We start from the raw sequence: 62,440 nt of genomic DNA on the forward strand, positions 1-62,440 counted from the left end.
GTTCAAACTTCTCTTGGCCTCAGAACCTTCCTCCACTCTACCTTACAGAAACCCAAGTACTTAACAACAAAAAAACACAAACAAACCAAGATTGCTGCTGTTGAATCTGGGGCAGGGCCCCATCCCCTCTAGCCAGAGGCAGACTGCACGGACAGAGTCTGAGAAGCCCTGACCTAAGACCAGAGGGGGAACTGAGGCCCGGGGAAGTGACCTCCCCCCGAGACACACTGCAAGTCAGTATCTCAGCCAAGTTCAAATCCAAGTGTCTGAGTGCCTGGCTCAGTGCCGTGTCCACTGTACTGCCCTACCCGCTTGGCGCTTGTCTCAAAATCCACTGGAGAGAGAGGAGGCAAGTCAACCCAGTATAGAATGCAGGTGCGACAGGCCAGTTAAAGAGCCACGGTTCCAACACAGGGAGAGAAGCTCTTAAGAGAGGAGGGCAGGAAGCCGGGCCTATATCAGGAGGGGCAGGGTTTGATGTGGAGCATGGCAGGGACGTGGTGGGCAGTGGGTGGTGGGAAAGAGGCAGTTCCAGGCCCCAAACAGCATGGTCAGCTAAAGCCTGGTCATTCAAAGACCTGGGGTTCCAGCCCTGGCTCTGTCATCACAAGCTAGGTGACCTTGGGCCAGTGGCCTCCCTGGTCTGGGTTTGTTTCCTTACATGTAAAATGTCAGAGGGGGGTGAGCCAGCTGGTCCACTGTGATGTGCCCTGATGCCTTCTCTCCTCCCACGAGGCTGGCCCTCCCCTTCCCACTGCCACTGCCAGCATCACCACCCAGGACACCCCCCAGTGTGTGCCAGGTGACTGGAACGGACACCAAAGAGGAAGTGTCCCTGGGTGCCCCACCAGAGCAGCACAGAGCTGGCAGGCCTGCTCAAGGGGCCTGCCCAGAGCTTTGGGGAACAGAACTGGTCCTCTTCTGGGGAGGGTTCTTTCCAATCCCGCTCTCTCTGGAGGCCCAGGCCTCAGCCAGTGGCCCCCCCGAAACATATTCCCCACCTTGGAGCAGAAAGGGGAGGTCTTAAGGGTACCCACTTAACAGCCCCAAACCTCAGTACTCTTGTTTTTAAAGTGAGGTGAAAATAGAAGCTTAGTAGTCTTATTTGTAAAGTTGGTGAAGCTTGTCAAGTGCCTAGCCTGGTGCCTGGGTTAGAAACCACTCAGTAAACATTAGATGCTATGCATTGCTGGGGGGCTGCCTGCTGGGGACAACTGCACAATTGGAAGGCTCCTGACATTAAACAGGCTGGTTCAAGGCGTTGGGGGGTGGTGGTGCCCTGTTTGTGCAGCCCACAAGCACAGGCGGGGAGGACCGTGGTGGGCACTTGGGGAGGTTGGTGTGAAGCCCACTGGAAACAATGTGTGTGCGCCCCCTGCTGGCTGGGGGCAAAAGGTGCAGGCCTACTGGCTCTGGGGCCCTGGGGCGGGGAAGGGGGATTCCTCCTTAGCACAACGTGGTTGCTGCTGCCTGGTAGGTTGAACACAGCACCACGGAGTACCTGTAAGGCTTCACCCTCCTGGCCATTTGCCAGGTGTTTTTGGAGGGATGACTGACAGCGAGTGACAGACAAAATGAGTGACAGGTAAGTTAGGTTTTGGGGAGCCAATTAGCCAATTAGCCAACCCAGTCTCCGAGACCATGTCAGAAGCTGTTTCAGATACAGCAGTGAGCTAAGTTTCCTGCATCTTGGACTTGCAGCGTGTGGAATGACCTTAGACAGGGCACATAAGCCCTGTGAGCTTCAGTCTCCTTGTCTGTAACTCATAAGTCTTCTCTACCCCTCCCCACCTCTACCAGAAGGAGGGACCCTAGGGTGGATCTCAAGGATGCTGTATTTGGTGGTGGTGGTGTGTGTGTGTGGGGGGAGTTAAAAGCCACTACCAACAACTATGCCTTCTCAAGGGAGCCTCATCCTTTGAACCCGTCCTGTGGATCTCTGGTTCATTCAGAAGGGACCCTGTTGTGCTCCTGGGGCATGCCAGTCTCCCCAGGTTCTCCCACCCGCCCACCAGGTACCCTGGCAGACCCCTGACACTGGACCCTTGAGCTCTAACATCTAATGAGAGGGCATTGGAGTGGATGTGGGAGGGTCTTGGGGACGGGGCTGGGATGGCAAGTCCCCACACTGCATGTTCCAGGCCACAGTGGATCTTTCTGCTGGAGTTAACTGGACTGCTTCGCCTCAGTATCACTTGCTGGGGGCCTTTGTCTTCCAAGATCCCTGTTCTCTCCCAGACTGCTGGGGGAATCTGGTCTCTCTTAGTATGGCTTTGAGGGCTTGTGGAAGATAGGGAGAGATGTTCTCGATGACTTTTTATTAAGATCCACCATCACCTCCACAATCAAAAAATTTCTACTCCCAGTGGCCCTTAGTGTAAATGTGCATGGACACACACATACACACACACAGCAAAAGTCAGGGTTGAAACTAATCAATGCTAGAGGAATGTTTTAACATCTGTATCAAAACTACCCAGGTTTATTTTTTGAGGATGTCTGTGGTATCATCTCACACTCTGTGTGTATGTGTACTTTTGCATTCTTTCATGTAACAAGGTTTTATTGAGCTATTGCCAGATATTGAAGCAATAGCAGCAAATAAAATGAACACAAATCCCACAAAGAGCTTACATTCTACTGTGTGTCTCTATGTGTGTGGGGGGGGGCAGTGAGAGAAAAATAAATAAGCAAGTGGAACAAACTTGACATTTGAGAGTAATGTGTGCTGTGGAGAAAACCAAAGCAGAAGAGGGGTTGGTGCCCCAGGATGGGGTTGGGGGGGGCAATGTTAAATGGAGCGGTCAGGGAAGATCTTACTAAAAAGGTAACATCTAAGTAAAGATCTAACAGAGGTGAGAGTGGACCCAGTAATCGTTTGGTAAGAGAGGGCTCCAGGCAGAGGAAATGGCGATGCAAAGGCCCTGAGGCAGGAGCATGCCTGATGACAGAGAGGCTGTCCTGGAGAGAACAGGGGAGGGGAATAGGACACACGGTCAGGAGCAGGCGGTGTTGGGCTTTGAGGGCCATTGGGAGGACACTAGTGTTTACTCTGAGTGAGATGGAACAATTACAGGGCTTTCAGCAGACAGTGACATCATCCATCCTGCATGGGAAAAGGATCATTCTAGCAAGGAGAATGGCGGGAGAGTAGGGGGACTGGTGAAGGGATGGAGGCAAAGGATGGTGGCCAGGATCAGGGGGGTGGTAGCCAGGTTAGTGAGAAGTCAGCCACTTCTGGATGTACCCTGAAGTCAGGGGAGATGGCCTGAGTTAGACAAGAAATCATCTGTTTTGATTTCAGTAAGTACTTCTTCTGCATATTTTGTTATTAGTTCCTAAGATATGTAGAGAAAAGGAGTAGTATTCATATACACAAACATGCTTGACACAGCAACAAGCGAGTGTTTTGTACAGGGCCCCACCTGGCTCCTAAGATCAGGACCCTCACCCCACAAGGGGCCTGGTGACAACAGTCCTTCCCTCGCAGGCGTGTTGTGAGGACAATGCATGCAAAGCACTTACAAACTCTATAGACTCAACGAAGAAAAGCTATTTTTATTAATGAAGTACGGTCAAGGGTCCTCCGTACCCTTTTTCCAACCCATATAGGTCATTTCAGCTCTCTTCTGAAAGTTCAGAAGTTAGTACCTGCCTTGTAAATAGGACACCACAAAATGCTCTTTAGAGACATGTGGTGGGGAGAAGTTAATCAGGGTAGGCTTCCTGGAGAAGGACCTAGGCTGACTTCCTCTGACGTCTGACTCCTCTTCCAGTGAAGAAACTAAGGCTCAGTGACATTAAACAACTTGCCTGAGGTCACAGAGCTAGAAATTGGCAGAAGACATCCATGCTTTCCTGGCTCAGAAGCCACTGCTCTTAGCCAGGGTGCTGCCACGGTGATAGCCCGTTTCCATCAGAGGAGAATGATGGCCATTCATGTGAGGACCTGGAACAAGAGGGTTTGAATGGCTCTTGCTCAAATCCGGGTGGAGCACAGCTATGGGGACCTTGGCATGGCCTCACCAATAGTAATAAATTACGATTATCTGGTGAGCAGAGCAGTGCGCCAGGCCCTTGGCACCAGGTTTTAGATGCATGATTTCATTTAACTCTCATTTTGCAGGTGAGGCAACTGAGGTCTGACAGGCATACTAGTCTTGCCTATGAGTGTCAGAACTCAGACAGGAACCCAAGCGTTTTCATTCTCTATTGCGATTTAACAGTGGACTCAAGATGTGGCTTTAAGCAACAGTGCACCGGTTCTCCTGATTTTGTGAGTCAGGAATCTGGGAAGGGCTCAGCTGCTTGGTTCTTCTGCTCCATGTGGCATTAGCTGGGATCATTCTGCACTCAGCTGAGTGCTGGACTGGGAGGGAAGGACCAAGAAAGCTTATTCACATGCCATGCACTTCAGCACTTCTCTACATGGTCTCCCCCATATGGCTGGTATGGTAGCTTCAGGGTGGTTGTTTCTTACATGGCAGCTGGCTTCCAAAGGAATGTAAGCAGAAGCTTCCAGGCTCCTTAGGGGCTTGCCATGGAGATGGCATAGCTCCCTTGCATTGAATTCTGCTGGTCAAAGCAAGTCACGAGGCTATACCAAGTTCAGGAGGAGGGTAAATAGATTTTTCCTGTAGGTGGACATGGCAACATGCTCATCCTGGAATGGGAGATGCTTGTGGCCATGGCGGGAGACTAACAACCATCCCCAGCCTCCCCACTGCCAGCCCTCCTCCCAGGCCTAACTCCAGGAAGCTCTCATTTCCAGGAATTCGCTGAAGTCCACCAGGCCCCCACCACATGGGACATGCCTATATTTTGTCTTACCTGGCCCCCAGGCCAGTGACTGCTTCATGCTCTGTGCCCAACTTCAGAATAATTTATCTTCTTTTCTCCGGGAAAGGCACCATTTCCCCCTATTTCTTGGGGCCCCATCACCTGAGTTAGCCTGAGCATGTATTGTTCTCAGGACCCTAAAAGAACCAAACATGTGATTTGCAGGCAGTCAGCCACCTGCGCAAGAGTAGGTCGGATTCACTTTGCAGAGGTAGCACCCAGCTTTCCCCGGAAGAAGAGCTCCATAAACAGGACTTTCTGGCACCAAAATCCATGTGCTTGGGCCTTGAACAAAGGAAAAGAGAATCTTCCTTCTCCAGGACCAGCAGCAGCAGCATCCCCTGGAAATATGTCTAGGGTCACAGCTTTCCCACCCCAACCTCCTGAAACAGAACTTGCACGTTAACAAAATCACAAGTAATGCATATGCATGTGAAAGTTTGAGACAACTGAGGTAGAGGTTTCCAAGGTAAAGAACTGAAACAGGTTGGGAAGACAGAGGCCAGTGGAGCCCACCTGGAGTGATGAGGCATAGGACTCAACCTTGGCTACTGGTTAGAATCACCTGTGGTCCTTTAAAAAAAATTCCTGATGCCCAGTGTGCACTTTGATCAGTTAAGTCTTATTAGATCCTGGGGCTGGAGCCCAGGCATCAGAATTTTCGAAAATCTCCTCGAGTGATTGCAATGTGCAATCAGGGTTGGGAGCCATTGTTTTAGGGTCCTCTTTCTTAAAGGGCTTCCCTGGTGGTTCAGATGGTGAAGAATCTGCCTGAAATGCAGGAGACCTGGGTTTGGTCCTTGGGTTGGGAAGATCTCCTGGAGAAGGGAATAGTCAACCCATCCAGTATTCTTTCCTAAAGAATCCCATGGACAGAGGAGCCTGGTGGGCTATATAGTCCATGGGCTCACAAAGAGGTGGACACTACCAAGAGACTGGCACTTTTCTTAAAGTGCAGTCTGTGGACAGTCTATGCCCAGATCATTTGGGATGCTGATTAAATATGCAGATTCCTAGGTCCCACACTGGATTTTTAAGTCTAAATCTATAGGCTCAGGGTGCAGGAATCCACATATTTTCCAAAACTTTTACTTTTTGGCCACACCGTGCAGCTTGTGGGATCTCACTTCCCCAACCAGGGATCAAACCCACATCGCCTGTATCGGAAGTCAGGAATCTTAACCACTGGACCACCAGGGAAGTCTCTAGAAATCCACCTCTCTAGCCATCTCCCTGGGTGATTTGAATACGCACTAAGTAACAGACCATTGGTTTAGGGCCCTGAATAAAGAACAATAATAAACAATAATAGCAAGGATGTTTCTAAATGCTACAAAAGTCTAATGTGCAATAATTAGAAAATACAGATGAATAAAAGTAGGAAACAGACAAAAATCTCTGTCCTCCTTCTGCCCAGAGATAACTGGGGGCCCCCTCGGCACCCACCCTAGAGAAGGAAAAGAGCCTCCATCCCCCAGAGAAGCCGCCACCCGACACTGGGCCGGCTGTGAGGCCAGCTCCCCTCCGCTGGCAGGGTGGAGCCTGTCATCTGGCCCGGACAGAATTATTGCCTCAAATTACATGGTTGATTATCAATTACTTGTGTCCGTGCAAGAGCATGTGTGTGTGTGTGCCTAAGTGTCTTTGCAAATCATTAAGGGTCGTAATTCTGGATTATCGTTGATTAACGAGAGGGAGGCCTAGTACCTCCAGCAGCCGGGATGGCAGCCCCGCAATTATGTCCCAGCTGATCAGTAATTGGCGCATCACAAGATGATTTCTGTCTCCAGGCGGCCTCCTCCCAGCTTCTCCTGCCGACACTGCGATTAGCGCCATCGCTCATTCCTTTCAGGCCCCGGGCTGGGTCCAGAGGCCTGTTTTCTAGCAAGTGGATCTGGTGGCGCTGGCTTTGAAGACCACCACCCAAATGAGGCGGTGATAGCGGTGTGTGTCGGGGCGGGGGTAACAGTGGCAGACGCGTCGCTGGGCGGAGGAGAATGGAGCTGGCCTGAGCTTGCAACCTGGGGCTGCCTTACCATCATCCTTCCCAGGAAGCCCAGGGATCATTCTCTAAGCTCACTGCCCCTCTCCTCCTGCATGGACAGGGGCACTGAGACCCAGAGAATGAAAGCAGCAAATTAGGGGGAGGAAAATGTCCCAAACCAATTATTCAGAACAGCATGGTCACATGAATCCAACCCCACGGAGCCGAGGAAAGACCAAAGATACAGAAGGAGCTTCTCCCCACCTTCGTGCACATCCAGGGGAGGCTGTCACCTCCCGAGTCACCCCTGCTTGCCTCAGTTTCCCTGAGCAATGGCGAGCGTTTGTCCTCCCAGGTTTGCAGACAGATGCCCCAACTCCCAGGGGCTGCAGAGGAAGTGCCCTGAGGAAGGTGTGGTGTTAATTCAAGGCAGCAGCGTCACCCGCCTGGGTGGTGGCAATGGCCTCTGATCGGTTCCCCCCACATCTCCATGAGTCCCCAGTATCCATCACGCTGGAGGGGGAGGGATCTTTATAGCGCCCTGTCTTATTCCAGACGAGATACCATCCCTCTGCATGGCGTGACTCCCCGTGGCCCTCAGGATAAAGTCTGGATCCCCAGCCTTCTCTCTTGCTGCACCCCACCTGTCCTCTCTGCCCAGCAGAGACCCACTCCATGCTCTAGGTACCTCCCGCTGCCGGGGTCCTTCACCCAGTCTGATCCCTCCCCCTGGCATCCCTTCCCCCTCCACCCGTCATCTTTCACTTGGACACACACACCTGTAGGAGAGGCAGGGATGCTTATGCTCGGACTTGGGCTCCAAGGCCCAGAAAGGGGGTTCTGCCCTCACTGGGGACCAGCAGTGACAGAAACAGAAATTTTAAGGTTGGCTTTACGGGGAAGGAGGGTGTTGCGGGAGGATGGAGAAGGAGGTGGGGCCATTCCGGAAACCTTCCACATAAAGGACTCTCCCATGGCTGCAGAGCCACCAGGCAGTTTGTTTCTGGGCCTTGCCAGCTGTCTTGGCCATTTTCATTTTTATCTACTTAGGGTGGTCAGCAGGTCATGGCAAGCGGGAGACGCGATGCTAATGACTCCGGCTCCACGTGGCGACCATTCAGGAAAAAGCTGCAATGTTCTTTCTGCCACATTAATCAGAGAAACGCATCAAGAGCTGTTGCGTGGAGACAGCTTTCCTCCCAGTACCTGCCCTGCATACTAATCACCACCCCCTCCTGGCGGTGAGTCAGCTCCATGCCAGGCAGGCAGTGAGGGAAGACCAGAAATGCCCGCTCCAGGCCCGTGGGGATGGGCAGAGGGGCAACAGCCACGTCGCAACGCCCTCCCCCAGACACACCCCACACGCAGCCAGCATTGAGCCCCGGCAGGTGTGGGTTGCAAATTCTGGGAAAGTCCAGCCAAAGGCAGACCCCTAGGTTAATTCCGTGGTCTAGGTCTTACCCAAGTCCACCAGAGGGAACTCTCTAGCAGCTGATCCCTGGACAGGGTCTGATAAAAGCAAGCAGGGCCTCGGTGGCAGGCACTTTGAGAACAATAAGACATAGCTTTAGATAGCATTGGATGGCATCACCGACTCAATGGACATGAGTTTGAGTAAACTCCGAGAGTTGGTGATGGACAGGGAGGCCTGGCGTGCTGCAGTCTGTGGGGTCGCAAAGAATTGGACACAACTGAGCGACTGAACTGAACTGACGAGTATGTGGCAGGCATACATTGTAAGTACTCTAGGTGGATTACTCAGTTTACCCTCATGCAACCCTGTGAACTGGGTACCCTTGCTGGTTCCGCTGTGAGAACACCAATTGGGTTTGAACCCCCGAAGCTGTGCTCCAAACCATCCCCCTCTGTTTCCCTAGAGCCCAGAGTCGCCTGAGCCGGTGGTCACTGGGACAAGCCTCTGAAAGTCTTTTGCCTGTATTCATTCATTCACTCATTCACTCACACAGCAACTATTTGTTGAGCACCTATTATGTGCAAAACACTTTGCTGGGCACCAGGGAGACAATGGGAAACAAAACAGATATACACTTAAAGAGGGAGACTGGCATCAACTGAACATTTTCACAAATTCATAATAAATGCAAAATGTGATCAAGTGCCATGAGGAGAAGTTCGAGGTCCCGCAAAGGCATATCGATGGGGACACTCATGTCACTTGGAAAAGTCCAGGAAGGTTTCCCAAGGAAGTGAGAGATGAGGGGGGTGGCTGGCACCAGTGCTTCTCAAAGCTTGGTCCCTGGACCGGCAGCATAAGGTCACCTGGGAACCTCTTAGAAATGCAGATTCTTGGGCCTCACCCCAGACTGACTGAATCAGGGACTCTGGGGGTGAGGCAGAGAAATCTGGAATCTCTTGGGGGGAGACTCTGAGGCACACTCAAATGTGAGACCTACTGGCTTAACGCAAAGGCCCGGAAGTGGGCAGAAGCGGGCACGTTGGTGCAGCTGGAAGGGGGGCCTGCAGCTGGCAAGGGGGAAGTGGTCTGAGATGAGCCGAACAGGGTTTGGCCACCTGGGCCTTGTAGGCATCCTAAAGGGTGCAGCCCTACACCAGCTCCCATCACGAAGAAGCCCAGCCAGAGGGCTCATCAGCCCCGGGGACCCTCAGGTATAGTGGCAGGTCACCCAGGTGTCCAGTGTGGCTTAGGCGAGAGGACAGAAGTGACTGCGTCATATGGCTTCTGACCAGTCACCTGACCTCGCCAGTGTTTTGACTCCCAGGAAGTACTGATGAGATGGGCGACCCCACTGCTGGGGAAGTGCCTCTGTCCTCAACGCTGGGAAAGGAAGTTAGAATGGAAACTTCTCCTTATTCTCCAGAAGCGTCTGGACCTCAGTGAAACCCCAGCTGCAGCAGCAGCAGCAGCTGGCTATGACCCGCTGGGTGGAGAGCTGGCTGGGTGTTGACGTTGCCAGCAGCTGAAGCCAGGTTCAGGGTGGTGGGGTCGGGGATGGAGGCTGGGCGAAGTCCCCTAGCTGAGCCTGGACGTTTTCAAGGGGTCAGCACAGAAACAGATGAGAGTTGGTGACGACCAAACAGCCCCTGGACTACCGAGTCAGGTGGCATTTGTGGAGTCCCTGCTGTGTGCTGGACACTGTCCGAGGCCCTTTCACACATGCTGTCAGAACTTCCAGGCTTTCAGATCCCTCCTCCTGTCATTCCAACCACAGAGGCATATCGACAACTGTTTGTTTGGACCTGGTGTGTCAGGACACGGTGGTGAGCAGGACAGACTGTCTTATCCTCAGGGACAGCCTCGTGGGGAAGACAGAGGAATGTGAATGCTCCAGCAAAGGAGCTCCTAGGTATTTTTTAGGGCCTATTGTGAGGGTTTTGGAACTCTCTTCCCCTGGACTGCAAGGAGATCCAACCAGTCCATCCTAGAGGAAATCAGTCCTGAATGTTCATTGGAATATTGATGCTGAAGCTGAAACTCCAACATTTTGGCCACCTGATGCGAAGCACTGACTCATTGAAAAAGACCCTGATGCTGGGAAAGATTGAAGGCGGGAGGAGAAGGGGACGACAGAGGATGAGATGGCTGGATGGCATCACCAACTCAATGGACATGAGTTTGAGTAAACTCCGGGACTTGGCAATGGACAGGGAGGCCTGGTGTGCTGTAGTCCGTGGGGTCACAAAGAGTTGGACACGACTGAGCAACTGAACTGAACTGTGAGGGTTCTGAGTGTTATTTTTATTAGGAAACATTTCATTTCTTCAAGTATCTGTTGCAGGGAGAAAGAAACCAGGAGAAAACACAGCCTGTTAGAGATGCCAGCATTGGCTTTGTCCCCGGGGTTACTATTAGCCATCACTGTAGGACCTGAGGGGACGGATGGAGGTGCGGTTTGAGCTCGTCAGAGGGCCAAGTGCTCTGTGTCTCTCTAAGACAGCCTGGCCAATGTTCCCCGCTGGGCCCTCCCGGGCTGGCCCACCTCTCCATGAGGCTTTTTCACAAGATGCTCAAGGAATTCCTGCAGAAGAGACACCTCCATCTTCCCTCCTGATGTGAAGACCTGAAAACAGGACTGAGAATTGGAGGCCACAGGCTCAGTGGGAGGTAGGGAGCCACAAAACAGAACATTTGAAACACATTCTCATTTCCCTTCTTGGTCTTCTGCATCTCCCCAACAGGCATCTGAACTTGGACTTCCCTTCCACGAGCTCTGAGGAAAGCACCATATGTCAGTTTCGTCAGGCCCACAGGCTGGTTTCCATCCAGCCCACTCTGACTTCCTCCCAGCTGCAGTTCTACGGAATGACCCATCCCGCCTGGGGCACGTGGAGGAAGAGAGAGACAGCAGCAGCCGTGGACACGTACTGAGCACCCGCCACTGGCTGGGAGTCATTCTGATTACGTGTGTGTTGCTGATGTACAGCCCTAAGAGTCCTGCTGCCATCATCCCCGTTTTACAGATGGAGAAACTGAGGTGCATAGGTGTTCAGGGACAGTCCCAAGGTCACCTGGCCACTGGAGGCAGAGCGGAGATCTGAGCCACACTGATCATCCGACTTGGCCAATTTGGTATGACGGAAAACCCCATCTTGGCTAAAAGATGTTGGCAGGAAGAGGTGAGGGTTTAGAGGAAGGGGGTCCCACCCATCCGGTCAGGAGTGGGGACACCAGAGGAAGGATTAATGAATCCATGAGAAGAGGCAAGGCCAGGCCAATCCGTCTCCAGCTGAGCAGGGTCGAGCCCAGTGAGTGAAGCCAGCACAAGCCAGGGAGCCCCGGTAGGGCTGGAAAGCAAGGAGGACTCCCTGGAGGCAGCCCCCTTTGGAGAGCTGGTTAGAGAGCAGTGGGAGCCCTCAAGAGACCCTGGAGGCCTGTTTGGGTCCCTTGCCCAGCGTAGGTCCTTACCACAGGCCCCACCACTGCTATTTATTTCGTCTGCTCCCCAGGGGTGAGTGACAAGCGCACCCTCCCTGAAGCCTGCGGAGGAGTGAGCTGCACTGGGCGTAGAGGGAGGGAGCAGCCCTTTGGGGCAGAGGGACCCGGGCTCACATCTCTGGTCCGAGCTGGCCCATAGTTAAGTCCCCGCACCCCTGAAGCTGTGAGCCTCACCTGCAGGATGGCATGGCCGAGAGGTGCGAATGAGCTAAGTGTCAAGAACCCAGAGAGGCTCCTGGCACACCAGAGCTGTGTGACCCGTGTGCCCTGCCCCTGTTCTTCCTTCTAGAACAAGGAAGAAGGAAGGCAAAGTCCCCCCCGCCACCTCTGGCCACTGGGGCTGGGCCTGTCGCGGGTCCAGCAGACACGCAGGCCTCTAGGACGGAAGGGCCCCTCCATCAGAGCAGCACCCTGGATGGCTGCAGTCCCTGCCCCAAGCCTGGCAGGCTGAGCAGGGCAGTGCCAGGCTAGGGCAGGAATCAGGGGGCCCTGGCTTGGCCCTGGGGACGGTCCTGCCCTGACTCCTTTGATCCAGAGGCCTGGCCTCACTGGCTGAAGGCTCCAGCAGCCTCCCCATGGGGCCCAAGGTGGGAGACAACCCCTTCTTCCCCTCCTTCCCCCCTCACCCCCTGGCAGGGGGTCCCTAAAGAAAGGAGCTTCAGCTGCAACCCCTTGGGCTCCTTCCCACACATTTCCCCCCTGCAGGCCCACCTCAGAGGGGCTTTACCCGACAGGCTGTCTCTGCACTGTCAGCTGGAGAAGCCGGCCACCAAGGAAGGCCAGGATGGAGGTTGGGCCGTGACCGGTCCTCTCTGATGTCACAGGGGACTTTGATGTGGGTCCAGGATCAGGTCTAGCTTTCCCAGCCAGGGTTCCGCCTTCAAGAGAAAAAAAGAAATGAAGGGAGCTGGTGGGGGAGTTCACTGTCCCTGGAAGAACAATGGGGAATGGGAGCTTGAGGGACTCAGGCAAGGGGCACCTCAGAGGGGAGGGCACTGTTCTTGACGCTAGCTTTGTTCTCGCCATAAAAAAATGGGAACACAGTGGCAGGGAGGTTCAAAAGGGAGGGGGTATATGTATACCTATGGCTGACTCATGTTGAGGTTTGACAGAAAACAACAAAATTCTGCAAAGCAATTATCTCTCAATGAAAAAATAAATTACAAAAAAAAAAAAGAAATACCTTAGAGGGTGAGGTTGATAAAAAACAGAAAGCATCATTCATTAACCCATTAAAAAATTTTGTACTCACTGGAAAAAAAAAATGTGAACACAGAAGTAAAGAGAGAAACAGTGACAAGTTCCTTTTTCCCCCAATATCCCTGCTTCCCCAGCAGCGACCTATATCAGCAGTTGGCTGTATGTCATCCCAGACTTTTTCTGGGCATTTATACATACACACACACCTCCATGTGTATATGATGCCAGGATGTTTGGGGTTTTTTGCTTTTACGTCAGTTGGATCAAGCTGACCATACCGCCCTACAACTTTCCCCTCATAAGAGTATATCTTGAACATTTTTTTCATGACCACATATATGAAGCATGCGTATCTGCTGTTGCTTTATTTTTCTCTAATTTCTGCAGATATTGCCTGTGTGGATGTGACACAGTTGATTCAACCACTGCCTTTCCTCTCACCCCCTCACTCAGGGTTCCTGTTGCCGGCCTGACTCTGGGGAGCCTGGTGTTTAAGGTAAACGGTGCCACTGCACAGTCCCGGAGACCCTGTCCACGTGCAGAATGCAGCAGCCCCTCCCTGCTCCCCTGAACAGATAAGGGGTCTCCAGTTTTTCTCACGCAAACAATTCTGCAACCAGCATCCTCGCCCAGGCCTCTCAGTGCACATACACCAGTCTTTCTGTAGGCGCTGATACCTCGAGGTGGAGCAAGGAGGCAGGAGTGCATGCATCTTGTGTGTGAGAGACCCTGCCAAGGTGTGGGAGGGTGCAGCCAGCTTCCTCCACCCCCAGCCCTAGTGCGTATCCATCACTAGCTGCTGGCCCGGCCGCCACTTCCAGGAAATCAATTGCAAAGACCGAGGACTGTCAGCGGCTTGCACACTGGGGGCCATCCAGGGAGTAGATGAAATTGTAGGAGAAAATCACACCAGGCTCAAGACCGTTGGTGATGGAGACCCCGTGGTGACCTTTCTGGAGGAGTTAAAGGAACGCAGGCAGACACCCTCCTCACCCTCCATCATATACCAGCAGTCCACCTGTGGGCACCCAGCCCTCTGTCCTTGGAGAAACCGTTCCTCATTAGCAGGCCTGGTGGGACGGGGAGGCTGGTCTGGGGCTCAGGCTGCCGCTGTGCAGGCCAGGAGACCAGCGGGGGCGCCGGCTTCCCTGGAGGGTGGACCCAGTGGACCCACAGGGCCCTCAGCCGCTCAAGGTCAAGGGACCCGCCCCCTTCCGCCGGCCCCTAGAGGCACCATCTGGCAGCCAGGCAGTGATCCTCAGAGATTGCCCTCCACTCCGCCCCCGGGCCCACGGATGCTGCAGCTGAGCACAGGCCCTCTGCCCACCCTCCCTTGCCCCCCGCCCTGCTTGGATCCAGGTGGTGGCATCACGCCTCAGGTCCTGTTATCCAGCTGCACTCCCTTGCCCTGCCCCTCTGGGCGGAGGGGGCTCCGGAGAGCAGTGTGGAGTGGGGGAGGTACAGCATGGACAGATCCAGCCTTTTCCTTCCCCGGGAGGGTGACCCAAGCCTTCCCCTGGTTTCAAAGCAGCTAGGTTTATAAGCCCTCCACCCTGCACCCCCCACCCCCCTCTTTCTTCCTCCTCTAGATCCCAGCCACCCACACCCGCACATGGCCCTGCACACAAAACCCAGCCATAGCGATGAACACGGGGAAACAGGCAACCATATTCTTTTCTGTAAGCAGCTGTCTCCCGACTCTGCAGACAGACTTACCAGCTAATGATGAAAAGATAACTCTAGCTACGTTCATTGGGCAATGTGCCAAGTGCTTTATGTATATTATCTGACAATTTTCTTCACAAAACCATTAAGTAGAAGCCACTCTGAATTTATTGGTGGGGAAATGGAAGCTCAGCGAGGTTAAGTCACTTGATCCAGGTTACACAGCTTGTGAATGCTAGAGCCAGGACTGGAAGCCAGGTCCCCATCAAACTCCAAGTCTGTGGGCTTAACCCCTGCGCTACTCTACTCACTTCACTTTCATTTCTTCTCCTGGTCGTCCCAAAGACCAGGTTGAGCTGGTCAGTTTCCCAGGGCTGACCCCTGCCCTGGGTGGGGCTGCTATTTCTGATTGCTGAAGCTGAGTGAAAAGACTCTCCCATCTGCTCCATGTCCGGATTCTCTGACTCTCTCATGAGCATACTCAGTCCCCTCCGGGCCATTAAGACCTGACTGGTCACCCTGCCTGCCAGGGAGCACTTTGGCTGCAGGGAGGCCATCTCAGCCTGAGGACCCTGGAAATCCCTCTCAGCACCACTTCCCCATCTGGGTCCAGGTGGAGGCTGGTTTCAGGGCTGTCCATCCACAAGCAGGCTGGGAGGTGGGTGAGAGAGAGGTGGCCCCCATTCCAGAGGGGCTTGCTGCCCTCGTGTGGCCTGGGCCGCTGCATCTCCCTCCTCCTTCCATCCTCCTTGCTGGTCTCCAGTCTTCCCTGGTGCCAAGGACCCACATCCAGGGCCAAGCCCAGTACAGATACCCAGGAGAGGGCGGCAGAAAGACCAGGGAAGTTCCCGATCACCAGATAATACCCCAGAGCCAATAACATCAATGGAGATGAAGTCTACTTATCTGTTGACCTGAAAAGATGTCCTAGTCTATTGTTCTGTTTAAAAAAAAAAAAAAGGAAGAAAGCAGGTCTTAAAACTATTGGAAAAAACCCTGATGCTGGGTAAGATTGAGGGTGGGAGGAAAAGGGGGCGACAGAGGACGAGATGGTTGGACGGCATCACTGACGGGACCACTGACGGGACATGAGTTTGAGCAAACTCCGGGAGACGGTGAAGGACGGGGAAGCCTGGTGCCTGCAGTCCTTTGGGTCACAAAGAGTCAGACACGACTTAGCAACTGAACAACAACAAAAAAACAGTAAGAAAACCTTTTATTAATGAAAGAAAATATTCTCTATGTATCTAATCATAGAAAAAGGATATTTGCCAAGATGCTAGCAGATGATTTTTGTTATCTTGGCTTATCTGTGTTTTCTCTTTTTCTCAATGAACATCAATTACCCACATAATTTTTAAAAGCAATAAAAAATAAACCAATCCCAGACTGATTGTACATCTTCCTGTCCTCATCCCTACCCGCAACAGCTCTCAAAAAAAATAATCACAGATCCATAATTCTGGACTTCCCTTCTCTCTCCTGTCGTTTCCATATCTCAGCAGATATGTGCTGGGTTGGGGGTGGGGGGAAGATTCCTACCTGCTCCAGGAACATTTCCCCTGACTATTGGAAGGGGTGAGGCTTCGCTCAGGGGGCCTTTTCTCTCTGACTCAGCTCTGTCCAGATGCAAAGCGCCCCGAGGCCCTCTTCCCTTCCCTGGTGCCCTTTCACGGGGTAGGAAATGCTCTGTTTTCTACCACATTGTTGGCTTCTGCAGGCTGAGCCCACTTCCCCAAGGCCGAGATCCTCAGAGGCAGCCGCGTACCCCCCCACACACACAATCACGTGGACTGGAGCCCCAAGGCAAATGGCTCCACCACCGAGAGGTGATCCTGGCAAAATGAAGAATGAGGGAAAAGAAATCACAGAAGCTCCTCATCACCAGAAAAGAAAGAGCCATGCTTCGGGCCGGGGCTGTGTGGGCCCCTTCCAGAAGGATCTGAGGGAAACGAGGAAGGAGACGGGAACGGAGCTTCCTGAGCACCAACCACACCCACACAGTGGGTCCTCCAGAGACACGTTGTCACCCCCTCCCTTTGTGCCTGTGAGGGTGACAAGGCACCCGAGCCTCAGCTTCCTACATCTCTGGGGCTTCAACCCGCGTCTCACATCAGGGTAGGCTCCGAAAAAGGCCTCTGGTTGGAGAAATTAGTGTTTGTGGGCAGCTTCTCCCACCTCTCCCTGACCATGTTAGTCACTGCCCAGGGTCCCCAAGAGCCACAGACACCCCTCTACTGGGTGCAGGAGAGGGCAGTGGCTAGGACTGAGCATTCTCCCCAGAGGGCCAGCTCCTCTAGCAATGAAGATGGCTAACGTCCTCATTCTGGCCATTAGAATAGCAGCCATCAGCAAGGCAGCCTAGAGAGCCCCAGGAGCTGGCAGGCCACCCAGAAGAATCCAGGGTTCAAGGCAAAGGAACAGAGGACATTTAGTGTCACCCTGAACCCCGTCTTCAAATCACATTCCCAGAGGTGACCATCACGAGGGACCCAGAAACCAGGTTCCCACACCCTCCAATCAGCTCATACGCACACAGGACAAATGTGGCAGTTGGTGTATTTGATCGAGAGGAGGAGACCCTCCCTGATACTCTTCCAGCTCTGTACCTAGCCACCTGGGTCAAGTCACGCCTGCCACCATAGCTCCCCTTCCACTTCTACGGTGTTGTAGGGTCAAGAAGGGTTTCAAAGAGTGTTGCTGAAGAATGCTCAGCCCCTGGCAGCGTCTACTCCCTGCATGGGGGTCTTGGAATGAGTTCCATGCCCTGAGCACCTACGTTTGTGGGCAGGTGGTGGTTCAGATGGTAAAGAATCTGCCTGCAAGGCAGGAGACCCAGGTTCGATCCCTGGGTCAGGAGGATCCCCTGGAGAAGGGAATGACAACCCACTCCGGTATTCTTGCCTGGAGAATCCCATGGACAGAGGAGCCTGGTGGGCTAGCATCCTCGGGGTCGCAAACAGTGGGGACACGACTGAGCAACTTTCACGATCGAAGCATGATTCGTAGCGACACCCTGTGGACACAATCGGTAACTGCACCCACCTGGATGAAAGCCGCAGGACCACATCCAACTTTCTTCATTATGTGGAAAAGAACTGATTGCAATTAATCAGGCTCATCACCTTTCACAGGGAGCTGTCTTAGAGCTGAAAAAGAATCCATCCAAAAAACAGAAAACAGCCACCCAGCCGCACATTTCCATCTGCCGCCAGTTAGACACCGTTTCAATTTGCCCCTTTTCCAATACTGACTTCATGTTAAGAGTCTAGAGGCCATGGAGGGAGGGTAATGTCAACAATAATGTCTATAATATTAATAGAAGAAAAATGTAAAGGGCTCTTCACTCTTGCCATGAGTTTCATGCATTATCTCATTTAATCTTCCCAGCCAACCATGCAGGTATGCGCTCTTTCTCCCAATAGTCAGAGAAAGAACTGGAGACTTGGAGCATAAGGGGAGGCTAGGTTTCAGACCTGGGCAATTTGACATCAGACCCCCATTCTCTTTAACCAGCAGTCTGTGCCACCTCACTTCCCCCAATGTCTACTGACCATGGTAATCCCTTGAGGCTGGAGAAAATCCCAATTTCTGGGGCATTGGCTTGACTTCTTAGATGGAATGCCCTTGAGTTACCCTATGGGGCAAATGGACATGAAGGTCTTTTGGGTTCAGTAGGCCTGGTTTGGAGTCAAGTCTCTGTCCCTCATTAGCTATGTGACCTTGGGCTTGTTCCTGAATTTCACTCTCCTGAATTGCCAACGGTGCATCATAATCTCTTGCTTTGGAGGGTGCTGTGAAGGTTAGATCATCTGGTGCTGAGTAGATGCTCCAGAAATAGTGGCTATTCTCAACTGTGTGATGTGCAATTTGACCTTGGGAGGAGCCAGCCTGGAAGGTTTCTGTAGGTGGCAAATTCTAATTCGACCTCTTTAGAAAACACCACTACTAAGAAGGGGTAGGATGGGGCCTCCCTCATGGCTCAGGGGTAGAGAATCCACCTGCCAATGCAGAAGAGACGGGTTCGATCCTGATTGGGGAAGCTCCCACATGCCTCGGAGCAACTAAGCCCGTGTATCACAACTAGTGAGCTTGAGCTTTAGAGCCTGGGAGCCCATGTTCCTCAACAAAAGAAGCCCGAGCACTGCCACTAGAGAGTAGCCCTCGCTCTCCGCAACTAGAGAAAGCCAGAGCAGCAGTGAAGACCCAGCACAGCCAAAAATTAATAAATAAAATTAAACAAAAAAGAAGGGCGAGGATGAAGGTGAGGGCCAGCCTTCTCATCCTTAGGTTTGTGCTGGTTCAGACGGAGCAGCTCATGTGTCATGGTTCAAAAGATCCCCAAAGGGAGTGACTTACCCAAGCTGGCAGAGCACACACGAGATCCTGTAACTTTGGGCCCCATCTTTCCACAGAGACAACATTATGTCAAAAACAGTGTCCCGGCAGGATTCAAGTCCGTGCCTCCAAGTATCTGCAGAAACTCTGGTGCTATGAACCAGTCTGTGCCCTATTTGTGGTACTTTGTTATGGCAGCTCGAAGAAACTAGCACGGTCACAAGAGACATCATGACCTTCCCCTTGCTCTCCCTTGGACCACTCGTCCTGGGGGAAGCCACTGCCGTGTCATGAGGCTACTCAAGCAGACCTATGGGAGGTCCGCATGGCAAGGATCTGAGGCCTCCCGTCAACATCCAGCACCGACTTGGCAACATGTGAACGAGCCTCCTAAGAAGCAGATCCGATAGCCCCAGTCAAGCTTTCAGATGACTGCAGCCCTCAGTGACATCTGACTGCTACCTCCTAAGAAGCCTGGAGCCAGAACATCCAGTTAAATCTTTCCGCGGTCCCTGGCCTACAGAAACTGTGAGATGATAGATGTTTGTTATAGCTTGAAGCCACCAAGTATTGGAGTAATCTGTTACACAGCAATAGCTAATACTGGGCTTCCCTGGTGGCTCAGAGGGTAAAGCGTCTGCCTGCAATGTGGAAGACCTGGGTTTGATCCCTGGGTCGGGAAGTTCCCCTGGAGAAGGAAATGGCAACCCACTCTGGTACTCTTGCCTGGAAAATCCCATGGACGGAAAAGCCTGGTAGGCTACAGTCCTTGGGGTTGCAAAGAGTTGGACACGACTGAGCACCTTCACTTTTTTCACTTTTCACTTTCACTGATATTTATTGTATTGGAGCCCCAGTATAATCTGAAATGGAAAGAGTTGCATTTTTTTAATACTAGTCATTGGATTTAGGGCCTGAGCGAATCCATTACAATCTTTAATTGCATCTGTAAAGACCCTACTCCCAAATAAGGTCATATTCACAAGTACAGGGCAGGATTAGGGCTTCAGTAGATCCTTCTGGGGTACACAGTTGGCCCACAGCAATGACCTAACCTTGCAAGTCACATACTTTCATTTCTGTAGTAGCCAGAGGGTACTAGGGTCAGCCCTGTTCCGGGTGGGAGGAGCCCACGTAGGGGGTGAATATCAGGAGGTGAGGACAACTGGGGGCCATCCTGGAGGTTGGCTTTCAGGACATCAGATGGCAAACTCAGCCTGAGACACACCCCCATGTGTAGTATTCACTAGGAAACAATGGGAAACCAGTTGCACTGCACCTGGGCCTCCCCTACAGTCAAGAGTGTTAAAAGGGGTGAATTCCCTGGTGGTCCAGCGGTTAGGACTCAAAGTTTTCACTGCCTAGGGCACGGGTTCAATCCCTTGTCGGGGAACAAAGATCCTGCAAGCCACATAGTACAGCCAAAAAATAAAAAATACAAAGGGTAGAGTGAGGGAACAGAAGGATCTGGACATAGAAACTAAGAGAGTAAAGCTATGTTGAAAGCTCCACCCCAATGCAGTTGGGGACCCTACTACCTCGATCTTAAGTCTCCTGGTGTGGGTTCCACAGGCCATTCAGACCCGGGGGCCCTCACAGGCCTGTGTGGCAGGTGGGATCCTCCCAGACCAGGGATCGAACCTGCATCTCCTGCACTGGCAGGTGAATGCTTCACCACTGGCCACCAGGGAATCCCCAGCAATTCTTATGTGATCACAGAGCCCACAAGAGGCGGGGCTGCCCTGGATTGGGCAGGGGCCCTGTGAGGGCTTCCCCATGGGCCTCTGGGGAGAGAGGTCCAGCGAGGCATTATTTGAGGTCCTATAGCGCCTCCTAATGGGCAGGAAGAAGGCAGAGGGGGCTGCCGGATTCTTGAGGCTGAAGATGGACGTCACCAGCCATTACCTGAACCAGAGATGCAGGTTGGGAACCTCAGAGATGGAAACCCCTGGAGCACCCAAGGGACTCCCTGGGAAACAGCATTTGCTATCTGCCAGGCTCAGAGAGCGGGCAATTCTGTGATCACGTAAGAATTGCTGGGGATTCCCTGGTGGCTCAGTGGTGAAGCATCCACCTGCCAGTGCAGGAGACGCAGGTTTGACCCCTGGTCCGGGAGGACCCCACATGCCGCGGAGCAGCTAAGACGTGCCCCACAACTATGGAGGCCCGCGTGCTCTAGAGCCTGTGCTCTGCAACAAGAGAAGACCCAGCACAACCAAAAAATGAATAAAAGTTTTGAAAAAGTGTTAAAAAAAAAAAGAATCACCCTATTCTTCCATCCCCTCCCTTCTGCCCCCCACCATTCGCCTCTCTCCCTTAGACCCTGCAAGCCGCCAGCACGTGGGGAGCGGAGGCTATCAGGTGAGAAAACAGATGGAAAACTCCCACAGCCGAGTCCCTGAAGGCCGGCACCCCAACTCCAGACCTTGGAGCAGAAGGAGGCAGGTAGGTCTCTGAAGGAAGATGAACGCATCATGTCATATCTATAACCAGCTGCTTTAGACCTCTAGATCGATCCTGGGCTTTGTGACACAGGAGGGCCACACCTGAGCCTGGCCAGAAGAGGTGTGGGGTCAGCTGGGCTTTCATCCGGGGGTGAGGGGGGGGATGCCTCCTTCGCTGAAAAGTTCAAGTGGCGGGGATTCCTGGTGGCCCAGTGGTTAGGATGCCACACTCTCACTCAGCCCAGAGCTAAGATCCCACAAAGCGGTGGAGCTTGGCTGAAAGCAAAAAGTTCAAGCAGACAGTGAGAGGCACAAACTGAGTTGCCCTTTGATCACATCCCACGTTCAGGGACTGGTTTTGCTGAGCTCAAGGGCTTGAAGGCAAGTTGGGTCTTATATTTCCACCTGCGTGCGTCACCCGGCCGGGGGCACAGCCTTGAATGACCCACAGGGAAGTTCCTGAAGAAAAGGCTGTCTCAGCTTTTGTCCAGAATGGAGGGCTGTTTACTCACTTTTCCTTCCTATCTGTCTGGAAATGACACCAAGAACAGGGGGGAAAAAAAAAGGACTCCTTGTCCTGGTGCAAAACACCCACACCCTGCACACCCTGTGAACTCTTCACCCCGCCGTGGTCTGACCTCACCCTGGGATGGCGAGGCGAGGGATGAGGTTGGCGGGAAGGTTCCTGGGAGGACAACCCTGGTCTGGGAACGAGAGCTGTTTTTCCGAAAGCTCGGTGCACACTTCAGCTGAGTAGGGGAGGGGCCTGAACAAGGACAGGAGACAGCACCAGTGGAGAAAGTTCTGCTAAAAAAAAAAAAAAATTCCCTAAGGATGTTGGAGCCGTGGTCTGAACAGTCCTTTCAGCGTCTTGGCATTATTGGTGGCGGTGGGGGGAAGCTGCCTGTGTGTCTCCTCTCTCTCACTGTTCTTGCACCAAGCTTGGGACTAAAGCTTCGTTCCTTCTTTAGGAGTCGGGCTCTGAAAAGAAGGGCCCTGGAGATTCAACAGCAGAACCAGGCAGAAGCTGGGGCTCTGCAGTCAGAGAGTCCAGGGTCTTCAGCTCAAAAGCCTGCAGAAGGTCCCTGCTGGGATCAGATACACACCAAGAAGGTTCCAGCTCCCAGCAAGGACCCAGCTGAGCAGAGGCATTAGGCTGGGATGCAAGTGGGCCTGAGGGCCTGGAAAGCAGGGCCATTCCACAGTCAGTGCTTCCAGAAAAGCCTGCTGTCCCCAGCACAGAGGCTGCAGGGAGTAGCAACTCTGGTTCTCTCTATTTCAGAGAAAAGTACTTTTCATGCTGATGATGTCAGTGATATTTCAGGACCTAAACAAGCCTAGTTTTTCACAGGCTGTAGGACCGAGGGCTCCTAACTCTCTTTAAAAGATGCTGGGCCCTAAATAAAATGCCTTTGTCACCAGGCCACCTATTTCTCTCTCTTTCCCAAGCCCTGGTGCCAAGAAGCAGTCACAACCCTCCAGCAGCCAGTGGCAACACTCTTGGATCAGTTTCCCGAAGAACTTCATCATGAACAAATTGTTGTCACTTTGCCTGGAGCTGACAAGCCCCGGAGAATCTCCGGATGAGGCCTTCCCTGGTAAGAACACAGCCCTTCTGGGAGCCTCGGTTCCTCAGAGAGTGTTCGAACTGGGAAGTAACTCCAGAGTGCTGAGTGCTGCATGGGTTTTTTTGTTATTGTTGTTCAGTCACTCAGTCGTGTCTGACTCTTTGCGACCCCACGGACTGCCGCATGCCAGGCTTCCCTGTCCTTCACTGTCTCCCGGAGTTTGCTCAAACTCATGTCCATCGAGTCGGTGATGCCATCCAACCATCTCATCCTCTGTTGCCCCCTTCTTCTCCTGCCTTCAATCTTCCCCAGCATCAGGGTCTTTTCCAATGAACCACCTCTTAGCATCAGGTGGCCGAAGTATTGGAGCTTCAGCTTTAGCGTCAGTCCTTCCAATGAGTATTCAGGGTTGATTTCCTTTAGGATTAGACTGGCTGGATCTCCTTGCAGTCCAAGGGACAGCGTGGGGTTAGCAGGGCTTTTCAACTTCAGCACTAATGGTATTTGGGCTGGATAATTCTCTATTGTGGGGGAAATCCTGTGCTTTGTAAGATATTTTGGACCATGCCTAGCTTCCATCCACAAGACATCAATAGCATCACCTCCCACCCTTCCCCATCGTGCTGATCAAGACTGCCTCTGGACACCACCAAATGTCCTCGGGGGTAAAATCATCCCTGGCTAGGAGTAGCACTCTTTCAATGACTACAGAGCTAAGGAGATCCAGGGGAGAGCTGGCCACACATACCTCAAGGGTATTTTCACTCCAGGACAAAAGAGGCCAAATCTACATGGGTGTCTCGGTTAGTGCTCTGTGGGATGCAACTCTAGATGACTTAACAAGGGTGAGGCATGGATGCTGTCTCTTGTAACTGAAAAGACCAGGGATTTAGGCACATTGCTGGCTCAGGCCCAGCTTGAACCAGAGACTCAAACAATGTCACCAGGACTTGGTTCTGGATTCTGCTCTTCTCCAGTTTTGGAATTCTCAGAGGGCCCAGACGGCCACCGGTGCTCCAGTGCTACATCTTCCCATGCTGGATACTTGTGGAGGGGAAAAGGGGGAAGCGTTTTCCTTCCTGCAGTCCTTGCAAAAGTGTCATTGTATTTTCTTGGCTCTGATTTGGTCAAGAGTCTGTCACCAAGCAAAACACCATAGCCAGAGAACATGCAGGCCTAGTTGGCCACGCCGTGGTCACATACCCACCTCTGGATCTGAGAGCACAGTCAACTCTGCATGCAGGACACCAAAGATGGAAAAGAAAGGCTTCCCAAGAGGAAAACCACAAAGACCAGGGGATGGGTGAGAGGATTCCAGATGACAAAAAGCCACAAGTCCCTACCACAGTCTAGACCAAAAGGGAGCTCAGAAGCTCATCCATCAAGGTGACCGGTGAGAGTACAAGGAGGACTTGACTGAATGGCAGTACAAAGGCTGTGCTGTGGTCATCCAAGTCAGCCTCCAGGTGACAAACACTTTCTTAGGTGTCTCTGGGACAAACTAGCAACTGGCATGATTCCTTCAAATGGCTTCCTAAAATGGAGACCACCAGGGTTTCATCAAGATCCTTCCCCCCTCTTCCATAGTAACATATTTGCCGCTGGGCTCATAGCTGCCCAACTGGGAACAGAATTTCCCAGCCTCCCTTGCAGTTTCGTGTGACCGTGAGACTAAGCTAACACTAAATGAACAGAAGAGCTGACCAGACCTTAAGATAGTGGGTGTGCCATCCACACTCTTTTTCCTTCCCTTGAACCAGAACAAGAAGTTGCCTGAGACCCAGGCTTTGTCCATGCAAGTGAGAATGATGCCTTAAGGGATGATAGAGGAAAATGCACAGGAATCTGGATCCTTGAATGACCAGGCAGAGCCTCCTGCTAGCCTGGAATGACTATCTCAAGTGAAAAAGAAATGCCTATCTTTTCTAAGCCATTAAACTGTTGCATTTCTGCTGTTTCAAGATGCAATGACACTTTGCAAGGACTGCAGGAAGAAAAAAGATGTAAGTTTTTGTTTTCATATTCTAGTATCTTTGAAACCCATGACACCATTGGCCAGGCAGTGGCCACCTTTTAAGTCAGGCCTCAGGAAAATATTCTTGTGAGGCTCTTGTCTGTATAAACAAATTAAAATGAACACCTTATAAAAATCTGTAAGTTCATGTGAGGTATAGTGATTTATCAACAAAGATTTAGAATAATAGAGAAGAGCTGCTTATGTATTTTTTATTGTCTCATTAATGCACATGAGGAATTTTCCTCTAGGGCAGACAGCATCTCTTCCTGTTTAGATCCAGAAATCTACCTCTTCATAATTTCATGTCTCAAACCAGGAGCAATCAGTGGCAACACATCATTGTGTTGACTAAATACTGGACACATAATACTATTCTTTCAAGAACAGAGTGACAAACTTCCGTGTCAGCCTTTACTTGCCTCTTTTGCATGTGTGTGTGTGTGTTAGTCGCTCGGTCGTGTCCGACTCTGCAACCCCATGGACTATAGCTCAGCAGGCTCCTCTGTCCATAGATTTCTCAGGCAAGAATACTGGAGTGGGTTGCTATTTCCTTCTCCAGGGGATCTTCTCAACCCAGGGATCGAACCTGGGTCTCCTGCATTGCAGGCAGATTCTTGACCATCTGAGCCACCAGGGAGGCCCTTTGTTGCATACCATTGGCCATTTCATGTTTACTGAGGCTTCTTCTCAGTTCTGGAAAGAGCATATTGTGTGGAAGTGATATTTTGTGTCCATTTGATAGAGACCCTATGTGTTTCTGGTCCCAGATACCCTTGTTGGCCAAAGCTAATGATGAAAGATGGATTTTTCAAACAAGCAACCTTAGTAACAGAACACATATTTTTGTTAAGATTTTTTTTTTAACGTGGACCATTTTAAAGTCTTTATTGAATTTGTTATGCTATTGCTTCTGAGGGCTTCCCTGGTGGCTCAGAGAGTAAAAAATCCACCTGCAATTCGGGAGACCTGGGTTTGATCCCTGGGTTGGGAAGATCCCCTGGAAGAGGGCATGGCAACCCACTCCAGTATTCTTGCCTGGAGAATCCCCATGGACAGAGGAGCCTGGCAGGCTACAGTCCATGGGGTCGCAAAGAATCAGACAAGACTGATAGACTAAGCACATTCCTTCTGTTTTTTTTTTTTTTTCCCCTTACATTTTGGTTTTTTGGCCATGAAGCGTGTGGGATTTTGGCTTTTTGGCCAGGGATCAAACCCGTCCCCCCTGCATTGGAAGGCAGAATTTTAACCACTGGACTGCCAGGGAAGTCCCAACACTTGGGTTTCGAACTTACAATATATTTAGACCACATGGATGTGACAGCTGCTGTATTTCCTTCCTCCAGCTTGCCTTTAGAGAACAACAAATGCTTTACAGCTTGTAAAGCACGTTCACTTACATTGTCTTATCTCCTTCTCACAACCCTGGAAAGGAGGGCAGACGTTATCATTGCTCCCTTTCAAAACTGAAAAATAGCAGCTCAGAGAGGTAAAGAGATTTAATCAGGAAACCAACCATGGGTTGTGACAAAGCCTGAATTTGACTGATATCTTTAATGCCATTCCCTGAGCTCTGTCTACCATACCATGAAGTCTACTTTCAGGGAAATTTCACTTCTGTCTTTGTCTTTTGCATTACCTGGATCTAAATAGTTTTGCTCTGTGTTGGTTGGTTTTTGTTGTTGTTGTTGTTTTAGAGATACATGATTCCAGTCTACAGTCAAAATTCTTGTAGAACAAGAACCCCATTTGACAGCCACCATTGCTAATTTCTCTTTAAAAAAATTATTTGGCTGCACTGAGTCTTAGTTGCAGCACGCAGGAACCTTCTCTCTTCATCGCAGCATGCAGGATCTTTAGTTGTGGCATTCAAACTCTTCGTTGCAACATGTGGGATCTAATTCCTCAACCAAGGATTGAACCTGGGCCCCCTGCAAGGGGAGCTCGGAGTCTTAGCCACTGGAACACCAGGGAAGTCCCGATAATTTCTCTTAAATGACACTCTCACCGATTGCCCATGAGATAGCCGCTTTCATGCATTACATCCCATGGGAACAAGAGGGACCTTTAAGAATGGGGTAGGTAGTCTCTATCTCATTTTCAAGTTGTACAAGAAACCCTCAGTACTTCTGGCTTTTGTTAACTCCGGGAGGGAGCTTACAGACCACCACCAACTCCCCCACTCCACCTCCACCCCAAGTATTAGTATCTGTTTGCATCAGTTGGCACAGTTTTGTTATTTTTATTGAACTAGAAGTGTTTTGCAGAGAAGGCAATGGCACCCCACTCCAGTACTCTTGCCTGGAAAATCCCATGGACGGAGGAGCCTGGTAGGCTACAGTCCATGGGGTCGCTAAGAGTCGGACACGACTGAGCGACTTCACGTTCACTTTTCACTTTTCACGCGTTGGAGAAGGAAATGGCAACCCACTCCAGTGTTCTTGCCTGGAGAATCCCAGGGACGGGGGAGCCTGGTGGGCTGCCGTCTCTGGGGTCGCACAGAGTCGGACAAGACTGAAGCGACTTAGCAGCAGCAGCAGAAGTGTTTTGAGTTTTACTCCTTTTGCTTTGTGGGCATTGTTTTGTCTGGGTGCACAGCTCCTTGGGGAGAAAGTTCAGAGTAAGGGAAGGAACTGATGGAGCTGTCATCCCCCATCCTGCCTGAGAGACTCATCTCTGGCCCCAGTAAGGAAAGAGTTAGGGTGATAGATGGCGAGAGAAGTAATCACGTGAGACTTTGAGCAACTAAAAGATACCAGCAGTTCTGCTAGGGGACACGGGCTGTAAAGGGCAACCGATCAGTGAGAAGGTCAGTGGTTCCCTCTAGATCCATCCCCCCCTCCACTTTGGTGGTGTAGTGGCCCCAGGAGAGAACAGCATCCCCAGGCAACAGGAGTAACTGCTCTAAGAACAGTGTTCTTACCGAAGACATACATGCTGATGAGGTGCACTTCTCTAAAAAGTTAATTATTCATTTATCTTGTTTATCTTATTTTCGGCTGCAGTGGTTCTTTGTTGCTTCATGCAGGCTTGCTCTAGTTGTGGCAAGCTACTCTCTAGTTGTGATGCATGGGCTTCTCTTTGCAGTGGCTTCTACTGTTTCGAAGCACGGGCTCTAGGGTACACAGGCTCAGCTGCCCACGGCATGGGGAATCCTCCCAGACCAGGAATTAAACCCACGTCCCTTGCATTGGCAGGCAGATTCTTAACCACTGGACCACTAGGGAAGTCCCTAGGTACCCTTTCCAAGGGGCTGTGAAGAGCAGGACCATCAGCGGGAGGTCACAATGGAACAGCATAGTTGATCTAACCCTGTCTCCTCTGGGAGACACCTCAGGGGCCTCCAGAAGTAACTGAGGAAGAGTTGACAGGACAGAAGATAAGTAGGAACTTCTACAGACCTTCCAGAGGGGCTCAGAGCTGGTAAGATTGAGTCTGGATGTCAGTGTGAGCTCCCTGGCACCCCTAGGCTGGTAAAGTCTAGTGATGTGCTGCTGTGAAACACTGCACTTTCTTCTTCTCCTCTATGTGCCACTTAACTTCTAACATCCCATCTTTAGTAAAGATGCTGTGAAATGTGCTTACAGAGCAGACCTCTTCCAAGAGCAATTCTCCCACTGGCTGATGGCCCTGCCTCCCCCCTGGCCCCTTCTCCGGAGGGCCCTAAGAAGGGGGAATCCTAGGGTTCAGGGCCGGAAGGAAAAGAAGTAACTCTTTTCTGTGTTAGGGCAGAGCAGCAGATGTGATTGCTAAAGGTTTCTAAGTGATCAGGAGATGAGGCAAAGGTTTTGCTGTTTCAACTGAAGTTGGAATGAGAGGACCTGTGTGGTAGGCTGCAGTGTGGATGATACAGATTCGAGAAGTCAAGGATTTCCCAACATCAAAGGGTGTTAAAAGGGACCCTGCTCCAGGCCCATTTTGAAAGGTAAACGAAGAGGCCTCCCTTGTCTGCCAACCTTCCAGATCTTCAACTGACTCTCTATGTATTTTTTCCCGACTCCCACCCTCTTCCTAAGTTTACTGGTCTTCTGTCTACGTTCGGCATCCTCATTACTGCACTCATCAACACTGAGCTGTGAACTTCTCAGGGGTGGAGACTGTGTCCTAGTCTTTAATGTGTCCTTGGACCCTCAGGAGGTACAAAGTGCATGTGAATATTGGTTGGTCTGATCCTAAGTGAAAAGGTGCTTGGAGACAGGATACATCAGGACTCCTTAGAGCAGTAGGCGTTCACATGTTGGGGAATGGGCTGCCAGGAGCTATAGAAGCTGCCATGAGGACTCAATGAGGAAGCATCAGGAAAACATCTCTATAGTGTCGGGTCTCAAACATTCCCCTTCTCCCTTCTGTCCCCTTCCTTCTGCCTGACATTGAGTCTGGAAGCAAAGGTCAGGTGCTCTATGTGAAGACGGGAGGTCTAGGTCTGAGTGATTTCTCACGAATGGCAAAGCATCTGAGGGAACTGGGCAGCAGAGATGAGCAAGCTGCAGGTCCCACCTGGGATGTGGGATGCAAGTGGGTTCACAAAACATGGGGGCGGGGGGACATTTCTGGTGCCAGAGTACAGCTACCCAAGGGAGCTACCGCCTTCATCTGCGGATCCAAGTCCACTCAGAAGGGGCGGCCAGTGAGTGTGTGCAGGGCTGGGCACCAGTGCTGCAACCGACAGATCTTCCACTCCACGGCCTGGCAGCTTCCTGGGAAGAAAAGATGCCAAACCAATCGCCCAGGAGAATCAACTCCAGGGAAAGGGGCTAGTCAAACCCCGGGTGCTGTCTAGCCATGGTCTACCCGATGCGAAAGATTTCGCTTAAGGGGTCAAGCTCAAAGAATCCTTAATGCAAGATCTGGAACATGCCAAAGTCCCTCCTTAAGTGGAAGGAGGCTGATGGCACTGTAGACAAAGAAAAGCAAGTGGCTTCTTATAACGGAAATGTGTAAACTAGAGGTGGAGGCGCGCTGTGAACGCCTCAGCAGCAATCACACGGGAAGACGGCAGTGCAGACAGAGGGCAGCACCGTCCTCCCGACAACACTGGTGGGGTCAGACTCCAAAAGGGCTGTTTAAAAGCTGCTAATTACTGAGATTCCAATAAGAGCTCTGTCTTAAAAGTGATTTCAAACTGATTGCAGCTTTTTGAACTGATTGCAGCTGTAAGCTATAAAGGAAGGAATCTAAATAAAAGGGAAAAATCCTTTGATCAAACACTAAGGAACTTCCCCAAATAACAATGCCTTCCTTTTACATATCCATCTCAGCTGTCTCACATGTGTAAACAAATGATTTATATACATCGATTAAACACACACATTCCCCAAGACAGGGACCATACCTATTCATCCTTATAACTCCTGACAGTATTTAGCATAGTAGCTGGCACATGGAAGATGCTTACTGAATTGAATTTAATTGAAGCAATTGCTGCGTTAATGATTTAATCAGATCGTTGTCATTTCTGACAATAAGGGGCTGCTATAAAATGAATACTAAATTTCTGTACTGTAAAGCAGTACAGAAGTCCATTTTAATAGCCTCAAATCCAGGAAAACATACCTATTTTTTCCAGAAGCCCAAAAGAAATATGCAAACACAGACATTCTCAAAAGGCAAGTCAACCACTCTATGTTCTACCACAGAGACCATGTTGATTGTGCTACGTGAGTTGCCAGGCAACCACTTGGTAATTCCCCATGTAAGACAGATGAACCTTCGTCTGCTCTCTCGGCTATATGTGACATGAGGAGACAATAGGTAAAGGACGGCCAAGAACACCTACACCTGGATGACACCATCTCTCCCGAAATGTGATGACATTGGAGAAAATACCCAGGCCCTGTCAGAAAGTGCTGGAGGGGGAATTTCGTTAAACTATTAGCACAAGACATCCAGTGAATTTTCTTGGATTTACCCTGTGGGTAAGTCCTGTGGGTGATCCTGTTATCCCTGTCCACAAAGCAGCGGACCAAAAGCCCTGAAGTTCTGCATGTGGATGGCTGTCAATTCAATAATGGCTCTAGATCAGTGGGTCCCATGACTCCAGCTGGAATGAAATTTTACTGGATAAAAGAAGCATTATTAAGTCTTAAAAGAGACACTCAATATCTCAAAGAAACCCAAGTTCTGGGTGAATAAACCATACTCTTTTATATCAGAAGAGAATGCTCTCAGTAATTTCTTTGGGATGATTTCCCAGACATTTTAGGCAAATGAGCTGCCTTACTCCACTGTAGGTACAGACATCCTAGTCTTTAAAATAGACTGAAAAATCCAATAAAGCTTTGCAGAATGCATAAGGAATGTCAGAAAGCATCTCTGACATTAAGAAAAGGACTTAAATTTAAATGCCACTTCAGATTTGGGAGTATAAGAGTACTCATCTTTTTCACATGAATTTCAAAAGGACCACTCCCCCAAATTAAAAAAAAAAAGGATATCTGTCCACTTCCTGTTCCCACGAATATATTAATGTTTAAGTCTTTTTAGGAAATTACTTGCTTTTCAGTCTCTTGTTTGAGATTTAAGATCTTGGACCCTGGGATCAGGTAATCAGTTGGAGATAAAATCAACCAGGTAGTTCTGATGAACAACTGGCAAGGCTTTAACCCAACATCTGGTGCCATCCTGATTTATCCAGCCTGTTGTGATGCTGACTGACGCCAAGCTGGCCCACCCATGTGAAGTGAAGGCCTCGGCCTTCACTGGCCCTGCCTATCTGGCACTGAAAAGGGGAGCAGTGGTGAGGAAGCTTGGGGCATTTCTGCATCTGCAAAGGGAAGCCATGGCATTCGTCATCTCTGACTACCAGGCTTTACACGGTTCTTCGTGGGATTCCAAATAAGAGTCAGCCACAAGCCAAATCGAAAGTGAGGGAGGAGGATTCAAGGGCATTCTTGAGCAAATGCACAACAGACCCTCAAAGACTAGGGATGGGGTGGGTTGAGGCAGCAGGAGCAACAAAGGCTCTGGAATTTCTTTGCCAGAATCACAAGTGTGGAGCAAAACCTGTGGGCAGTTACCTTCACTCCATCTTCTCAACATGACACATACAGTTGTGTGCAAAAGGCCTGGAGGTGGGAGAGAGTGGAGCGTGCCGGGGAACCAACAAAATAAAAGGGCATGTCCATTCAACCCTTGCACCAGGGGCCCTGGAAACCCCTCACCATCCTGGTTGGCGGTGTCTTCCTTCTCTGAAGTCCAGTCAGTGATATGTAAGCCCATTGTCAACTTTTCAGGAACCTGGGGTCCCCCTGATGTCAAGCTGGTTGAACGCTTACTACGAAGAACTTGTTTTGTAGGAGAAAAACATTCAGTATAATCCCTGCCCTGAAAGAGCTTAGACTCCAATGGGGGTGATGGGTACCCAAGAAATTACAATGCAAACCAGTTTAGATCAAGCCACAAGACACAGAAAGTGTTAAATTTCAAGAGTAATTAATGTCTTTGTGGAGGCTGCCTCTTATCTTGGGCTCTCTAGCCAGCTTCCTATTACTGGAGTGTCAGGTTCCACAGCTCTGTCTGGCTTTCTGCTGTGCTGGCCTGTATTTCTTGTCTTTGGTGAGTCCACGGAGGAGAACTCAGTTGTGATTGGAAAGCTGTTTACAGAAGGGAAGGAAGATACAAGGCCAAGGAGAACTTCTAAGTCAAATAGGACTATACAAAGGGACAACTGAACAGCTTTTGGAGTCATCTAGAGAAAAAGTTGTGAGTTTAAATCACAGACTTCATCTTCAGTGAGGGGAGATGACACTTTAAAAACCTTTCCACCAGAAAGATTCTAGATAAGGGACAGAACAAGCAAAAGGCAGCTGCTAAGTGGTTTGGAAAGATGTGTGGGTTGAAATCAGCATATACCCTGTCACGCACAAGAAATATCTCTGCCATGTGCTGAGTGAAAGAGAGAGAGGATCAGCTGGAGGTGTTTTCTGCAGACTTTGCCTTTACGGTGCCCAGTTTCCACTCCTGGCATCCTTTCCCATACAAGTGCTTGGACCTAGTGCCTTCAGCTCTGCTCCCCACCGGTCTCCTGCTCAGCACAGCAGGAAAGGGCGTGGTAGCACCATTTCCACCAAACACACAGCCTAGCAGAGAGGCCAAAAGCAAGGACTCTAGAATTCAATTCCTGGCTCCACCACTCACCACCCGTGACCTTGGCAAGTGACATGGCCTCTTGACCTTAGTCTCCTCCCCTGTAAAATGAGAAGAATGATACCACAACCATGTTACAGGACTGTGGGAGGATTAAATAAGTAAATCTGGGCAAGGCACTTAGGACAGTGTCTGGAAATAGTACTCTGTGTCAGTTATGATGAGAGAATTTGTCTTGGGTTCTAGAGCAGCTGCCATGTTGAGCAATTATACTTGAGGAATTTCAGGTTTGGGCAAGAAGCTGGGGAGCTATATGGGAGGGGTTTCCATTGTCCCTGAAATTAAACCCGTGCCTAGTATAGTGACACCCTGACTGTAACCCAAATGTCCTTTTATTGTCTCTGTTCTCCCAGATGGCCCTAAAAATATGAGCTGAGAACTAACCTGGCTGGTGGGGGCTTAGGCACTTGATTCCTGAGGAAAAATGGAATACACATCCTGCTATCACTCATCTCTGCCTCTGCTAGCCTGGGACCTGCCTGTTCCTATCCCCACACACAGGCTGGAACCCCTCCCACCCCCTCCTCTCACTGACCCATGGTGCTGGGACTCTGGGGGCACACACGTAACCACCATTCCATCAAATCCTCTTAAAAAAACTGTGAAGTGGTCAGCAGTAATGCCGAATGCCAGATTCAGGATAACTGTGGATAGAGGATAACTGTGTTACAGATGGCCAAAATGAGGTTTAAGGGAAAAAAAAATAGATGGTTCTTGAGTGTTGCTTCAAGAACTAATGCCAGTCATTGTGGTGATGTTTTCACTCCTCCTCAGTAAAACTGGAAAAATAAGAATAGCAATGAGTTTTCATAAGGCAGAAATTATTCAGTTTTTGACTTGTGAGATTATGGCCTATCTTCTTTCCTGTGTCTTATGTGAGGGAAGATGTTGAAATGCTCCATCCTTTATAAAATGGTATCAATAGGAGCTGGGATTTGAAATTAGATCTTTTGAATACTTCCACTGCTATTATACTATTTTAATTAATTTTAAAATAACTTTAATTTTAAATTCAACTTTGTTAAAGAATTACTTATATTGCAAATTATATACTAGATTGGATACTTGAAAATATCTTCAAATAAAACTCAGCACAAAGTTAACTCTTTGCGGCATCCTATGTAGGACTGAAAACTCAAATCCTTACATAGTCAGGGCAGGTAGGAACTTAGCGAAGAAGGCTGAGCAGAGGTGCAGTTTCTGACCGCCAATGTGTGGCAGGCGTTCTGTGAGGGCAGAAGGGAAAAGCAGCCTTTTTGCAAACCCCTAAGTGTAGCATTTAAAGAACCAAGTCTCCCCCTGCTGGCAGTGGTGGTGGCAAAATTAGTCCTAAACCATGACTGGTATTGAGGACTCAAATTGGAAAGGATTCCACAGCAAGAAGAAATAGTGCTTGGAAAACCACTCTCCGTCACAGAACTGTGAGTGTGATAACAAAGATTAAAAGAACTCATGGCACTTTGATAGGACACTATTATCAGAGCATGCCGATTTGCAAACCCTGGTGATATCAGCAAAGAAAGAAAAAATTTACGTTGGCTAGGCTCTATAAGATTATCCATTTTCATGAATTGGTTATTCTATGTATCTAATTATATACAATAGAACCATACAGTAGCTCAATTAAAATTATGCCTATCAGTAAATTAGTCTGATTCATTTGGTTCCATTACCAAATCTGTTTTTGAAGTTCAAATGACTGATACAGCATGGCCGCCTGGTCATTAGATAGGTGAAACCAGGGAAGTATGACTTATTTGCACTTGTGGAGGATTAAAATAATCTTCATGCCTTTGCTTATTTCACTTTTTCTCTTTTGGCTGGTATGCACTCTGCTCTCACCGACTTCCATTACTGGATATCCTACTTTTACCTGACCTTCTTAAAGCTTTACCTCCTGGTCGCTTCCTCTGTCCACAACAGAAAACAAGCAGAAGATTATTTTTCCTTTGATTTTATTAGATTTTGTTCAGAATCCACTGGCATTTATTATATTCTCTCATACAACTTATTAAAACATGTCTATATTTCCCATATCAGATTCTAAGGTATTTGAGGGCAGACACTGTTTTTTTCTGCCTCCAAAAGAGGCAGTATGGCCTAATGGTTTAGATCCAGGGCTTAGTAGCTCTGTCATCAGGGACATAAACTTCAGCGCCTTCACCTAAAAAAATGGAAACATTAATCAACAGCGACTTCATTAACTTGTACAGGCATCAGTAAGAGAATGGGCTTCCCTGGTAGCTTAGATGGCGAAGAATCTGCCTGTGATGCACGAGACCAGGGTTCAATCCCCTGGGGGGGGTGAAGATCCCCTGGAGAAGGAAATGGCAATCCACTCCAGTCTTCTTGCCTGGACAATCCCATGAACAAAGGAGTCTGACAGCTACAGTCCATGGGGTCACAAAGAAGTCAGACACAACTCAGTGACAGAACTTTCTCTCTCTCACACACACACACACACACACACACGTAAGAGAATACATGCAAAGCTGCCTGGCTCTTCATTACTTGATAATTGTTAATAGTCCTTCCATCCCCTGAACAAAAGCCATATATGCTGCAGGCACTCAATTATTTGTTAGTAGAGTTTATGCTAATAAATACATTCACATCTGGTAATGCATTAGCATTATCTGTGTCTGGAGGACTAATGGGATTACCTATGACTCTGCAAGGCTTGGATTACTGACAGAGGGCGAATTTCCCCTGCCCATCATCTAGATCCAACGATAACTTTCCATGATGCTCGCAATCAACGCGCTGCACAATCTGCGCTGTCCAACCAAGTAACCATTAGCTTACGCGTGGTTACTGAGGACTTGAAACGTGCACAGCCTGAGTGAAAAAAAAAAACAAACCCCATTTCATCAGTTTCAGTACCCCCTAGTGATTAGTGGCTACCCTACTGGACAGGGCAGCTCCAGAACTTGCCTCTACCGGTAGCAATCTTTAAATTCACCCGTGTCTCCAACTGTAAAATAACTTTCTCTAATTTAGGAGGTAACCTTCACTGATTCAATGCATCGGAACTTCAACTGATTGCAACCCCTCCTTTTTTTTTGTTTAGCTGATCACACGTTGTTGGTGGTGATACTTCAAGAACTGGCCTGAGAAACAGGATACATTTGAAACTCAACATCTCGGTCAGTCGCACAATGAGTCATACATCAAATGACATGAAATCACCCATCAAAAAAATACTGATTGCGTCCCTGCCACGTGAAGCACTGTCTGGAGGTAAGGAAGGCAAACCGACCGCCGCGAAAGGCTCGGCAACAAGATGAGCAGCGGTGGGGGCGGTGGCGGGGCGGTCCGGGCAAGCCTCCTTCGGGCCGAGACCCGACGAGGCTGCCCGGCTGCTTCCGCTCGGGCTCGCGCGCAAGTCAGCCTATGGCCCGTCCCGGTCCCCAACGCCCACGGCGTCTCGGGGTACAAACCGAGAGAGCCGTCTCCCGGGGCTGACTTCCACCCACGCCCTCAGAAGAATCAACCCTCTGGCCTCGTCTGCTAGAAGCCGACCCGCCCCGGCTTCTCCAGACCGGGTCTCAGAACCGGGCCCCCCGCCCGCTCCACAGCAGCTCCTACAGCACAAGGTCCCCGTACAAAATGGCGGTTTGGCCTGAGGAACTACTAACCATAGAGATGCCCACCTTCCGCGTAGAGAGCGCCGACCTCTGCAGGGACTCCCGCCCCGAGGACGACGTGCCGGCGTCGTCTTCCGGCTGAGACGGGAAGAGCGGGGGCCTCCAAGGGCCCTTCTAGGAGAACAGCGAGAAATCTCGGTGGTGCCGGGTCATCCGAGCCGCATCACGTGACTGGCGAAGGCCGTCGCGGAGGCTGGGGGGAGGGGGGAGGAGTAATGGGCGGGCGGCCGAGAGGGGCTATCGTTTGAGACGCGACAACGACGACGAAGAGGTTGTCATGGAGCCGCGGGGCCGGCCTCGCGCATGCGCCGCCGTACCCACGGGTCGTCCGCTTGTGGAGCTGCGACCCCGGTCCTAGGTGAGCGACGGAGGGGTGCGGGGGCAGGGAAAGGGGTTTGGGCGAGGAGCCTGCGGAGAGGAAGCGGGCACAGGGGAGAGGAGGCGGGAACAGGCAAGACGCAGAGCGGGCACTTTCGGGGTGCCGAGGGCCAGATGATGGGAACAGGGGGTGATGCTCCCTGCCCCGTTTAGTCGGTTGGTTTTGCTGCGAGGGTCAGGACCGCGTGGGAGAGGAGGTCACGGGTGAGGAGGGGTTTGTGTGTGGGGAGCAAGTAGAGCTGGTAACCCTGTGAGGGTCCCGGCCGCCCCCCCCGCCCCGTTTGGGGTTGTGGGGTGGGGGCGTGGGGTGGGTAGCGCCCAGTTCTGGACCCCGGGCACAGGTGTGCTTTTTCCAGAGACTCGCTGTCACCCGCTTTGCTGGTACTTTTTCCCCCCGGGTGACCAGTTTGTGCCAGGCGTGGAGCCAGGGGGCGGGGAGGTGGCCGTGAAGGTGGCCAGGGTCAAGTAAGGAATGAGTGGTTGACAGTGGGTGGGTTCAGGGGACCTCCGATGCATCCAGGCCCCAGGGCACCCGGCCGCAGCCAGGCTCCTTGTGATTGCCCAAGTCCTGGCAGTACTGAATGGCCTGGGCGTTTGCCCTGGCAGGCTGGTGGTATGCCAGTCACAGCACAGTCCGAGGGTCTGCCCAGTTCTGCCCTGCTGAGCCGGCAGGCTGGTGGGTGCCTGGAGGGCGCTCCTGCTGTCTGGCACAGATGTATCGTGGGCTGGTGCGAATGGGGAGAGGGGGTGGGCACTGTTAACTGCTGACTCTTCTCCAGGCAGGGGGATTTGAGGAAGTTCTCTAGTCTCATCTAACATTTGAAAGAGGAAAATGAGTAAGCCATACCTGTTCCAGACAGAGGACATTTGTATGGAATCCGGGTTCTGGATCTTTGACCGGAATTTACAACCAAATCGAAGCGTGCAAATGGTTGTGAAAGGGAAGAGGAGTATTAGAGATGTAGGTAGATGGTTGTTTGGTTTTTTTTTTTCTCCTTTGTTAAAATCCACAGACATTCCCCCAGATTGGTATCTCTGAAAATGCAGACCAAGAGAAAATGACTTCAGAGAAAATCTAGTAATGCATTTATAATTCCAACTGGGATTACTCATGGCTTTCTGGGTGGTAAGGTCTTAATTTTCTATGGCCGTGTATCTTTATTGTATTTAAGCTTCTGCTTCGGCTTTCACCTCACACCTCTGTCTGTGCACGCCTGTTATACACGTGACACATTTTAAAGGGAACTTGAGCTCTCAGGAAAGTTGCCAAGTTGTCCATTACAGAGGGATCTGCAAGCAGCTTTTCAGGTCCTTCCCTTGTACACCTTGGGCTTCCTTTTTATCAGAAGCCTGAATCTCAGTAGAGATTGTGGATTAGACCAACCTTTAGTTTGGCTGCTGGGTTTAAAGCCGTGATGAGGGGTGGCTTAAAATGAGGTGTGAATGAAATACCTGTTTCCTGCAGGAGACCAAACCTAGACATTAAATCTTGAGGTGACCATGGTGTTTGAGGTGACCAGGAAATGCAGACTCCTGACCTTCAAGCCATTCAGGTGTTTTGGTGACAGCTAAACTGTTAGGGCTGTCCTGAGACTCGGCAGGACAGAAGGTTTGTTGGAATTTATTATTCTGTGAGTATACCTCACACATTAATTGTTACGGGCTGAGGTTGCAGAGATGAAAAGTCAACCCTTGAGGTTGAAGAGACGAACAGATAATTAGACTCTAATGTAAGAAGTGCATAAACAGAAGAACCAAGTGCTGTGCCACACTTGTTAGAATTTTTTATCTTACATCTATTGATGTAAACCTCTAGATGTACTGATTCACTTTCCGTCGTGAGTTTTAGTGTATACTGTTCTCTCTGGGAACCTTTTGGACCATGTGTAACGTGCACTTAAAAGAGGCCTTTTTCGGGTCAATTCAAGCTTAACTTGGAGTCCTTCTAATGCAGAGTTAGGCTCATGAGGATCTGAGATGTAAGACAATCGTTGCAGTTTCCAGTCTGTGCCAGGAATCAGAGATGGCACAGTGGGTATGAGCTTGGAAACCCATCTTCAACCCCTGGTCAGCTTATGAGCATCTGACTTTATTGTAAAATGATACTGACCAGGAACATGATCTTGAAATTTTCAGACTTTGCCATTGGCGTGGCCCTGGGTTTGAGTGCACCAGTGGTAAATGCCATCGCTCTGTCTGCCTCTGGTCGAAGGCCTCGTCTGTGCTGTGTATGAACGGGTCTGTTGTTCACTGGCTAGCTGACATCTTTAGCACCACTCCTGGGAGGGAAGTGCCTCTCTCAGAGAGGAAAGGTCGGATGGTATGTAGCCCTTTGTTCTCATTCCCACTTGAACTTCTCTGGGACACTAAGACTGCTGAAAGAGAATTTTACTTAGGACAGAGGCTTTCATATTTTTAGCACTTCCACATCCAAAGCAGTCACTTTATTATTCTAAATAGATTGGTGCTGCTGCTGCTGCTAAGTCGCTTCAGTCGTGTCCGACTCTGTGCGACCCCATAGACGGCAGCCCACCAGGCTCCGCCGTCCCTGGGATTCTCCAGGCAAGAATACTGGAGTGGGTTGCCATTTCCTTCTCCAGTGCATGAAAGGGAAAAGTGAAAGTGAAGTCGCTTAGTTGTGTCGACTCTTAGCGACCCCGTGGACTGTAGCCTCCCAGGCTCCTCCGTCCATGGGATTTTCCAGGCAAGAGTACTGGAGTGGGGTGCCATTGCCTTCTCCCTAAATAGATTATGCAGTCTCTATTTCCATTTGCCACCAGTTCCCCAGAATCTAAAATTTTTACATCTGTTCTCCTTTTAATGTCAACACTTTAGCGTTTTGATCCCACAGACAAGCAGGATAAATTGTCCAGAAAATTCTCAGACAAGCAGGATAAATTCCTGTGTGTTTTCTGTAGCTCCATTGACTGCAGCTTAATAACAGTAGCAAGACCTTGTTCCTTGTCTTGTTGCAAGGATTGTGGAAGAAGTTGGGATGCTTTATCTCAAGTGCCTGTAAAATAATCCATTTCATAAGATAATGTGAAACTTCGTCAAGTTCTGAATTAGTTGCAACTGCCATGAGCTACCTTCCCAATCTAAATCAGTAGTGGGTTCAGACTTGAATTTAGTCTGATGGGCCATCCACCAGGGAGAGCTGCTGCCATTTTTGAAGAAGCCCTCTGTTCGGTTTCAGACAGCAGTATTTCAGGAGAATGAAACTGTGTACATTTGTTGGGTTTCGTACAAAAGGATCCAGATTTAATTAGAGAACAGTTTTGCATTTTATTTTGCTTTTTAAACTGACTTGTCCGTGCTGTCAAAGGATTTCGCTGTCCGGTGGAGAGACGTACTTTTGCATAGTGAGAGGTGTGACATGAGAGGTGTGACAGGGCCTGCAGTGCGGGAGACCTGGGTTCAATTCCTGGGTCAGGAAGTTCCCTGGAGCAGGAAATGGCAACCCATGCCAGTATTCTTGCCTGGAGAATCCCACGGACAGAGGAGCCTGATGGGCTATACAGTCCACGGGATCACAAGAGTCGGACACGACTTAGCACTTTTTTTTTAATGAGAGGGCCGTTTCCTTTCATGCACATAGTACTAAATGTGCTCCATCAAAGAGTGCTCAGCCTGACGTGGACTGAAGGGGGAAGCCATTCGCCTTGAATGAGTTAAATATGGTACAAACTAATTTTTACTGGGAATTGTGTTTAATTCAGCCTCATTCTGATCAGCATGCGTTCCCTTTAGTCCACTTCTACTATATGCAAAAGAGCAAGAGAGGTGTTGATACCTGTAAGCATCCTTGGCTTCTATTTAATTTTATTTTGAATCCGTCTTCTCCTTCTGGAGTGGTTGATGTTCTTCACTAGATCCTGTATTAGCAGAAATGTTCAGACTCGGCATTTTCAGGGTGTTTTCAGATACACAGCTGCCTGACAGGGGGCCCGTGTTTCTCTTTACTCAGAAGGACAAACGGATGGAGTCGAAAATGAATCGTGAATAAGAACACCACCAGGTGTTGCTTAAACCTACTGCCTTGGTCCATTTGGGCTGTCATGACAAAATACCGCAGACCGGGTAGCTTATAAACCACAGAAATTTATTTCTCCTGTTCTGGAAGCTGAAAGTCCAAGCTTAGGGAGCTGGCATGGTCCAGGGACAGCCCTCTTTTGGGTCACAGACTTCTCACTGACTGTGGTGCAAGGGGCAGGGGACCTCTCTGGAGCCTAAGGCCCTCATCCCATGAGGTGAAGCCCTTGTGACCTAAGCCCCACTTCCTAATACCATCATCTTGGGGGATTAAGACTCCATATATGAATTTTGGGGGGACACAGACGTTCAGACTGGAGCACTTAACTAGTTGCGTTATTGTTGTTTTCCCTGTTGGTCCCTGTTCTCTTTATCCCTGCAGTATCCTTATGTTCTTACTGTGCTGCCTTTCCAGCTGCTATCCCTTGGCTGTTCAGAAAAGAAACTGAAAGTGTTAGTAGCTCAGTCGTGTCCGACTCTTTGCGACCCCATGGTCTGTAGCCCGCCAGGCTCCTCTGTGCATGGAATTCTCCAGGCCAGAATACTGGAGTGGGTTGCCATTCCCTTCTCCAGGGGATCTTCCCGACCTGGGGATCAAACCCAGGTCTCCTGCATTGGAGGCAGATTCTTTAGCATCTGAGCCACCAGGGAAGCCCTGGCTGTTCAGAGGGCCCTGTTAAAATATCTTGAAGGGCTCATTGGTCTCACACTTTGCACTGTTAACCTAGTTCTGGATCTGTTTTGAACTAGCTATGTGTCATCTAGGCGTCTCTTCAGGAAGAGGGGAACCAGGTCTATTCAATTCACTCTGTACCCTTCATTCCTAGTACCATGCCTAGTTCACAACAGGCACTCAGGAAATGTTTTTAAATGACTAAATATAACTTATCTGAGCCTCAACTTCCTCCTCTGTAAAATGGAACAACAACTGAGAAGGATGTCATGAGGCTCAAATGAGAGAATCTTAACATCAATAATGTTATGGGTGTTTATGGAATCAAAGCACTGTTGTATCTGGTCTTCTGTGTGCACAGACACACTTTCTAAGCCAAAATGTGGCATGCATATATAAGGAGTTGTTTTTTTCCCCTGTTCACTACCTCCTCTAAAGAACTGAAAGGTTAATTTGAGAAACTACACTCAGGGAGGTGGCAGAAAGTCTCGGGCCTGCAGATGTATCCTGGGAAGCAGGCCTGGTCCTAGGTGGGCATCCCCTCTCCTCTCTCCTTCTCCCTCAGGGAGCATTCCAGAGAGCTAATCAAATGTGCCTTTGTTAGCAGTTTACAAAGCTTCCACTGAATGGTCTGTGTGCTTTGCATTTGTAATGGAATTAGAGGGCAGGGAGAGGACAGTGAGCCTGCCTTTGGGTGGAAACCATTCTCCTGCTGAGTAAACGTGTAGCCTTTGTCAACTGAGACCTCTGAGAAAGTGCCCGCAGAGGACGTGGGCGAGGCCCGTGTCCTTTGCCCCGATTTTACTCACCACTGGCTCACCTGTCCCAGCTCTCCAGGCAGTGACTTCTTACGTAACTGTTGTTTTTTTCACAGGGCAGTCCAGATAAAAAAAGTACTGATGAGTCCCCTTGCAGCCCAGTAAAACATGGAGAGGAAGAACCCGTCCAGAGAGGGCTCTCGAAGGCTGTCAGCCAAACCAAGCAAGGGCTCAGAGATGAAAAAGGCGTCTCGTCAGCTCGGCCTGGCAGCTACTGAGTCAGATAAGGACTCTGGATTTTCAGGTTAAAATTACCTTATCCTTTCTACACTGTAGTGAATGATTTGCCTGAAAAACGTCCTCCGTAAAACTCATTTGTGTGAAAAGGATGGGAAAATTTCACCCACAGGAGAAATGAATGGCTCTCTGGTCACTTAAAATGGTAGTTCTGTTGCCACATGGCAGGGTATTCATCAGAGTCACAGTGGAGTGAGTTCTGAAGGAACGGTTGGACGTCTTTTTTCAGCTCAGACTCTCAACTTCAAATCTTACACGTTTCCCACTGTGGCAAGTGGTTATGGGAGAAAAGATATAAAATACACATAATCCTGTTGTCTTTCCTCCTTTCTCACAGGAATAGTTATATTGCAGTTACATTGCATTCCAATAATCACATTGGAAAAAAAACCTGCATGTTGTCACCACATATAACAAATTAAACAAAGGTAGTGTATAATCTGTTAAGATATCTTTTTTCTAAGAAAGTATTTCGCTGTGTTTAAAAACGTTTCCTCCTGACGGCCCATCCCTGCCAGTGTTTGCTTTTTGTGTTTGGTCTGTGAGTCTCCTGGCCCCATTCCAAACCTGAGTACCTATTAGAGACGAGAAAGCAGGACAGTTTTCCTTACTAGTTTTTCTGAAAGAACTAGCTGCATACCCAGTAAATCTTTTAATTTTGTGCTGAGGCTTTTTTTATCTCCAGGTCTGAGAATAGCAGCTTAAATACGGCTTGAGAGGCAACACTTTTGGCCCCGGGGATGCAGAGGGGTGATGCCGGGGATTCGGCCTGGGCCAGCATCCCGAGAGTGGAGCCCTCTCCTGGAGGAAGATTTCTGTTTTCCAGCCCACAGAGACTAATCAGTCCATCTTGTCCATTTATGAATTTATAGTGAGAAATGCAGCTCTTAGGAAGCCTGAACTCTGTCATCCTAGATTGGTAAATTTTCTCTCTGTAGGTAAAGCTGCAGGGGAAGCCAAATTATCAGTAGATTGTTGCTCTGAGAGGAACAGAGCACCGGGTCAGGGATTAGAATAAGGACAGCTCAGTAAAATTAGGTCCAGCATATAGCTCTTTGGGTTTTTCTTAATCTTTTCGCGTTGTTTCCCAAGCTCAGCTCATCATAAGGCTCAGTCTGAGGCATTTGTTAAAAAACACCAGACCCCTCTCCTGGAGATTGTGACATCGAGGGTCTGTGGGGAGGGCCTGGAATGTGGGTTTCATATTTTTACAAGTGTCCCTGGTGATGCCTGTGATCAGACAGGTTTGGGAAACTTTGCAGGCCTAGTGTCTTTTTTTTCTCTCTCTCTTTCTTAATATCATATATATATATTTTAATATCATGAAGGTAATATATGCTCATTGTAGAAGCTTGGAAGTTTAGGTACATGCAAAGAAGAAAATAAACATTAACCATAATCTCACCCCCTGTTATTCTCAATACTGTGGCCATTTTGTTGCTTCCTCTTAACAACTTCAGCTCCATCAGGCCAGCTGTTTTGTAGCATGTCGCACAGTCTGGGTAGTTTTTCTGAAAGTTGCCTATTCTCTATGCAGAAGTGCCTTAAGAAGTTTTGTGCTGTTCAGACGTGAGGCAGGATTAAAAATGCTCAGACTCATATGCCCCAGAAGGTAGTCCCGGTGAGGCCTCCAGCCACTTCTGGGCCATGCGCCAGTGGTGTCATCACTGCTGGAGTTATCCTTTCAGTTACCTTGGGATGTGATGGGATTGGCAGTTATTAATTAGCTACAGTCCATATTTAGATTTTTCCCATTGTCCCAATAGTGTCCTTTATAAGTGTTAGTCTTTTTTGTATATTTGCTTGTTTTGGGTGCAGAACTCAGTTGAAGGTTGTGCATTTCATTTCATTGTCCTGTCTTTTTGATCTTAATCTAGAACGGTTCCCTTGTCTTTCCTTTTCTTTCTGTTTTTTTGATGAAATCGACATCTTTAAATGAGTTAGGTCTGTCGTTTTATAGAATGTTTCACACTGGACTTCTCTGGTAGCTTCCCCAGTATTAGAAACAGAATAAACATTTTTAAAATAGAAAACTAAATTTTTGATGTTATAGCCTTCTCACTGCAACACATGAGGTGACTCCTGGGTTTGTCTTATTCTTGGTGATGCTCTAATTAAGGGAGCAATTGTAGACCCAATTTCTTTATTATGAAAGTACTCCTTTCTCTTTGTAATTAATAAGCAGTTTATGGGATGATACTTTGAGATTGTGTGACTCTCCTGTTTGCCAACAACCTCTTGATCACTGGTTTTTGCATCCACTGATGATGCTTGCCTGAACCAGTTATTACATTTGTGGTTTGAAAAATGGTGATCTAATTCTGTATCATTCCTTTAGATTTTATTAGCTGATGATCTTCTGTAAAGAAACACTCCTCTGCCCCCTTTTTTGAGCATCACTGTGGATTCACGGAATTCTTTTCTGATTTGGTTTGTCAACCCATTATCATTATTCTTTCTGATATCAAGTTGTCCCACACTGGGTCAGTGGGGGTCCCTTCTAGATGGCACCTGTGTCTTTGATGCGTCTCACATTTGTGTTTGAGCGCTTCCTTGCTTTCTGGGACAGTAAGATGTCTAGGCTTGTCTTGCACCTTCCCTACCAAAGACATCAGCCATTTCTCCAAGGAGCCCTGGTTTCCTTTTCATGCAGAATGGCATTTGCATAGAAAACAAGATACATGTACTAGGTACGTACTTTTCTTCTGAAGTCCTTTGTTTCTGGCCCAATAGTTCTTAACTAAAGGTGCACATCTGGATTACTTGTGGTGCTTTGTGAAAATAACATGTGCCAGGATACCAGATAAATCAGTTCCATAGATTGAGGGGAAGACCCCAAGACCCATAATTTCTGAAAAGCATCTCTGGAGACTCTGATTAAAGGCAAGTGTTGACAGTTGCACTCTTCTAAATTGTAGCCACATTCCAGTCTTGCCTCATCCAGACGACACTGAGATTTTTGACGAGCATTTAGGGTATTCCCAGCCTCCTTACTGGCAGTCTCTTGGTTTACTCCAGCAAGGAACTAATTAAGTCCTTTCTTTATGGATGTCACGTAGAGCAACCTTCTTTTCTTGGCCGTGGAGAGAATCTTTCCATCACCTGTTGTACAGGATCCCCAGTAGGCACACTCAGCATGCATTTGGAACACTTAACAAAGGAGGTGCTTAACTGGGTGGAGGAGGAAGACAAAGAAAGACATAAGCCTCAGCTTGGTGAAGTTATCCAGACTTTTACAGTTAGGAAACTTAGAAGGCATCTGTTTTAATTTCAGCAAGGTGGTAAGTCTTGGGGTTTTATTGTTACTTGTTTTTGTTGTTATTATTACATCATGTGGTACCCAGAGCCTCTAAAGATCTTCATCTTGTCTAAGGTCACACGCACACGCCTTTCCCTTTTCAACCACGGATTCTTAAAAGTAATGAGCTAACTTTGAAGTCTTTACCCACTTCTGTAGACTGGTGATGATTACTTTCACATGAACCCTAATTTGATGCTGAGTTTGTCTGTAAGAGAGTTAGAACGGAAATCTGCTGTCCTAGTGCAGCGATTCTTAATCTCTTGGGGTGGGAGGGATAATTATGGATCCCATTGAGAATCCCATGAAAGATAGACATGCTCCTCAGAAGAACTCACAAAAGCACATACCACAAATGTTGCATTCAATTTCAGGGGGTCTGTGGCTCCCCAGAAGGACTGGTTAGGAGCCTGAGGGAACTGACCATTTCTCTGCCCAGCAGATGGGAGCTCAGAATGCCTGAGCTCGGCCGAGCAGATGGAGTCCGAGGACATGCTGAGCGCCTTAGGCTGGAGCCGAGAGGACAGGCCAAGGCCAAGCTCCAAGCCCGCGAGCGGTGCCTTCCCAACACTGTCCCCCATGGTGGTCATGAAGAACGTGCTGGTCAAACAGGTGAGGAGGACTGCGCGCTCGTCACTTCTTTGCACACTTGAGTTTCTGAGCTTCCTGTGCACAGAGTTTCTCTCTGCCAAGGAGGGATGTGAGAAGCAGACCACCAGAAACCACACCAACACGTGCTCCTGTCCTGGGAAGAGGTTGTGGCCTTTTTAGCTACTGACCCGGATTGAAAAAAGGAACGCCAGAGTCAGGACATGTGTTCTCGTTTTCCAGGCATTAAGACGGCATCCCTCGTTTGTCCAAAGGTGTCTGGAATACCTTAGTCATGTTTAAAGGAACCAAGCAGAAATGTCCTAACTTCCATAGTACATCTAAGATATGACAGAGTTTAGGGTTGAAACAAGAGGCTCTTTTTTAAAATTTGAATTTCCCTGGGGACTTTGAGAAGTAGAGGCAATTTCCCTATTTGTTAAGTTATATTCTGAGCATTTTCTTAGTAATCAGCCAGAGCTATGTCATTAGTGTAAAAGCAACTCTTTGGCATAGGTATGACTTTACCAGCAGACTCCACACAGCATTGCCATAAGATTGAATAGTACCTTGTTTTAGGTTTTGTTACATAACTATGCAAATTATGTGGTTATCATCTAGATACGAAAGAAAAGATTTAGATTAAAAAATCTAAGCTTAGCCCCAGTGTTTGAGTCAGAGAACTCAATCGTGTGAACTCAGTTAAAGAACATGTAACCGTAGCCTGCTTTGCTCTGAAACAGACCAGTTCTCGCGTGGTTCTGTTGACCAGGCTGCTCGCAGCTAGTGAGGTTTGCAGTCTGGCTGTGCAGGTGACCGTCTCACCTCAGGTGGGAGAGCATGGCTGTAGCCTGACAGGAAACCCTGATGTCTTAACTCTTACCTAGTTATTGCTGAGCAACTCAAACTGATTTTCAACAAGGCAACCTGGTGAGTTTGGAAAAAGAATTTGAAGATATTTGCTTGACAAATCACGTCTCAGCTGGAAGCACAGCTCTCCTCACTGAAACAAGGAGATTTGAGAATAAAGACATGAAATGGAGCCCAAATGAGGCTGTTTAGGCCCCACCAGTGCTCCTCAGGACTCCTGTCTCCTGCTCTTTCCTCTCTGCCTTCTTCTCTGGCCCCTTTGTCACTCTTTCTCAAGCATCTGTGTTTTTTGTTGTGGGTGTTGTGGCAGCTCTGGAGGGCGGAGAACAGCCCACAGTTGCTGGTGAGGAGGCGGGTCCAGCAGAGCCGCCGTCTTCAGGATAAAGACCCACTGGGAAGGCTTGATCAGGAGACAGGAGGCTTGGGGGCAGACTGACCTGATGGAGCAGTCTAGGAGTTTTGTGTTTTCACATATGCTAGAATTCCAGCACATTGCAAATTTTAAAAATCTTTGCTTATTATATAATGTGTTAATTATTACTGCTTGGTTTTAGGTTTTTTTCTCTTGGGAGTCTATTCTAGTTCTGTCACCAGACTATGTCTTCTTACACACAATTATTTCATCACCGTGGTGGACTTCAGTTTCCTCATCTTTAACATGAGGCTTTTTGTGAAATGATTCTGAGATCCTGTGCAAGTCTAAAATCTTGTCTGGTATTCCCTTAGGTGATTTCAACAAGAATGGTAACCTTGTACAAATCCAATAATTGGGACAAACAGACTAAGTCAGTGGGCATAACAGCAGCATTAGGAAGAGTAATCTTGGGAAAGCAATGAATTAGGTATTTTCTGGGTCTCTTTGCCTTGGAGGTCAACCCTTGTGGTGTGATTGACCAAGGGGACAGCCTGAAGTTTTGCTTTTGGCTGAGCTGCACTGGGCTGATCTCTTCTTTGAAAGACTCCTGATTTTGTGTCTCCTCTGCTGGGCGAGTGTGGTTGCTAGGCCCAGCATTGGCTGCTTGTGTATTACAGCACCTCTCAGAGTATATTTGAACACCAAGAGGGCTCCAGAATGGACTTTCCAGCTCATCCCGCCCTTTGCACAGGAGATGAACTGTAGTTGAACTTGGCTAAGAGTTCCTAACCAGGTAGCTAAGGAGCTGAAATTTGTGCAGATCAGGTACCCGTGTGGGAGCAGGGTCCTTCACTTTCCGCAGATAAATCACGTGACTCCACTAAGGGGGAGAGCCTCTGTCAGGGCTCTCTCTGCCTGGCCTCAGGTGTTTATGACTTTATTCTCAGATCTCCTCATTTCAGTGAGGAGAGCTGTGCTTCCAGCCAGGCCCAAGCCAGGAGAACACTGAGACAACCGTGTAAGATCACACGCAGTGTAGAAGCAGCCGCGTGTGGTGGCTGTTAGCGCCTTGCAGAGCTTTGTGGTTGTTGGGGGTCATTGCCATAAAAGCAGACCTGTGGACTCCTGACAATAGGTAAATTTTTTAAAAAATACATAACTTTTAAATCTAAAGTTGTTTTCATGTAAAAGAGATTCCACAAATAACTAAATGAGGACTTTAGTGTAAAGTCACATTTGTGGTATTGAGATAAGCACGTTTTAATGTATGCCGGCAAATCATACCATCCGTATTTTTATTGCCTCAGTTGTGACCTTGACTATGTCATTTCTCCACCTACCTACGGTTTTCTTTTTCTTGAGTAACAGCACTTGAATAAAGATAGCCATTTCCTCCAGTTTTCCCTTGAGAGAGAAAATCTACAATATCAGACCCAAATGAATATTGAAGCCACTTTCATCTCCAGTCCTGTCAAGAAGGGCTACCCCATGTGTGGGAAGCTCTGTCCTTCCATCTGAGTATCTGCTTTGCCCCGTGGACAGCATGGGTAACGAGCAGTTTTCCGCTCTTTCCCTTTGTCTCCAGGGCAGCAGCTCCTCCCAGCTCCAGTCGTGGACTGTCCAGCCCTCCTTTGAAGTGATCTCGGCACAGCCACAGCTCTTATTTCTTCATCCACCCATCCCGTCTCCTGTCAGCCCGTGTCACACCGGTGAGAAAAAGTCGGACTCCAGGAACTACTTGCCCATTCTCAATTCTTACACCAAAATAGCCCCTCACCCCGGCAAAAGGGGCCCTTCCCGCAGCGCAGAAGAACGAGGAGAAGGCGGCATGCAGAAGAAGGTCTGTACTGAGAGACTGGGGCCCAGCCTGTCTGCTCGCGAGCCAACCAAGACCGGCACTGGCCCACCCAGGCCCCCGACCCCCACGCCCCCCAGTGCCAAGCTTGCCGAGGACTCGGCCCTGCAGGGCGTGCCCTCCCTGGTGGCGGGTGGCAGTCCACAGACGCTTCAGCCGGTGTCCAGCAGCCACGTGGCTAAAGCTCCCAGCCTGACCTTTGCCTCCCCCGCCAGCCCGGTCTGCGCATCCGACAGTACCCTGCACGGGGTGGAGAGCAGCTCCCCGCTGTCCCCGCCGGCGGCCAGTTACAGCTCCGCTCTGTGGGCCGCCGAGCACTTCTGCCGCAGCCCAGATAGCTTTCCAGAGCCGCGGCAGAGCAAGCACAGGCGCTTTCAGAATACCCTGGTAGTCCTGCACAGATCTGGTTTGCTGGAGATCACTTTGAAAACCAAGGAGTTGATTCGTCAGAACCAGGCAACTCAGGTGGAACTCGACCAGCTCAAGGAGCAGACCCGGCTGTTCATAGAGGCCACTAAGAGCAGGGCTCCTCAGGCTTGGGCCAGGCTGCAGGCATCTTTAACGTCAGGGTCAGGGCATACTGGCAGTGACCTGGAAGCATTCTCTGAGCAGCCAGACATATAACATCAAAGGCATATTTTCCTGTTACTTGAGTGCTTCTTTTTAACTCTTTTACTGTTACCTACTCCTGTTTCCCAAAGCTTACGTAAGATCTTTTCCTTTGAAACTCAGACTGTTCATTGGTTCACTTATGAAACCACATGCCAGGACCTGGCTGCTGTCTGAACCTGTGGTCTATGCACAGTTTACCTTTGTCTCTGTTCCAGCGAGGACCTCAGGTTTGGGTGTCCTTGAGTCCCTCTTCCTCGGCCTGCAGGCAGTTTGATGGCTCATGGGACAAAGTGTGAGAGGTGATTGTGCAGGGCCCTTCTAGCCGTCACCTCCCGCCACCCCACTCACCAGCCGTGATCGAGGGTGCAGTGACGCAGACGAGTGCACAGAAGGATAGGTGACATAAGGAGCCCGTCATGGATCTTCCCTTGAAGGTCTTAGTCACAGACGAAAATATGAGAGGAGGGTGCTTGCCTTCCACAAGGCCCTGTGCCCTTTGGGAGAAACCTGAGATACTCTCAGCACAGGTTGCTCTTCGGATGCAAGCACTTAATCACTTAAAGCTTTGTTTTTTTTTAAACTTAAAAGTCAAAGGGAAAGGGTAGGACTGTTAACTCTTACACTTTAATCACAAGCCAGATTTCTCTTAAACTGGTAGGCGAAATACTTCAGATTTGTAAAGTATAGAATGGATTCAGGACCATCTGGAGCTACAGTTGATGAATTGCTTTTTTGACTCATAGAGTCTAAAGAAAGGAGAAATGGCTAGCATCTCTTGGTTAGGAGCTGGAAGATTCTGGTAATTTATGCCTTTTTTTTTCTCTCTCTCCTTTTGAAACAATGCAACCTGTTTTATATGTGAAAATCTTAAAAGACAGCTTCGTGGTTCCCAATTGTGTAATCCAAGTCAGCCCTCTGCTACCACTTTTTCTTCCCCTCTTGTTTTTACAAAAGAAGAAAGAAAATATTATTAAGCTTGATAAACTTTGAATTAAAATCATTGCAAGGTTATGACATACAAGTCTACAAAAATTTGGAAAACATTCTTGTTATCCACTTTCTTTCCACATCCAGAGTTTTCATCCATCTGAGGTCACAGTAATGTGGAGCAGTCTTCCATGTTTCTTTTATGCATTGGATTTTGGCAGCAAAGCCAAAGGTATAGTGGGTTCTGTGAAGTCCTTCTAGAAATAGAGAGTATTATGAGAACTTGCAGGTGATACACAGTTTTTCGGCTTCATTGTAAACCAGATTTCTAGGTTGTAAAGTTGCCAACTTCTTATTCTCCCATTTAAAAAATTTCATTGTCTTGAAAATCTTAAGAAATTCTGTATGACCAACTTCATTTTTTCTGCAAGGAAAATGGTCTTGAAGTTCTTCCAAGGCTAGAAGCTAACACTCATATTACTATGTAGTTGTAACTCGTAACATAGTTTTAAAATTACAAGGCTTTGAATGGCCTGCATTTTGTTCTCAAACACAGTTTAGAAATAAACAACCCAGTAAACTCTCTTAGACTCTCCTAATCCATGCAGAATTATTACCTGCCATGTGCTTTCTGAAAGAGTTTCAGCAATCGGAGCAAATAGGTCTTTAAGCAGCCTCAGCTGCTTTTAACATTTTTCCTCTTGGCCCACTCCCTTTGTGCCCCCTCAACCTGTGTGGTGCTACCGCGGCTCCGCTCTGCACACCATGCTAGGAAGCTTCCTTTTTGGCAGAATGTGTTTGGCAGCAAAGCCATAGAAACAGGTGCATTCAGAACAGCCTGGGCACCAGGCATGAGTCTTACTGAGTCAAAAATCTGAACACACTTGCTGAGAACTAAATTTATGCCATCGGAAAACTCCCCTGTGGAGCCGTACGCATCTTGGACCCTTCTTCCTAGATGAAGGTTTGCGCTTCCCTCCTGTCAGGCAAAAGACGCCGAAAGCCATCACCAGTGCTTGCGGCTGAGCGGCAGGGAGAAGCAGCACCCGCCCCGGCTCCTCTCTGATCTTGTAACTTGGTGCCACGAGTCCCTCTAGGCTGTTGGCATTGGTGTTCTTTCCCTAGTGGAGCATTAAGCAGATGAAGCCAGGTAGAGAGGCTGGTCCCGCAAAGAGACATCCACTGAGGCTAACAGACGTGTGGGGCCAGAAGCCAGATGGACAAGCGGAGGAACCTCGGGGTTGACCGGCAGGACCTCCGTTGGTTTCACACGGCTGTAAGTAGCTACAGTCTTCCTGATGCATGACCTGATCTCGTCTGAGGTTCTGGGGCAAAGCTGTTGTTTTCTGAAAGCCGTTCTTAATTCACACCAACCCTTAAGAGAAGTTTTGGCAAATGGTGTTGGCAGTGTTGAAACACATCTAGAAAAAGCTGCTGATTGAATTGGTTATGGGAATGGAGTTTGGTGATATTTGTAATTTATTACACTCTCCTTGCTTTTGTTGATTATGGTATTGTCTGATTCCTTTGGCAGAACAGTAACTCTTGTGCATATATTGAAGTGTCTTTCCAGCTATGAATTCTTTACAGTAGAGGTTCCTTTACCAAATGTGAATTCTTTTGAGGAAGTATGAAGTTTTGTAGAAATTGACTGTGAAACATCAGAGAAAAATAAAAGTCACTTACTTGAAAACTATTTGGCCTTTGGGCTTTATAACTGCTTAAAACATTGAAATCAAGAGTAAATGTTCAATTGATAAAGGTTTCATACGTATATACTCATGATATTTGGGGATGTTGGGATTAGATACTTTCTGAACTTGTGGAAATTCACTGTTCATACTCCCACCAGTGTGAACTTAAAGGAGATGCAGGCAGTCTTAAGACAAATGGATAGTTTGACATTCTCTAGAGTCATAGAGGATTTATATTGGGTAGGTTGGAGGAGAGAAGAGAATACAGTCCAATGATTTCTTCCATCTGATATGACACTTTCACAGACGGAATTTTTAAATGACAAAACCACTGCGGTTGTCTACTGGAATAAACTAAAGTCACATTAAGTAAAGATCTTTCTACTACAGGGAGGTCCTTAACGAGTACCTCTCTATGCCTTTTCGTTCACGCTTCTCCGAGTTGATTCCCGAGGCTCTGCTCCTCCTCAAAATTCACCTGTGGAGTCTCAGTGGGGAAATCTGTAGAGTCTTCCCTGTCCTGATGCCAGTCAGGACACCCTTCCTGGGATTTTTTTAAGTCACTGGAAAAATAAAAAACTTACCCTCATTTAAAGTCCTGAAGGATTGTCATGGTCTTAATTCGTACAGCATTATTCCTATCCTACACAATTTTGTAAGTAATTTTAAAATATATGGCTGCAAGAGGCCCCTCCTGAAACAGAACCAGCCTCCCATAAGAGATGGAATCCAGAGACACAGGAGCCCAAAGCCCACAAGGCTCGGGAGAGCTGGGTCACTCTCACTGTCGTGCCTGGCCCTTCGGTGTGATTCCCACATGTGGAGACACTAGCCTGTTGCAAGCGTGTCTGCTTCATCCACGCCCCTTGCGGCATCACTGCAGAATGTGGCCTGGTACGGTGGGGTCCAGAGCGCTGCATGCTCCTCTTGCATCTGTCCCTCATTGGCCGGCTGACCTTGGATAGGCATCCCTCCTCTCAGTGGAATAATGGAGAATCGGAAGTTGTCTTCTCTGGGGTGCTTCCCAGCTGTAACCACATGTAAGATCTCTGGCTGTATTACAGTGAGCCTGATGGTATGTTACCCGATAATAACAGCTCTTCCTCAGTTTACTGTGGGGTTACATCCTGATAAACCCATCATAAGTTGAAAATACCCTAAGTCAAAAATGCATGTGATACACCTAACCTACCGAACATCATAGCTTAGCCTAGCCTCCCTTAAATGTGCTCAGAACACACACATCAGCCTGCGGCTGGGCGAACTCATCTCATACAAACATTGCAAGTGGATTCTATACCATCTAAGCCACCATAGGGGCTAACAAAGGTTAGGTGTATCACGTGCATTTTTGACTGCGGATAGCTCACATAGTTTGTCGGTTGCACTGAAAGGGAAAACAGAGCAACTATCTTGAGTAGAGAATGGTGGTGAGTGTATCGGTTGTTGACCCTTGCGATTGCATGGCTGACCGGGAGCTGCCCACCATCAGGACATAGGATTGTACCGCACATCACTCAGCCAGGGTAGAGATCAAAATTCCAGGTAGGGTCTCTACAGAAGGCCCGTCTCTTTCACACCATTGTAGAGCCAGAAAACCCTAAGTCAGAGACCACCTGTAATCTGTTAAATTTTAAAGAAAACCCTGGGGTGCCCACAAAGCAGGTTCCTAGTGCTTAGTTGATTTTAAAGCATTCTGTCAGATTTTAAACTTATTATATGTGACTGGGAGAAGCGTTTTGCCAGACTGCTTTGATTTTGATTACCTGGTTGGAGCTCACATGGATTCACTCATTCCCATATAAAAGACTGCTCTCAAATGAAGAAATATTAGCCCCAAAGGAGAATAACTGGGCAAGGAACAGACTCGTTTGAAAAGACCCTGATGCTGGGAAAGATCGAAGGCGGGAGGAGAAGGGGATGACAGAGGATGAGATGGCTGGATGGCATCACCAACACAATGGATGTGAGTTTGAGTAAACTCGGAGTTGGTGATGGACAAGGAGGCCTGGTGGGCTGCAGTCCAGGGGGTCACAAAGAGTCAGACCCGACTGAGCGACTGAACTGCAATCAAATTATGTCCTTTCCTAATCAGTCGCCTACAAATAGCTATTTCCTCTGAAATGAAGGACATTTAACGGGATTTTATATTTCAGAGAGTATGCCGATGTTCTTTTGTTTTGTTTTGGATTTTTCTCGCCACAGCCTCAGCCTTTAACAGTTTTTCTCTTGGCCCACTCCCTTTGCCTCCCCTGAATCTGTGTGGTACTCTGCTCTGTGCACCGTGCTAGGAAACCTCGTTTCAGACAGGATGTTTCTGCATGTTTTATAAGGAGCCTATTGGTTGATTTACCGTTGTTTTAATGGTAAATAGTCATAGACTGTGCAGATGTGGTGGTGCTTTGTCAGGACTCTATTCTGGACCCACGCCCTGGGTGTCACTTTCATCCCCACCGGGAGGGGTGTTAGAGATGAGAAGAGGTCTGCCTGAGTGACACGGCACAAGGAGAGTGGCTGGAGAGAAAGAGGCGGCAGGAAGCAGCTTTATCAGTTTCCTTCATTAGAAGAGAAGAGGAGACATTCGGTCCACTCGACATGCTGAGATTATGGTGAAGTACCAAAAAAAATGATGTCTCCAGTGTTTTTCAATTGCTGCACAGAGCAAGGTAGCTTCCATGCCCAGAAGCCCAGCAGTGGAATTCACATGATGGCATTCCACCCCTGAAGGGCTGTCCTTTGCTTGGAATAATTAACACCACCTTCTACCAAAATCTCATTGACAGCTAATGGGAAGAGAGCAAATCTCAACCCAGCCTCTTAACTGGTTTCCTAGAAGGAGGTGTTCTGTGGATCCCTGGACTCCTGTGAGCACTTCGGCTTTTTCCTCTCAGAATTCCTCCTCGGTTCTTACAACACGTGGCGCTCCCATCTCTTTCTGAAGGATGGTTATGCAAGACATGAGAGAATTGCTTGAAAGAACAGTCTGTGTGGGTCCTGCCTCAAATTTACAGCATCTGGAGGAGACGAGAAAGAAACAGAAAAGCCTGCAGAGTAACACAGGGAGTGGGAGGAAGCTGTTAGGAGATGAAAGAGAATAAAAACTGAAAGTAGGATCCCGAGGCCAGCCCGCGTGAGTCAGGTCGAATGATGAGCATTTGGGATGAGGCCGTCAGAGTGGCTGGCTAGCAGGAGAGTAAAAATAGCTGCCTTTACTTTTCCTAAAACCTCGCTTCATCTCAGGTATCGCAGGGGCCATGCAGAAACATCCTGTCTGAAAGGAGGCTTCCTAGCACGGTGCACAGAGCAGAGTACCACACAGATTCAGGGGAGGCAAAGGGAGTAGGCCAAGAGAAAAACTGTTAAAGGCTGAGGCTGTGGCGAGAAAAATCCAAAACAAAATAAAAGAACATCGGCATACTCTCTGAAATATAAAATCCCGTTAAATGTCCTTCATTTCAGAGGAAATAGCTATTTGTAGGCGACTGATTAGGAAAGGACATAATTTGATTGCAGTTCAGTCGCTCAGTCGGGTCTGACTCTTTGTGACCCCCTGGACTGCAGCCCACCAGGCCTCCTTGTCCATCACCAACTCCGAGTTTACTCAAACTCACATCCATTGTGTTGGTGATGCCATCCAGCCATCTCCTCTCTGTTCTCCAGCAGGGCTTCTGGGCTTCTCGCCTGTCAATGGGCTGCTCGGGAAACGCAACCAAGGGTTCACTGAAGCAAGACACACAGAGGAAGGGCAGTGGACCACCCAAGCCAACAGCCCAGGATACCCATAGCTGACAAGGCAGCCCCAGGCCTGGGTCAGACGCGGTGCTTTCACTGATGGTCAGCAGGCCAGGTGGGCCAGGGTAACTTCAAAGGTGTTTTTTTAAAGCCTCGAGCTGATGCTTGTCTAGTTAGGAAGTATTTGGAAGTTTGTGCTGCTTGTGTTCTTGAAGCATGTTCCAGGCTCAGTTACACTGTGAAGCCCCTGACTAGTCAGTTACCAGTGTTGCCCATTGTGCCCGTCAAGTCGGGTCCAGTGGCAGGACTGGCCTCCTGGCCCCGTTAACAGCAGGGCATTGAGAAATGTGGGAGAGCTTATACCCAGGCGTAAATGTCTCCCACACTGATTTTTTTAATCAAGGGAAGAAAGTGCTCCAGGACCCACAGACTCCGAGGTGAGCAGGCAGCCGACAGCACAGGCCAGCCCCATGGGAGGTCCCACTTCTTTCTGTTTAGTCGCTAAGTTGTATCTGACTCTTGCGACCCCATGGACTGTAGCCTGCCGGGTTCCACTGTCCATGGGATTCTCCCAGGCAAGAATACTGGAGTGGATTGCCATTTCCTTCAGGGGATCTTCCCAACCCAGGGATCAAATCTGCATCTGCATTGGCAGGCGGATTCTTTACCAGGGAGCCAGCTGGGAAGCCCTAGGTCCCACTTTGGGGACCTTTAAAAATCTGAAAGCTTTGGTTTCCTGACGCATACCTAACCAGGACGTTGCTATTGTTACTTCAGAGTAACAAACACATTAAGTTGTCAATATGTTTACGTGGCAGGTGCTGACCTAGCTGTAGGGTATGAAGTGGTGAATGAAACAGACACTCTCTCTGCTGCTGTTGGAGCAGGAGGGTAGAAGAGACCATCAGTTAGTCAATCACTCCTTTGACGGTTTGTGTCTCACCAGGTCTTATACAACCAGAGTTGGGCGTGTGAGCCTGGGCAAGGTGATATGGCCCACTCACTTGTACTTTTATGTGAAAGATTAATGTTTTGATAATCTTTGGCTTTGATTAGCATCCTTTGATTAGGGCAAGAGTCCTTCATGTTAAACTGCTAGTTGAGAACAGAAGTGTTGATAGAGGCCCAGTATATTAGTTGATAAGTTTCACTCCCAACACCCAGCACACTAGGAGAGAGTTCTAGAAAGCGGATTATCCTGTTTGGTGGCACCTTCAGACTTTCGGGCTTACCCACAACAGCACCTCCGTCCGCTTTCCTCAGCCTCCCCATGGCTGGTGCCAGCAGAAGCATTCGCATGACCCCAAGCCTGAACACCTCCTTAAATTTTGCACCGTAGGCACCTTCATTGCCTTACCTAAGGCCCAGTCCTGGCAGCACCAAACACTTCCTGAGGCCCAGGGCCCACAGAAAGACACGTGTGGTCCCTGACCTTGGAACCCTCACAGCTGAGCTAAGAGACGTGACTCAGAGAGCAGCAGTGCAAGGTGGTGTGACTGCTGCCCAGGTCAGCTACAGACCAGAGTTGCAGGAGTTCTCCAAGGTCTCAAAAGGAACGCAAAGTGAGTTGAGATTTGAGCTCAGCCTTGGCGTTGGGTGAAGTTTGGATAAGCTACAAGGAAGTTCAGTTCAGTCACTCAGTTACGTCTTACTCTTTGTGACCCCATGGACTGCAGCACACCAGGCCTCCCTGTCCATCACCAACTCCCGGAGCTTGCTCAAACACATCCATCGAGTCGGTGATGCCATCCAACCATCTCATCCTCTGTTGTCCCCTTCTCCTCCTGCCTTCAATCTTTCCCAGTATCAGCTGCAAGGAAGGGGAACAGCATTTTAGGCAAAGGAAAGAGACAGAGGGGCTTCCCAGGTAGCTCAGTGGTAAAGAATCCGGATGCAGGAGAGGCGGGTTCCATCCCTGGATCGGGAAGTTCCCCTGGAAGAGGAAATGGCACCCCACTCCAGTATTCCTGCTGGGATAATCCCATGGATGGAGGAGCCTGGTGTGCTGCAGTTCATGGGGTTACAAAGAGTTGGACGTGACTGAGAAGCTGCACGCGTGCACAGAGCCTGGGTAGAGGCGGCATGGTGAGAGGGAAATACGACTTTGGACCTGGATCTGGTTTCTACGTGATCCTGGCGAGTTACATAACCTCCCTGGGCCTCACTTCCAAGTTTGTTAGATTACTGTGCCATAACAAAAGGCTACTGTGCCATAAGTAGTAGAGTTGAGGGGGAAAGGGGGGCTCAAGAAACGAATCGTACAGTCGTTACTGCAGGTGAAGCAGGCAGTTCAAGGGGTGAGGATGAGGCCAGCTGGGCTGGCCTGTATCCAGGGTCAGCCTGTCACATAGAACCAAACAGGCAGTGAGCAGCCCATCAGCCCAGCTCCCTGCCAGCCTCCCACACTCTGCTGCCCTGAAAACAGATTCCCCTTCTTAGCACACACCTCGCAGAGTACTTGGCAAGCACGCTCCACCAGCCAGTCCTCAGCCTCACCCCTCTTTAGGGCTGTATGCCAAGGGGTGGGGAGCTATTGAGGAATCAGTATTGATTGCAGGCCCCACCCTAGCCAGGATCCTCGTAATCTCACACCTGGCCCAGCCTCCTGGCTGGTGACTCAGCCTGCAGCCTCCGCACATTCCGTCCTCCACACCTGCACTGGGCGAACTTCAGACCCCCTTGCTCACATTACTGCCCCCCTCCAGGGCAGGAGGTCTAGCCTGGGCTGCATAGTGAAATATAGCTGTGCATAGTGCTCAGTTGTGTCTGACTCTTTGTGACCCCATGGGTTGTAGCCCACAGGGCTCCTCTGTCCATGAAATTCTCCAGGCAAGAATATTGGAGTGAGTAGCCATTCCCTGCCCCAGGGGATCTTCCCGACTCAGATCGAACCTGGGTCTCCAGCACTGCAGGCAGATTCTTTACAGTCTGAGCCATAGTGGAAGGCCTTAAAATCCCGATGGCCAGGCCACACCCCAGACCAATTCTGTCAGATTCGCTGGGAGGTAGGACCTCCCTTCCCCACCCCTGCCAGTAATTAAGGCTCCTCAGAGGACGTGCAGACTAAACTGGGAACTACTTCAGTGGCTCCCCGTTGTGGGCTTAGGCTTGGGGCCCAGGAGAGGGACTAGCCCTGCACAGTGCAGTGTGATGGGAGCATGGCCATCTCCAGGAGCTTGTTAGACGTGCAGAAGAATTGCAGGCCCATCCGCTTGCAAATCTGCATTTGTACCAGGTTCCCAGGTGATTCCTGCACACTGTCAAGTTGGAGAAGCACTGGCAGCAGCGTCTAGGAGACGCTCCCAGTGGTCTAAATACAGTGCCAGGTGTTTACACACGCCATCTCAGTTCAGCCTCACAGCCTCTCTGCTGTTGCACCCCCTCCGACAAACAAGGAAACACCCACCATTTGTTCAACAAATCCTTATTAAGTGCCCCATAGAAGAGAAGCTCTGTTATCAGGGACTGGGGAGCAAAAATGGTGCACCCACCCCTGCAGATCAGAGGCCAATGGGGTATGAGGTCAACATCATCCTTGACAGCTCTGTGTTCCTGGGTGACACCCTTGGCCTCTCTGAACTCCAGTTTCCTCTTCTGCTGATCTGGGCTGTGGTCATGATTCAGTGATTTTTTTCCCCTAGGCGGAGTGCTAACCAGAAGGCTTGGATCTAGCCTGAGTTCAAGAATGGTTGCTATTGTTACAAGGAAAAAAAAAAAGTACTGCAAGGTTGTGGGGGGAGGTGCAGTGGGGCGGGGAAGAGGGACGCCAGGCTCCGGTGGTTGCAGAGGCAGCAGGGAGGAGAGCGAGGTCGAGAGGTCTTGGACTCCAAGAACCTCCCAGGAGGTGATGCACGGGGAAGGGCCGGGGTGTGGACGAGGCCGTCCTGTCCTCACACTCTCTGGCCCGATATCTCCGGATCAGGCTGGTTCTCCCCACTTTTCAGACGAGTAGATGAGTCAGACCACTATTGGCAGCGTGAGTCTGGGCCTCGATCCCACCCCTTTGCCCCTGGAAGCTCTTTGCGGGCGCCAGGGAGGAGAAGACACCCCAGGCCGCCCCTCAAGGCTTGGATCGCCCCCCAAGTCCTCTCCGGCAGCCCCACCTTGGCCTGCGGGGCGCGGACGCCCCCTTCCCGCGGAGCCGAGCCACGGCAGCGAGCCCCGGCGTGCCCCAGGGATGCCCAAGCGCGACGCGGAAGCGCAGCCCAGCCGGGGGAAGACCCAGCCCCGCGTGGTCATGCACCCACGGGGTGGGCCCGGGCTGTGGAACTGCGCCCCTGGCCCGCGCAGGGGTCTGAGGAATCTGTTTAGGGGTTTCGTGTTCCCTCGGAGTACACCACCGTTTCCTATAATTTAATTTTCTCTCCTGAAAGCGTTGCTAATTAAACCCTTTCTCCGGCTAACAGTCGTCCCCCTCCCCTGCCCCTCTCTCTATTAATTACCCAGCACGTTGCCAGGGAGTCCTCAGCCCCCGCTGCCAGGCGCGCCCAGGTGGATGGACCTCGCAGATGGCTCTACTGGCCGCCTGGTCGGTTCCCTCCTCCTGTTTTCCAGGGCCCTTTCCACCTGGATCTGGGGAGCAGCCCTTACAAGTCTGATTAAAAGCAGGAACAACCCCTTTCCTGCCGCTGCTGGCTTGTAATCTATCAAAATCTAATTCATATGTCCTTTTGCCTCCCCTGTCTTTCCAACTCTGAAGTCATACTCTTCACTGCTTTTTTCACCTAAACACTCATCCTGCCTTCTCCCCCACTGTCTGCAGCACAACACGGTAGGCAGAAGTTTGCCAGACTGAGCCCAGTGTCTGGTGGAAGGGCACTCAGCATATCTAGGACATAATCTGGACTAGAAGTCAGCTCTCCCAAGGCTTAGCCTCTCAGAGTCACAATTCAGAAGCCTCCAGAGGCCCTCTGTGTTACCCCGTGGAGAGGTGTGGAGTCTGTGGCAAAGCAGAACTCTGCTTGCTGGTTTGGGGAGGTCATTCAGACCAAGTGTCCCATTGACGGCTGAGAACTCTAAGTCCAGAGAGGGTGTGGAGAAAGGGGAGCCCTCCAACCCTGTTGGTGGGAATGTAGATTGGTGCAGCAGGTATGGAAACAGGATGGAAGTCCCTTTAAAACCTAAAAATAGAGTTACCACACAATCCAGCAATTTCACTCTTAAGCACATACCTGGAAAAGGCAAAAACTCCAATTAAAAAACATACATGCACCACAGTGTTCATAACAGCACTGTTTTATAATAGCCAAGACATGGAAACAATGTAAATGTACATTGACAGATGCATGAATAAAGCAGATGTAACATATATCTACATGGAGTAGTGCTCAACCATTGAAAAGAATGAAATGGGGGACACTATTTCTGCCCCCTTCTGATGTCTATGTCAGATGCTTTCTCTATTTCTTTTATACTTTAATAAAACTTGATTACACACACACAGAAAAAGAATGAAATGATGCCATTTACAGAAACCTGGATGGAACAGAGATTATCATACTAAGTGAAGTAAGTCAAAGAGAAAGAGGTATGACATCACTTACATGTGGAATAAAAAAATAGTACAAATCAACTTATTTATAAAACAGAAACAGACTCACAGACATAGAAAA

At 49.3% G+C, this 62,440-nt stretch overlaps 1 protein-coding gene and 1 long non-coding RNA gene across 30 annotated transcripts; one reads left to right on the forward strand and one right to left on the reverse strand.

Annotated features, from left to right (window-relative positions):
• The first annotated feature begins 28,297 nt into the window (after window positions 1-28,297).
• On the forward strand, window positions 28,298-53,098 carry CIPC (CLOCK interacting pacemaker). 29 transcript variants are annotated; one of them, XM_081510481.1, is made up of 6 exons: window positions 36,948-37,117; window positions 37,917-38,098; window positions 39,274-39,457; window positions 42,717-42,904; window positions 46,635-46,807; window positions 49,594-53,098. In XM_081510481.1, exons 4-6 carry the CDS (start codon window positions 42,769-42,771, stop codon window positions 50,485-50,487), a joined length of 1,203 nt encoding a protein of 400 aa, XP_081366607.1. In that variant the 5' UTR covers window positions 36,948-37,117; window positions 37,917-38,098; window positions 39,274-39,457; window positions 42,717-42,768; the 3' UTR covers window positions 50,488-53,098. The 29 variants fall into 29 exon arrangements, with proteins under 29 accessions (XP_081366608.1, XP_081366618.1, XP_081366619.1 ...); XM_081510497.1 differs by having other exon boundaries at window positions 46,638-46,807; XM_081510487.1 differs by lacking the exon at window positions 37,917-38,098 and adding an exon at window positions 38,151-38,263.
• LOC145513620 (uncharacterized) lies at window positions 35,054-36,736 on the reverse strand. Its single transcript, XR_014059594.1, has 4 exons — window positions 36,553-36,736; window positions 36,047-36,222; window positions 35,776-35,950; window positions 35,054-35,276 (listed from the first exon to the last, which is right to left on the reverse strand). It is a non-coding gene; the product is annotated as an uncharacterized LOC145513620 (long non-coding RNA).
• Window positions 53,099-62,440: the final 9,342 nt, after the last annotated feature.

The sequence above is a fragment of the Giraffa tippelskirchi genome, chromosome 7 (genome assembly GCF_054371585.1).
Source record: "Giraffa tippelskirchi isolate mGirTip1 chromosome 7, T2T-mGirTip1v1.2.pri, whole genome shotgun sequence".
In the NCBI taxonomy this organism is placed as follows: Eukaryota; Metazoa; Chordata; class Mammalia; order Artiodactyla; family Giraffidae; genus Giraffa; species Giraffa tippelskirchi.

Excerpts from the sequence above, each read along its gene's own strand:
- CIPC (XM_081510482.1), top strand. The coding sequence starts at position 42,769 with ATGGAGAGGAAGAACCCGTCCAGAGAGGGCTCTCGAAGGCTGTCAGCC. Across the intron at positions 42,905-46,634 it reads TAAGGACTCTGGATTTTCAG|CAGATGGGAGCTCAGAATGC; the intron begins GTTAAAATTACC and ends TTCTCTGCCCAG. Across the intron at positions 46,808-49,593 it reads AGAACGTGCTGGTCAAACAG|GGCAGCAGCTCCTCCCAGCT; the intron begins GTGAGGAGGACT and ends CTTTGTCTCCAG.